Below are 72,089 nucleotides of genomic sequence, written 5' to 3' on the forward strand. Positions count from 1 at the left end.
CGGAAGTTTAACTGCCTTTCCAAATTTCTCTTTGATTTCCTGTACTGCTAACTCAATGTACCGAAGGAATAAGATGGGGGTTACGCTACAACCCTACCTAACTTTCTTCTCAACCACTGCATCTTTCATGTTCTTCCACAATAATAACTACTGTCTGGTTTCTTTACAAATTATAGGTTATTGTTGTTGTTGTTGTTGTTGTGGTCTTCAGTCCAGAGACTGGTTTGATGCAGCTCTCCATGCTACTCCATCCAGTGCAAGGTGGTTCTTCTCCCAGTACCTACTGCAACCTACATCCTTCTGAATCTGTTTAGTGTATTCATATCTTGGTCTCCCTCTACGATTTTTACCCCCCACGCTTTCCTCCAATGCTAAATGGGTGATCCTTCGATGCCTCAGAATATGCCCCACCAACCGATCCCTTCTTCTAGACAAGTTGTACCACAAATTTCTCTTCTCTCTAACTCTTCCTCATTAGTTATGTGATCTACCCATCTAATCTTCAGCATTCTTCTGTAGCACCACATTTCGAAAGCTTCTATTCTCTTCTTGTCTAAACTATTTATCGTCCGCGTTTCACTTCCATACGTGGCTACACTCCATACAAATACTTTCAGAAACGACTTCCTGGCACTTAAATCTATACTCGATATTAGCAAATCTCTTCTTCAGAAACGCTTTAATTGCCATTGCCAGTCCACATTTTATATCCTCTCTACTTCGACCATCATCAGTTATTTTGCTCCCCAAATAGCAAAACTCATTTACTACTTTAAGCGTCTGATTTCCTAATCTAATTCCCGCAGCATCACCCGATTTAATTCGACTACATTCCATTATCCTCTTTTTGCTTTTGCTGATGTTCATCTTATATGGGTGTATTGACGAATACATACATCGTGCTACAGCTTCCACTAGACTCCATCTGGATTGCAGGAAAAATGAGAATTGAAGAAAGTGTCAATAAGAAGATTTCTCATGACAGAAAAAAAGTCTCAGCTATCCCGGTGGAAGTTTTAAGATCCTCAAGCTGGTAAGAGCAGGAAGAAATATGAATCAGTCGAAGTACTAGACTTAGGTTCCTTTTGTTGTTGACATTCCACTGCTTTTCTCAATTGCAGAGAAGTTTCAACAACGCTTAACATTGAACTGGACGCATCGGGCATTCCATTTTGGAAACTGTTATGGAATTCAATATATCTAGATCCACAGTTTCAAGAGTGCGATGAGAATACCTTTCACCACGGGCAACGCAGTGGCTGGCATCCTTCACTAAACGACTGAGAGCAGCCGCGTTTCCGTCGTCAGTGCTAACAGACAAGCATCACTACCTGAAATAACCACAATAATCATGTGGGACGCAGGGCGATAGTATCCGTTAGGACAGTGTGGCGATATTTGGCCTTAATGGTTTCGGCAGCAGACCACCGACGTGAGTGCCTTTGCTAACAGCACGACATCGCCTACAGCATCTCTCCTGGGCTCGTGACCATATCGGTTGGAACCTAGTCGACTGAAAACTGTGGCCACTTCAGATCAGTGTCGATTTCAGTTGGTAAGGGCTGACGGTACGGTTCGAATAAGGCGTGGATCGTACGAAGCCATGGACCTAAGCTGTTAACAAGGCACTGTGCAAGCTGGTGGTTCAAATGGTTATAACAAGGGAACTTCCCCATCGCACCACCCTCAGATTTAGTTATAAGTTGGCACAGTGGATAGGCCTTGAAAAACTGAACACAGATCTGTCGAGAAAACAGGAAGAAGTTGTGTGGAACTATGAAAAAAATAAGCAAAATGTACAAACTGAGTAGTCCATGCGCAAGATAGGCAACATCAAGGAGGGTGAGAGCTCAGGAGCGCCGTGGTTCCGTGGTTAGCGTGAGCAGCTGCGGAACGAGAGGTCCTTCGTACAATTCTTCCCTCGAAAGAAAAGTTAGATTTTTTTTCCAGACAATTACCAAAGTTCAGGCACTCACACATAATCATCTTCGCTTTCCAAAATTCCAGGACATGTTCAGATTTGCTTGGACATATGCAGGATTTGACGGTCTACACACGGAAAAATTTGAAAACGTTAAAAACATATGTTTTGACAGAGCACAGGGAAAACTGTGCGACTGTGAAACTGTTGCATTAATTTGTTGCAATTTATGTGACAAACTCTTATGTTTTCATCACATTTTTGGGAGTGATTATCACATACACAAGAAAACCTAAATCGGGCAAGGTAGAAGAATCATTTTACCCATTCGCCAAGAGTACAAGTTAGGTGGGTCGACAACATATTCCTGTCATGTGACGCACATACCGTCACCAGTGTCGTATAGAATATATCAGACTTGTTTTCCTGTGGAGGAATCGGTTGACCTATGACCTTGCGATCAAATGTTTTGGGTTCCCATTAGAGAGGCTAGTCCTTTCGTCTACTAATCGCACGGTTTTGCGGTGCGGTCGCATAACACAGACACTAAACTTATTACAGTGGACAGAGACGTCAATGAACGAACGGACATATCATAACTTTTCATTCGAGGGAAGACTTGCACAAAGGACCTATCGTTCCGCAGCTCCTGTTTTCTCGATTGATATGTGTTTAGTTTTTCAAGGCCTATCCACTGTGCCAATCTGAGGGGGGTGCGATGGGGAGGTTCCCTTGTAAGCACTATGCGACTTAACATCTGAGGTCTTCAGTCCCCTAGACTTAGAACTACGTAAACCTAAATAACCTAAGGACATCACACACATCCATGCCCGAGGCAGGATTCGAACCTGCGGCCGAAGCAGCAGCGCGCTTCCGGACTGAAGCGCCTTAAACCGTTCGGCCACAGCGGCCGGCTAAGCCGGTGATGGCTCCGTAATGGTGTGAGCTGCGTTTACACGGAACGAACTAGGTCCTCTGGTCCAACTGGACTGATCATTGACTGGGAGTGGTTTTGTACAGCTACTTGGAGACCACATGCAGCCATTCATGGATTCATTCTCCCAAACTACAATGCCCCGTGTCACCAGGCCACAATTGTTCAGGACTGATTTGAAGAACATTCTGGAAAATTAGAACAAATGATTTGGCCTCCCAGATCTCCCGACATGAATCTCATAGAATGTTTATGGGACATATTCAAGAGGCCAGTTCATGCACAAAATCTTGAACAGTCAATACTTTTGCAATAATAGACAGCTGTAGAGGCAGCAGTCTTAGTATATCTGCAGGGGACTTCCAGCTATATGTTGAGTCCATGCCACTTCGACCGACTGAACTATGTCGGGCAGAAGAAGGCCCGACAAGATACTACGAGGCATCCTATGATTTTTGTCACCTCAGTGTAACGCACTATTACAGCAAGGCAATTAATTTTTATTGAATGCTGCAGTGCACTTAAAAGTGACATAGACAGACGACACTTTTGTTCAGCGTAATAGCCAAGTTCTCTAAACAACGGTCGGGACTTTCTACCAATCGTTCATTTTCTCGCCGATATAAATCAGCTTCTTGAGCCACTCGACAACCATTGTGTGAACGTCTTCATAGTTAGAAAATCCGTTTCCCCTACGTGTGCTTTCAGCCTGCGAGAAGGTGGAAATCGCATGTACTGGACCTGCTTATCACTTAGACCAGGTCTCTTCGGATTTGGTCAAATTGTTGGCACTAATTAGCCACAGCAGGACAAGACATAGCATTTTGTCCGTTCACTACTAGAATTTAACGGCGACTCTATGAGCAGTTTAGACATTTTTCCCCTACAATCGTAGTGTCCCGCATACTTTAGCTTTGGAGTACGCCTGCGTTTCCAGTTGCCGCGCCATTTCAGTGGCAAACTGTGACCTGCCTGTCATCCGTGTCGCAGAAAATGTGTCTGCAGAAGTTCGTTTGATAATTTGCCAGCGGGTTCATGCGCATGAACAGAGCTCATGTCGCGTCTGAGCAGCGTCTTCTCCCGCTTCTGGTTATTTGAGCAGTGAGCAGCAAGCAGTCACATGCGGAAAAATTTTCTGGTGCGACCAAGCTGCCAGATTCACGCATGCGCAGAACAGTCTGAGTTGTAGTGGGGGTAGGAGGAGGAGGAGTCTCCAAGTGCCCCACTTTACGTTCCGTTAAAAGTAGCGCTTGAAAGTAGACCTCTGCCAACTTCTCAGACGACAATGTGCCACTCTAGTTGCGTAGCGGCCTTAGATGGGACGAAGCGTTTAACTTACTTTCTGAAATCCCTAACGAGAATTAGACTGAAACAGTGTATTACCATCACTACGGTAAAAAATCAGTCCAAACCAAAATGAATCACAATAATAAAGGCTGATAGTCTTGTATTTATAACATATGAAGGCAATGACTTGATCGCCGAAAAGAAAAAAAAACTGAAGAGTAAAAAGGCATAGAGTGCTTCTGCTAAGCTAAACGGAATTACCGAAATTAAGTTTCTGATCCAAATGTGTAATTTACAATCAGCGTTTATCATCAGTTTTTGTTTTAGGCATGGATTTCTAAATCGAAAACGATTCAAAAACTGCCCATTGCTCAGGCAGCGATGCAAATATGCATGTTGGACATTGTTTGACGCGCAGGGAAACAAATGACTCAAGCAACAGTCTGGAGCGGAAGACGCAATTCTGACTGTAATGAAAATGTATCAGAAGTGATCGACACTCGTAACCAATAGACTGGGTCGTTGATAGAGGACCACTAGAAATAAAATATTATGCTCTTTGTAAATCGAAACCGCGTCCTGTCACACCACATGTATAGGTCTAAAAGTTTTTATATTTCGCTACAGATGGCCCACGGTACACTTATCATTAGTCAGTACACGATCCGGCTGTAGTCAGACTCAAGCTTTACAGTAGCCAGTACGTATATTAGCTAATGATAAAGTAAGTGTACCCTGAGCCATGTGTCGCGAAATCTCAGAACTTTTCCCCCGTTCTCCTTGCAACTTTCTTACGCCAGATGGCTCTGGTTTTTATAAAAGCTTCTAGAAGAGGTGTACCTTCGATTTACTGTGTATTTTCTGTTGTCACCAGGCAGTGTCAAAATCAGCTAACAATATGAATACACATAGTATTCGCACGTATCTGAACGTTACCTGTCTAAAAGAAAACCAATATGAACGAATCTCATGCAAAATATACACTCTAAGTTGAGTATATTGTACGTACTATCAGCGCTTTTTTGGGATCTCTGGCGGACGCATACCCCTAAACTTTTCTGTCCGTAAAAAATACTTCTTTATGATGTTGTAGAACTTAAAAGATTGTCAACGATTTATTTCATGGACGTAAATCGCATTTATTTCACTTTTTCGTGTTGATAATGAATGATTCTAGTGCAGTCTGTGATGGAGAAACATATACAATTAACTGTTTCGAACGTTTCGGAGCAGTAAGCAACCGATCGGACAATTAAATCACTGGCAGCCACCTTTTGAATCTGCCTTCTTGTTCCTTGAGTGACCCGACAAACGGCACACAGTGCACTTGGTTGTTCACTTACTGTTCCCTTCTTGTTGGTTGTATGCGTTATTGCACGGTGTTGCCTGCCTTTCATTGCTAGTCAGATTAGAGGGTACGATGAGATGGGTAGCAAAATAACAAATCATTTTATTAATTCTCCGGCATATAAAAAGCTAAAACTTGCGGCATATGAAAAGCTAAAACTTGCCCATAGTTCTTGTGCCAATGAAAATTCAGGAATTTAGACGTCATCGCTGGATGATGAAAGTGAAAATGTAAGCCTGAACATTGACTCAATGTTTGAAAATCCAGTGAACGAAGGTGAGTATGATATCAAGTCAAATGATCAACCAGAATGTTGGGCGCTAGATCAAGGAATCTCATTTTGTGGGAAGATTGGCTGGTTAATCGTCTCAAACAAAAAAAATTCGTACCAAAATTTGCAAGGTAGCAGGAAATTTGGGAGCAGAAAGAAATAAACAATGCGCGAACATTGCACAACATTGGGCTACTGTATCTGTGGCATTTTTAGTTGATTCAAGAAAAGAAGAGAGGTTTCTTTTGGAAACAAAAATATTTAAACATAACGGAAGTTCGCTCATCAAGCTGCTGGCCAAATACTACCTTGTTGTGAAGAGAAAACTGGAAAATGCATACACTAGGAAGTTTCAAAATGAACAGGCAAGCAAATATATTTCGCACTGCTTTTAAAGTCGTGAGAATCAGCCTTTCAGTGATATTGAAACCGAAGCTGACCTGCAAGAACTTAACGGAGTTCTGGAGAGGGGGATACCGTGAAGATTTCGGGATTGTTTGATAGAGGAGAAAATGTCGACATCACTCCTTCCTCTTCTGAATGCAGTGAAATCAAATAGAGAATGTGACGTGGGTCCCACCAAAATTACATCTACATGAGCTTCGTTCCATCTTTCTTCCGTCTGAAGTTAGTTGATTGGTTTCCCACTGCAGTTGTTTCAACCTATCATTTATGTAAGCTCTTGGTATATGAAAGGCAGACATCTTGCTACTGACACGAAATGTTAAGTAAGAAGGCATGAAGATAGCAGCAGCCATGTACTGACGTCAATTTGGAAACAATTATAATACTAAGCACTGTTAATTACGACGTACAGGGTGTTTCAAAAATGACCGGTATATTTGAAACGGCAATACAGACTAAACGAGCAGCGATAGAAATACACCGTTTGTTGCAATATGCTTTGGACAACAGTACATTTTCAGGCAGACAAACTTTCGAAATTACAGTAGTTACAATTGTCAACAACAGATGGCGCTGCGGTCTGGGAAACTCTATAGTACGATATTTTCCACATATCCGCCATGTGTAGCAATAATATGGCGTAGTCTCTGAATGAAATTACCCGAAACCTTTGACAACGTGTCTGCCGGAATGGCTTCACATGCAGATGAGATGTACTGCTTCAGCTGTTCAATTGTTTCTGGATTCTGGCGGTACACCTGGTCTTTCAAGTGTCCCCACAGAAAGAAGTCACAGGGGTTCATGTCTGGCGAATAGGGAGGCCAATCCACGCCGTCTCCTGTATGTTTCGAATAGCCCAAAGCAATCACACGATCATCGAAATATTCATGCAGGAAATTAAAGACGTCGGCCGTGCGATGTGGCCGGGCACCATCTTGCATAAACCACGAGGTGTTCTCAGTGTCGTCTAAGGCAGTTTGTACCGCCAAAAATTCACGAAGAATGTCCAGATAGCGTGATGCAGTAATCGTTTCGGATCTGAAAAATGGGCCAATGATTCCTTTGGAAGAAATGGCGGCCCAGACCAATACTTTTTGAGGATTCAGGGACGATGGGACTGCAACATGGGGCTTTTCGGTTCCCCATATGCGCCAGTTCTGTTTATTGACGAAGCCGTCCAGGTAAAAATAAGCTTCGTCAGTAAACCAAATGCTGCCCACATGCATATCGCCGTCATAAATCCTGTGCACTATATCGTTAGCGAATGTCTCTCATGCAGCAATGGTAGCGGCACTGAGGGGTTGCCACGTTTGGATTTTGTATGGATAGAGATGTAAACTCTGGCGCATGAGACGATATGTGGACGTTGGCGTCATTTGGACCGCAGCTGCAACACGGCGAACGGAAACCCGAGACCGCTGTTGGATCACCTGCTGCACTAGCTGCGCATTGCCCTCTGTGGTTGCCGTACGCGGTCGCCCTACCTTTCCAGCACGTTCGTCCATCACGTTCCCAGTCCCTTGAAATTTTTCAGACAGATCCTTTATTGTATTGCTTTTCGGTCCTTTGGTTACATTAAACCTCCGTTGAAAACTTCGTCTTGTTGCAACAACACTGTGTTCTAGGCGGTGGAATTCCAACACCAGAAAAATCCTCTGTTCTAAGGAATAAACCATGTTGTCCACAGCACACTTGCACGTTGTGAACAGCACACGCTTACAGCAGAAAGACGACGTACAGAATGGCGCACCCACAGACTGCGTGGTCTTCTATATCTTTCACATCACTTGCAGCGCCATCTGGTGTTGAAAATTGTAACTACTGTAATTTCGAAAGTTTGTCCGCCTGAAAATGTACTGTTGTCCCAAGCATATTGCAACAAACGGTGTATTTCTAGCGCTGCTCGTTTAGTTTTTATTGCCGTTTCAAATATACCGGTCATTTTTGAAACACCCTGTAGTTATTTACTTGAGTAAATAATCAGACATGCTGAAACTTCAGTTATTGTCGCTGCATTATATGTAGTGTAAGAGTACCCCCAAACATTTTTTAAGAAAAAGAGCACTTAGTATTAGGTTCCTATTAGGAAGCAGTCATCCTTCCCACTTCTAAAAACTTATATGAATTGTCCTCTCCCCTCCCCTCCCCTCCTTGAGTCCGACCCTGGGTACGCTCTTGGGTTTCAGATGCATGATGACGATACGTGTTTAACAGGAGTTACGGGAATTGTTTTCGCAATACTTTTATGTTGAACAACAAAGGATAATAGCTGATGTTTAACTTTGCACGTTACGTATGAAAGCACTTCTCTTTTGGTTAATTCTCTGTCGACGCAATGCTGAAACGTTGACGACGCATATGAAATTCACCCGCACATGCTCGATGCGAATATCAAAACCTATGACAATAATACTTTTGGCCGCATTAGTATCAGCTCTTAATGGAAACTATTGGTGCCAACGGAATTTTAGTTTAACACATGTCAGCCTGAAAGCTCGAAAATTTCCGCTGAGTCACCGAATCGCAAAATCATAAGGAATTTGAGCAAGCTATTGCGTCTACACACTTCTTTAGACGCCAAAAATAAGTCAGGGACCAATGGGATGTGACTGTCTCTACTGCTATAACTATGGCAAAATCACTACATACATAAAAATTAAAACTGAATAACAACTGGAAACAGAGCGATTTGAAAGTCGCCCGTATATCTGCAAAATATGTAGTTTGCTAAATTATTATGTTGTCAGCGTTATATAAGAGTACTACTGAAACTTCTACGTTAAAATGTGTGCTTGATGCAGAAAGTGTCAGTCGTTACGGCATACATTACCGGTACCTTCATCTTTATCTGGCCACGAACGTTACACTCCGTCTCAGTAAGTTGTCTATCTGTAAACGACACATGTGTTGATGAAGTTCTGAAATGTTAAAACATAATCAGTCTTCACACTATACACATTTCAAAACGTTTATACTCACAGAGGACATACTAATGCTCGAAGATATATTGTACCATCCACAGACATCATTGAATGTTAATCTCAGTTGCCACACAAATATGACTGTTTAATAAGAGTCAACTATACACTACAAAATTTTAAAGCCAATAGAGCGCGGGAGTTCCTCGCGGAACAACCGAGGAACCAAAGATGATATTACATTGATGCAGGTCGTCATAGCACAGTCTAACATGTGCTCATAGTCATCTATGAGTAGTAGTTGTTTTGTTTTTCACATCACAAAATTTAAAGTATTTCTTGCCTGAGAAAAATGCTGTACGCCTGCACACCATGGAAGTTACCTGAATTTGTTAACATTACCGTAATGTAGGAAAGAAATCTCGAGAGTTAAAATTCGAAGTATGGATCCCTCTTCTCCGACAGCGAAATCTTTTTCGGACACTTCCGTTGAGCTACAAAAAAGGCAGAACTCGAATTTATCGGTAAGTAGAATTTGGTTACTCGATAAACTCTTATCCTATATGACTGGTGAGGAAACATTATGAACTGGAGCAGTAGATAAGAGGAAATTTTGCTTCCAGATAGCTTCAGTTCGTGCCAATACAAAAAGATCTTGTATAACGACTCGATGTTAATTATGATCCAGTCTGCTGGAAAATTTAAAAATAAAACTGTGATTTATCTTTGCTGGTCTTTCTTTAAGGGAATGCATTTACATGGTAGTTCGTGCTCAAAATAATAGAGCCCATTCAGTTCCAGCGTTTCTGAAGTTAGATGTTTTCGAAAACTAGTTGCATGTTAACTGTTTTATGCGTTCTTTCAGTTGAAGCCTCTTGACTTCATAATGAATTCTTTTCTTTTCAGGCTAAGGTTACGTGGTGCGATGGAAGAAAAATACATTTTATTCATACATTAAGGTATGCAATACTTCCACTACAGTTTTTATTAATATTCTTTTCACAATACAGAGATCAATGCCTCTGACACTTTTTGTGACATTTAATGGGGCCTACAACCGCTGACTTCCAGTTTCTTCTGTTCTTGTTACCAGGCATGATACGTTACATTCATCCTTCATCACGTTGATCCAGTAAGTAGGGGATTTTCCAGCGCTGCAATGGGTCTTGGGCCAAGTCTACAACTGAAACCCATCGAGGACAGATCTGAGCTTGCTTCCAGGTGGTAAGTAATTTCTTAAGTACATCACTTACAGCAACGATAATTTGCACTTATTTGGTAAAAGCTTCACGATAGTGAGGTTGCTTTCCAGGGGAGTCGGCCTCGAGTCATACGTTGTAAACGTGAGAGCCATTGCGTTTGGTAGTTTGTATGTCACCGGTAATTTTACTGAAATCAGGTTCCCTACACATATCATGACGTCCAGTGTTATCTCCTAAAGTCACAACATTGATCTGTCGTAAAATTTTGCCTCTGATGTTTCTTATCTCGTTGCCTCTAATTCCACATCTCATATCTTGCATCCATAAACTATGATAGATTTAGAGATTGTTATGATTTCTGATTTTAAAATTTCAATGAAGTTACCTGTTATATTATTTACTCATTAACCACCCATTTAGCTCTCTTAAATTTTTTATTTAGCTAGCCGATATATTCACGTTATAAGTCTTCTGTGTTTTATTCGGTTTTGTTACATTACTTCTCAAGTTGTCTCAGAGTTCTCTTTAGCACATTGTCGTCTGTGAATAAGACTGTAAAATTATGTCATTGTTAATCTCTTCCGGATTCGCCTCTTACCACTTCTGTAGAATATTCGTTTCGAGCTGGTCAAATACTCTTGATTGAGTGTTAGAGACTTTCCCATTTACTGTCTGTATATAATACTTTGCCTGTTTGATCACAGTGGCATTTAACAATACTGATTATATGAAACAGTATTTTACAATCTTGGAACTAGAAAACGCAAGCCCGTGTCACAATGGTGAGTGTACCTATTCATTTGTCCAATTCTTGCTAGGGGAGCGTATGGCAGTCGGATTTTTGTTTCTTTTTTTATATTTATGGTACGTGAAGTTCGGAACTCATATATCAATCAGCAAAAGCAATTCGATGCTACTCTCAAAAATTTTCGAGAAAAGCGACTTCAAAGTTTTCCGAACGTCTTTAATATGCTAAAGCGAGGTCAGATATTCTTAAGAGTTGGTGTGGCTGTGTGGCAGAAAGCTCAGTGGCCCCTCGTGTGGAACAGGCTCGATTATCAGCCCTGCTAAAATTTTAAACAAGGGTATATGAACACTTCTAAGAAGCATAAAATACAAAAGAATGAAGAAGAATTTATTTTGCATTTTTTTAAAATTTAACCTATCTTTTATAAAACATCAATAGCGTGTATATGTGCAATGAAAATCGGATTTTTGTCTGTGATGTGTAATTAGAAATAGAAATAAGAAGATCTGACATTTTCATAAACGTAGCAATTAGATATATGTTAGTTAGTGTATATGTAAAGAATTCTATATATAAGCATCGTGGGTTTTCGAACTAAACAGAAAAATCGGAAAAAATAATGACCTAAAAGATGCTTCAACCAGCGATTAGCAGTTCCTACAGCTACAGATATGTTTTCGTATTTATGTATTTCAAACTTCACGTAATTAATAGTAGTAGGTCAGACACCGCTGTTTAAAGATTTTCATCAGCCAGCAATCGAACATAAAATCTCCTTCATGCCAGGCGAGCACTCTACCACACAGCCACACGGTCTGTCAAGAAAACGTGACCTTGGTTTAGCATATTAAGTACGGTAGTAAAACTTCAAAGTAGATTTTCTCGAGAATTCGGTGAATTGATATTTGAGTTCTGAACATCACGTATAAATACAACAAACATTACAAAAATCCGTTTGCTTATTTTCATTGTTTGCACGGCTTACTAAAATTATGAGGTAACATCTCACTTCTTTCCAGAACATACTGTATGCCTGTGTCGTGTACGTGTCTGTAATGAGTGGTTGTGCTTTGGAGTGTTGTTTGTGTTGTTATAATTATTATGAAAATGAAAGGGGGCAGCAACGAAAATACGCCGAAGAAGGATTCATCATTTAGAAACAGTGAGACATACGTCGGAAGGCATACTTTATGAGTTACGAGATCGTCAGTTTAATTTATGTGTGTGTTTCATTTCTTGAAGGTAACTAAAGTGCGTTTTCGCAACCACTAAAAATTAGGTATTTAATTTAAAAATTTGCTTTTAGCTTTATTCATTTAAAATATCTCCAGAGAGGAAACATGTTTATATTTTTGGTTTGTTTTTAAATATGTTTATTTCCTGGCCACTTATGATGTTATAAATGAATAAACTGAAGCGTGTCCTAAAATAAGTATGCACTCTTAGTAGTTGCAAAAACGGATTTTAACTGGCAGAAATAATTGTACAACTACCGATACTGCTCATACAAACGAGAAATTTATGAGTAAGCTTCGATTTCTTCGTGAAATGGCATGAATGCCATGAACTACAGCAATCTGACAACTCACATAACAATCTAGAGCCGTGTCTCGTGTCCGAGCTTCTCTTACTCGATTTTACTGTGGTGAGCGAATAGACAAGAGGTGGAATATGACCCGGTGTTCTAGCTCCTGTACATTATTCATTATAGTTCTTTCAGTGGAGTTGCATCAAGTTGAATATTTATGAACTACTTGTCAATCGTGAAGCTTTTCTTCATAGGTGTAGTTACAATGAAGTGATTAAATCACAGGAACTGGAACAGGATGCACACTTCAAGGTGACATATGGGCATACTACATCATTTTCGGTGCATCCACAATCCAATAATCAATGATCAAAAGTCTCAGTGCTCATATTATCCAGATCTTTGGTACGAGCTGTTCCATTACGCTGTATTTTAATCATTTCATTATAATGCTACGTTTTCACATCGATGACGAATAAGGGAAGATAGTACGACAACATATCAGATTTTGCAAGTAATGCAGTTGTTGAAAAATAATATTCTAACGAAATCTTTAGCTTTTTCCAAATAACCTCTTTGTCGATTCTGGAAGATGTGCTAGGTATTTGTTACATGCCTTTGTTGGATAGTAGAACAGACACGTTCGTATTATAAAATCAATTTTTGTTTGGTTTTAACCGTTGAACCTAGGGTACTTCCTTTTTAATAAGATTTCATTGTGTAATCGGTACATGAGGTGTCCTACAGTGTAGTGAACGCTTTTAGTAAACCTTGTATTGCTGGATGATAAAGCTTTCCTTTGTCTCGGACCAGCACCAAAGACTTAAATTTACACTTTGTGGTGATTTTAACGCTACTGAGATTTCCGTTTGGGTTTGGCGTTCTAGAATCCTATTTTGGAAAATAGGGCTGAATAATCTTGGTGAAACAACGATTTCTAGGCCTACTTTGTCACTCTGTTCGCCGTTGCATTTGTGAAATTACGAGTTAGTCATCAAGCGCTTGAGGCACTGCTTCTTATTATCGGTGTGCCTCAATCATCAGTTTCTGATATAGGTTTCACTCCTTCAATGTGTGTGGCAATACGATTGAGACTGCTGACCTTTCCTGTTCACATTTTTCTCTCTTAGCGATTAAACTCAGATTTTCGATACTAGAGTACAGTTCGTAAGACAATACCTATTTTGAAACAATTGGGTATCAGTGTACATTGTGCTCACATCTTTGGTAAACCACTACGTTGCTTAGGAGTGGTTAATTTTTTTACGTTTGGATGGATTCGTACAGGCGGTTGGCGGAATTGGTGAAGGCGGAAAGCGTCGCTCGCGGGGTGGAATCAGAGCTAACTATTTGTAGTATCGTTCCCATGACCGATCGCGGTCCTCTGGTTTGGAGCCGAGAGGAAGGCTTAAACCAGAGGCTCAGACGATTCTGCGGAGATCTGGGGTGCAAATTTCTCGACCTCCGCTATCGGGTGGAGAAATGCATGGTCCCCCTGAATAGATCAGGCGTGCACTACACGCCGGAAGCGGCTACAAAGGTAGCGGAGTACGTGTGGAGTGCACATGGGGTTTTTTAGGTTAGAGAACTCCCTCCCTAGGCCCGACAAGACGCCTCCTGAGACGCGGCAAGGTAGGATTGGGCAAAATTCAACAGGGAATAACAATATTAATGTGCTAATAGTAAACTGCAGAAGCGTCTATAGAAAGGTCCCAGAACTGCTTTCATTAATAAATGGTCACAACGCCCATATAGTACTAGGGACAGAAAGTTGTCTGAAACCAGACGTAAACAGTAATGAAATCCTAAACTCAGATTGGAATGTATACCGCAGAGACAGGGTGGACAGTGAAGGGGGAGGCGTGTTTATAGCGATAAGAAGTGTAATAGTATCGAAGGAAATTGACGGAGATCCGAAATGTGAAATGATTTGGGTGAAGGTCACGGTTAAAGCAGGCTCAGACATGGTAATTGGATGTCTCTATAGGCCCCCTGGCTCAGCAGCTGTTGTGGCTGAGCACCTGAATGATAATTAAGAAAATATTTCGAGTAGATTCCCCCCCCCCCCCCCCCATGTTATAGTTCTGGGTGGAGATTTTAATTTGCCAGATATAGACTGGGAGACTCAAACGTTCATAACGGGTGGCAGGGACAAAGCATCCAGTGAAACGTTTTTAAAAGAGCTTTATCTGAAAACTACCTTGAGCAGTTAAACAGAGAACCGACTCGTGGCGATAACATATTAGACCTTCTGGTGACAAACAGACCCGAACTATTTGTAACGGTTAACGCAGAACAGGGAATCAGTGATCATAAAGCGGTTACGGCATCGATGATTTCAGCCGTAAATAGAAATATTAAAAAAGATAGGAAGATTTTTCTGTTTAGCAAAAGTGACAAAAAGCAGATTACAGAGTACCTGACGGCTCAACACAAAAGTTTTGTCTCAAGTACAGATAGTGTTGAGGATCAGTGGACAAAGTTCAAAACCATCGTACAATATGCGTTAGATGAGTATGTGCCAAGCAAAATCGTAAGAGATGGAAAAGAGCCACCGTGGTACAACAACCGAGTTAGAAAACTGCTGCGGAAGCAAAGGGAACTTCACAGCAAACATAAACATAGCCAAAGCCTTGCAGACAAACAAAAATTACGCGAAGCGAAATGTAGTGTGAGGAGGGCTATGCGAGAGGCGTTCAATGAATTCGAAAGTAATGTTCTATGTACTGACTCGGCAGAAAATCCTAAGAAATTTTGGTCTTATGTCAAAGCGGTAGGTGGAACAAAACAAAATGTCCAGACACGCTGTGACCAAAATGGTACTGAAACAGAGAATGACAGACTAAAGGCCGAAATACTAAATGTCTTTTTCCAAAGCTGTTTCACAGAGGAAGACTGCACTGTAGTTCCCTCTCTAGATTGTCGTACAGATGACAAAATGGTAGATACCGAAATAGACGACAGAGGGATAGAGAAACAATTAAAATCGCTCAAGAGAGGAAAGGCCGCTGGACCTGATGGGATACCAGATCGATTTTACACAGAGTACGCGAAGGAACTTGCCCCCCTTCTTGCAGCAGTGTACTGTAGGTCTCTAGAAGAGCGTAGCGTTCCAAAGGATTGGAAAAGGACACAGGTCATCCCCGTTTTCAAGAAGGGACGTCGAACAGATGTGCAGAACTATAGACCTATATTATAACGTCGATCAGTTGTCGAATTTTGTAACAAGTATTATGTTCGAGTATAATAACTTTTCTGGAAACTAGAAATCTATTCTGAATGAATCAGCATGGGTTTCGAAAAAGACGGTCGCGTGAAACCCAGCTCGCGCTATTCGTCCACGAGGCTCAGAGTGCCATAGACGGGTTCACAGGTAGATGCCGTGTTTCTTGACTTCCGCAAGGCGTTCGATACAGTTCCCCACAGTCGTTTAATAAACAAAGTAAGAGCATATGGACTATTAGATCAATTGTGTGACTGAATTAAGGAGTTCCTAGATAACAGAACGCAGCATGTCATTCTCAATGGAGAGAAGTCTTCCGAAGTAAGAGTGATTTCAGGTGCGCCGCAGGGGAGTGTCATAGGACCGTTGCTATTCACAATATACATAAATGACCTGGTGGATGACATCGGAAGTGCATTGAGGCTTTTTGCAGATGATGCTGTGGTATATCGAGAGGTTGTAACAATGGAAAATTGTACTGAAATGCAGGAGGATCTGCAGCGAATTGACGCATGGTGCAGGGAATGGCAATTGAACCTCAATGTAGACAAGTGCAATGTGCTGCGAGTATATAGAAAGTTAGGTCCCTTATCATTTAGCTACAAAATAGCGGGTCAGCAACTAGAAGCAGTTAATTCTATAAATTATCTGGGAGTACGCGTTAGGAGTGATTTAAAATGGAATGATCATATAAAGTTGATCGTCGGTAAAGCAGATGCCAGACTGAGATTCATTGGAAGAATCCTAAGGAAATGCAATCCGAAAACAAAGGAAGTAGGTTACAGTACGCTTGTTCGCCCACTGCTTGAATACTGCTCAGCAGTGTGGGATCCGTACCAGATAGGGTTGATAGAAGAGATAGAGAAGATCCAACGGAGAGCAGCGCGCTTCGTTACCGGATCAATTAGTAATCGCGAAAGCGTTACGGAGATGATAGATAAACTCCAGTGGAAGACACTGCAGGAGAGACGCTCAGTAGCTCGGTACGGGCTTTTGTTATAGTTTCGAGAACATACCTTCACCGAAGAGTCAAGCAGTATACTGCTCCCTCCTACGTATATCTCGCGAAGAGACCATGAGGATAAAATCAGAGAGATTAGAGCCCACACAGAAGCATACCGACAATCCTTCTTTCCACGAACAATACGAGATTGGAATAGAAGGGAGAACCGATAGAGGTACTCAGGGTACCCTCTGTCACACACCGTCAGGTGGCTTGCGGAGTATGGATGTAGATGTAGATGTAGATTCATTTATGTCACATTACATGCATATTTACGACACCGTACTGAAAAGTAATGCCTTCGATTTTTTCTTCTGTTCTCAGTATTTTTCGAAGTATTATATTCATGTATATTACTTGGTCGACTTTTCCGCTTTGCTGACGCAAGATGCAGTCTTTCATCGCTAGAGGGCTCCGAACTGTATTGTATAACATAGCAATGTGTAATGTGACTATGTCGGTGCGTGAGAAACAGTGTGCTGCAATCGAGTTTGTAGCCGCAGAAAACGTTCCTCCAATTTAAATTCATAGAAGATCTAAAACTATGTACGGCGATGATTGTATTGACGTCACAAATGTACGGCGTTGGAGGAAATGGTGAGACAAACTTTCATCACCTATCACAATGTTATTAAGGAACCCATCACTCTCACGCTCAAAAAGCAAAATAAATTGTTGACAGATGTCGAATCACCGCTATTTCACGTCGCTCATTACTGATGCCGCTACAATCATCACTGTATACATTTACCATTTTTCTCTGAATTTCAATTGCGGGAATGTGTTCTGCGATTAGAAACGCGATTACAGCACACTGTTTCTCAAGCATCGACATAGTTACGTTACACACCGCCATGTTACACACTGCAATTCAGAGACCTGTAGCGGCTAAAGACTGAACATTGCGGCAGCTAATCGAGAAAGTCGACTGAGTGATACACGCGACATGTAATATCTCTACCGAGATTGAGACCAGAATAAAAAAAATCGGCGTCATTATTTGTCAGTACGCCCTCGTGTTGCATACATCGCTTACGATTTCTCAGAATCATACAATATTTCAGGACCATTTTTTCTCACGTATTTTCGAAACAAGAAAGCAACATCGTTAAAAACCAATTTCAACAACATATCAAACGGAAGAACGATCCCTTTCACATTAACATACTCGCATACATAAAGAAATAGTTAGCAATTGAAATAAAATAAATTATTGAATTGTAATGAATTTAAGTTGTACTGTGCGCTTTGCGATTACAGATAACTCTACAATTCACTAAGTTAGCTCTTCTTGTGATGAACGGCACAGCACTTATTGTCCAGGTGCATTCAAGACAAATACCGTATTAGAATGTTTATTTTTAGTAAGTATATTAACACAATGAATCAATTCGCTGGTCCGTTTCCTAATACAGTTCTACTTGAAGCGTATTCTCCATGAATCACATGAGAGCTGAAGGCGATCGTGCTATGGGACTGGTTCTGTGGACCGCTTGTCAATTTGCACATCATGTTCATACATAATTACGATTGACTTATAATCGCCAGCATCCGCTGAAGCAATTTCTTTCAGAACTGTAGAGCGCCGACAGTCATTCTGTGGTCTTTCATGCAAGCTTGCGTAACCTCGTGCTGTCCGAGACCGTGCTTTCCACGTAGCGATGTTCGACGATCCGCCGTCTATACAAAATATCGATGTTGGGAGTTTAAATGTCTATACGAAAGTCTTTGAAACATCATAAATTTGATGTGAAAGATAAAATATCGAGTTTCAATGTTGTCAAGAAAACCAGGGTGCTTGCTACCACTGTCAATTACTTTTTCGTTACTTACAGCGAACTTTTTGCGAAGATGTCTCATAACGACACCAGTGCAACAATTTTTACACTTTTGCAAAAGTGGCCACAGAAGGAAGGTTCAATATTTGTGAACGAACTAATGTGGGAACATTGACTGTATCCAAACGAGGACTGCAGACATTGTCGATATGGCATATCTTTGTGACATTCTGGAGCCTAATGAAGTGGCTACTCGTAAAATTTGAGTAGAAAAGTACTTCTCGAGCAGTAAAGGAATCCCAGCAACGAGTATGTTTAATATGAAAACATCAGGAATGCAGCCAATTACGGACTTATAGGAGAGAATCTGAAGCGTTGTAAGGGTTTAGAAGTGAGATTACTTGTAAAATAAGTCCTAATATGTTCTGCTTTGAAAATAATCCACTCTCATATACAACATTTCGACTCCTTAATCAAGTTTAGTAATGTGATCTAACTAGGAAGAAGTTTTAGAATATTACTCTTGAGCAAGTACTTTGTGATTGAAACGGTTTACAGCGGCAAAAAAAATAAATAAATAAATAAATAAATAAATAAAGGGTAACCAAACTTTTGTGGAGCAGTTGTATCTATTTTCCCAACAAGCAAAACCTATATAAACAACGTGGCCTGTAGCCAGTTGCAGTGCACTGGGGACGGTAGCCCCAATCTGTTAAGGTAACACTCAGACATACTGCATTGGAGATACGAGCATATATTTTTGTAGATCAAGTATATTAAAGTACACCGTCTCTGTAACCTGCATCACCGTCAAAACCTACCTTATCTGCTGAAAATCTTGCAAAGAACGTAAAGTATAAAATTCAAGGACACTGGTATTAGCTTCGATGCGAACTGCTATAAGAAGCTAGTACAAATGTTACCATCTGCTGAAAGCAAATGATTCGTTTCGCGTCGTGCAATGGTATGCTCACTGCCGAGTTCATATGGTACAACTTCGTTCAAACAGAAATGCGAGTGGGAAGAAAAACTGAATAGCAAGAACATTTGAATGTAAACTCGTATAACTGATTTTAAAAAAAGCAAGTAATACACGTACTAACAGTACACGACAAGCATGTGGCACGCAGAGGTCTACTATATGAATAAATAAATTAAACCAAGTTCAGTATACGCTGTCCAGTCACATTAATACGACCATCTGTGAGAAGCCTGAATCTAACTTCGGCTACACTGGCCACTGCGAGACGTGCAGGGATAGTGTCAATGAGGTTCTGGACGTACCGACACGGATGTGCCCAGCGGCACTAGGTTTCTCGGTAGCGGATCCATGGCGTGAACAGCCCGATCGCGGGGATCCCACATATTCTCGATTCGGTTTGCAAATTCCAGGCTTCGTCGCCGAAGAACAGCAGTCAGCGTGGGTGGATGAACGAGGCGCTAGTTGCGGGGGTCCATACGCAGCAACTTTCGTTGAACGGTCGTTGTGGAAACACTTGCATCCCGTGGACGGTCGGTTGCCCAACAGTTGCACGTTTGTTCGCCCGTACACATCTCCACAGACGACGTTCACCCCTGTCATTTATGGCCCGTGTTACACTGCAAGGGTGCTGCAGGTGGGGTCTTGCTATGGAAAGAAATGGCATCCCAGACCATTATCACCGGTTGTCGGACAGTATTGCGGGCGACAGTCAGGTTGGTATCCCATCGCTATCTGAGGCGTCTTCAGACACGTCTTCGCTGGTCATTGGGGCTCATTTCGAAGGGGGCTCATCACTGAAGACAATCCTACTCCAGGCAATGGGGCAGCAGGCTGAAGACGTTCTGGACAGCGGTTGGATGCCAACGTGACTGTCAACCGCCCTACGGCCCGACAACCAAGAATTATGAACTGGGATGACATTTCTTCTCATAGCAGGTCCCCTGTGGTCGTCGTCCGAGCTCCCTTACAGCAAAACTTAACATCGGTGATATTCTACGTCTCGTTTGATTACCATTCAAGCCACCCTGGGCTTACATTTCGACAAGATAATGCCCGCCCACACACTGCGAGAGTTTCTACTGCTTGTCCTCGCGCTTGCCAAACGCTAGCTTGGCCAGCAAGGTCACGGGGTCTCTTCCAAAGTAATAATGCCTGGAGCATTATGGGCAGGGTACCGCAGCCATTTGAAGATCTAACTCGCCAGACGCGAACCAACGCGTTATTGACTTGCTCAGTGTGTGAAGCTGTTTTCCTTGAATAAATCACCCATTTTTTTCTTAATTGTAATAATTTGTTTGTCTGTACACGTACATCACATGTATCGATTTCCGTCCCATTCGGATTATTTCTTCGTAATGCGTCTTTTTTTTCGTCCTGGACTTTATATTGTGTGTGTTTTATTCATTGTTGATGACTACGCCCCAGGACATACAAAACTGAATGTAAATTTGTACACTTCACTTTCCTACAGCTTATCGTATTTGCATTAATACGCTTGTCATTAGGTGCAGTTAGGAACGCAGAAGATACGTGGTCGCTTAAAGCTGGAAAGGTAGCACTAGTTGTACTGTGGAACTACTCTGCTCTCTTTTTGCCGTCCCTGCCGTTAACTGTTGCCGAAGGAAAGAATATCTCCCAACAACGAGTAACACGCTGCCCTGCGGAGTTAATATTAATGAGACCCCGCAGCAGGACTGAACGCGTGGGACGGGGCGTTCTGCAGGAACGAAGGCTTTACAGGCGTGTAAGTTACACCCAGCGCCGGCAGATCATACCTTGACCTTATGGAGCTATCTGTGGAAAACAGATTGGGAGAAGTATCGCCGAGGCTGCCAATTACAGTGAGAAAACGCAGTTGCTATTGATTTGTTTATAATTACTCAAATTCTAAAAAAAAGATTGTACTGAAAATCGAATAGATTTTCTCGCTGCAATCAAGGAACGTGATGAATGTCACAGGGTCCCGAGTGGAATGTATTATTTACTTAACTGGTATGACTCGGTAACAATATACTTTTAATTACGAGCTCCTCCTTCAAGCCGTGAGCGCGGACACCGTCTTTTGCTTTGTGACCTGCATGTCGTCAACAGGACACTCTCCTGGCCGTATTACGGATTTTCCAGACCGTAGAGCTGCTACTATTCGATCTAGTGGCTCCTTCGTTGGCCTGAAGAGGCTGAGAGCATCCCAGTCCAGTCCTCTCGCCAAGGAAGAATCTCTGGTAGCCCAGTAATCGTACCCGGGTCTCCAGCATGAGAGTCAATCGCGTTGACCACTCGGCTACAGAGGCGGTCCCTGTTGTTTTAATAGTTATGTTAAATATAGCACATACCTGATGCCAGGTTGTAGCAGATACGTGCTGCTTTCGCACGTTCATCCCAGACCCCACGCCCTAGAAAGACTCTGTTGACCGTTAAACGATAAACACGAAGAAGAATAACAAATATTGAAATTTTACTCGTTGTGCGTATACAGGGGATAGGAAGGTTACGCGATTAAATCCCAAACTGGTTTGGGATATACAGGGCGCGAAATTCAGTACACAGAGCTCCCACTTTTGGTAGCAACAATCAGGCACTGAGTTGGTCTGAGATGGAATGGTAGTTACTGGTGCTTCAACTCTGCAGCAGAGATCATCACTGGAAACGGCTGTGAATGGTAGGGTGCCATTCATTAGATAACTCGTGAGCAAATGTTTTCATTGGATGGGAGATCTGGAGAGCATACTGGTCAGAGCAACCATTGAACACGGTCCATACTGAGGCTGGTAAGCCCGGCACTGCAACAAGCGCTTTTGCATTATCTTGTTGGAGATACCGTCACGGGTACATAGAAGATATGATACGAACCTTAGCACTTGAGCTGACCAAATTACTGGCCATGTGAAACAGAGGTACCCAACGGCATTTCATACTATCACGTCAGGTGTTGGATACTTATAGCGATGACGAATATGATCTAGCGACGTTCGTCTCCTCGGAGCCTCCCCACATGGATAAGTCCAGGTTGACGATGTACGCATAACGGAGACTGGTCGGTAAAGATGAAGTGTTGTCATTCCTGTCACTAACGTTGGCATTGGGCGCACAACTCGCAGCGTCACACTACGCCGACAGTCTATGGTGCTCCAGACGATGTCACATTATCCATGTGGATATCTTATCTCACTGTACAGAAGCCCATTTCCTAACTCAAGGAAGCCGAAGTGGCTGTACAGTTCTCTAGGACCCAACAAACAGTACATCTGTCCTCTCTGGGCGCTAATTGGGAGGGACCATAGAGATCCTGTAAGGCCTTGAGAATAGTCTCCTGAACACATCATCTGTATTCGCATCACAGTCGTGGATTCCTGACCAATAGGAGCAGACGACAGGGCACGACCTGCTGTATGCCGGCGCGTGCTGGAAGTCTTTTCTCCTTCAGACACAAGGGATAACACGGTCGTTGGACAATCAGTCAACATCTGAACGCTATTTCTGAAGCAAAAATCAGTTGAGCAGTGTTTCTCTATATACAGAATTTAGATGGCGTTCTGTCATCTACTTTAACCAGTTGCGCTGAAATGCTATAAGTTATGCAGGCTGGTCATGATCAGTCTGGAAAGGTTGTAAGAGTCTTGCAGGACAGGTTGTGCTGAGAAATAACTGATAACAAAAAAATTCAATGCGCTGATCCGTTTCCGAGATAATTAGCATTCAAGTCAGCCAGTCAGGTCGTTGTGCGAGCAAATTAAAGAGATCTCACCTAAGGTGAGAGCGATACAAAAACGGGGCTGTAGTAAGGATCGATACAGAGCAAGAGGCTAAGCGTTCACATGCGCTATCATCTATGCTATGAGAACGACTGACTCTAGTTGTGTGTGTCTGGCGAACCGTTGAGAATTTCTGCGCTCGACGGCCTGACTGGCTAACTTCAATGCAAATTAATTCGGCAACGGCGCCACTTATCTAATTTTATTCTTTAACAACTATTTCTCAGCACAGCCTATCCTGCAACATCTTCACAAGCTTTTCTCGCTGTTTATGTGGATCCTGCATATCCAAACGAGTAGTAAACATGATGGCAATTTAACATTTGTTGCAAATCCGTATTCATAGTATTGTACGAAGTTTAAATGCTTAGCAATGTACATGGATTAAACATTTAGCACGCCGATTAGCAATAAAACACTGAAAGCTTGGAATTCATTGGTGAGCCTCAGTCTATAATTCGTGGAAGAATAACGACAAGATACCGATACATAAATTGGATCAATTTCGAGTTGCGTCAAACACTCAGCACATATGCACAGCGGCCAACAACAAGTCGCTGAGACAGCGTTTATTTACTTTAGGGCCGAACTTGATTTGTTAGTTACAAGTGCCATAGAAAATTTGAACGATTTTTTTTTGTCGAAATGATATGGAACGATTCACTTTACAGAACTAGTTAAACGTTAATGAACATGTTATTTTTCTGCAGTACTCAAGCAACTACACTTAAAAACTCTTTTTTATTTTTACTTGTTTGCAGGCCACGAGTTTTTAAATACAAAAGGCGTTCGAAAAGGTTTCCATAGCCGTCTCTAATTTTTTTTATTTTTTGTAGGAGAAGAATGAAATTTTTTGTGAACATACTTGGAACATTTAGCTATTCATTGAGCCTACTCGATGTAGCCTCCATCAGCTGTGACGCATCTGGCCCAACGTTCTTTCCATGATGTAAATGCATTTGGTAAAATTCTGGGGATTCACTTTTACACCATCGCTTGACACAGTAAATAATGTCTATCTCACTACCAAATGTTTAACAGCGCAGGTGACCCTTCAGATGACCAAAGAGCCAAGTCCGAATTGTAGGGGGATGAGGAACAATTTTCCAACTCGTTTTCCTGATTTTCTCCTGGTTCATAAGGACTGTATGGGGTTTGGCATTGTCATGGTGTAGTCTGATGAGCTGACCCTGAAGCTGTGGTCTGTGGGTCTTGGTGGCACGTCGCAGCTTGTCCAATGACAAACAGGAACGGCCCCGGTTAATTATGGAGCCAGGTTCCAAAAAGTCAATGAAAATGACAGCACACTGATCGCAGAAGAAGGAGGCCATCACCTTTCGGCCTGCTGTTCGGGAAAGTCTTGGTTTCTTCTTCCGAGGGGAACCAGGATGACGCCACTCCATAGATTGAATTTCTCTGTCAAGTTCGGACAAAAAGAACCATGTTTCATCCTGGGTAACGACGCCGTCAAAACACTGTTTCCACTCTTCAGTAAAGGTCTTCGTGACACCCTGGCACACATTAACATCATTCGTTTTCATTTCTCTTGTCAATAATCTAAGCACCCAACGCGCACAGATATTTATGTAGTCTAGTGACTGTACCAGTGATACCACACTACCCAATGACAAACAAGTTATTTCAGTAAGTTGTCGTGTCGTCACACATCTCTTATTTTGGATGATTTGATCAATGGTCTCCTTATTCACTTCACTCACTGCCGTCGATGGTCTACTGCATCGTGGATTATCCAGTAGAGAGAAATCACCTTCTTTAAACATCTGCAACCACAGCTGGACACTGTTGCGATCCACTATGTCCTCCCCCTAATTAGGGAGCAACTTCCTGTGAATCGATGTGGCAGAGTCATCGCCGGTTTTGAAGAGCAACTCCATCACCGACCTTTGTCGCAACCTTACATCTACTTCACGATCCATTATGGCTCACCTGTAAATATAAGAAAATACTTTTATACACCAACTTATAGCCAAATGTTCCAAGTATGATCACAGAAATTTTCATTCTCCTCCTACAAAAAAATAAAAAAAATAGAGAAGACTGTGGAAACTCTTTTTGGACACCCTTTGTATAAATTCTGTGGAATAGAAGGACCTTTGATAACGAGTAATCACTATTCTTCTCAAATCGAGAAGAAGATTGTTTATGACGAGTTTTGTGTATCTAAATTGAAAGGTGGAGTTAAAATGTCTAACTCCTGGAGTAGGTACCTACAAGATGACTGTGAGTGAACATTACATATTATTTTTACTGCTCGCTTTTACGCAACCAATAGTTTCTTCCTTAGCAATGAATTAACTGGGCAGGTAATTCTGTAAAACATAACTGAGTTCAAATATGCCAAATATCGTTATATATTGTTTTGCTTATTTCCACGACCAGCAACTATGGAAAGAGCAAAAGCAGTAGTACTTAATTCCTTATGCATGTCTGTAATATGCTTTCTCCGTTTCAAGTTTCCATCAATGTGAACACCCAAAAATGTGGACCACTGTACCATGCTTACTGACTCCTGCTCATACACTACATCACTTGTAATACTATACAGAGCTGGATATAGTGGTTTCCTCGAAATATGGCGAGAGTCTACTTTTAGAGAACCACTTAACAATACTTTGAAACATATCATTCGCGATTTCTTTTGCTGCTTTCTCTCTAATGCGGTTTATTTTAACACTAATATCATCTATGAAACGTACCACGTCTACTAAATGATGTTAAATGCGACGTTTTTCATGTAAGTAAAGATTAGAAATGGATCCAAAATTGAACCCTGTAGGGATTCAATTGCATTCTTGTTCTCCCTCCAGACACTAACATTTTCTCTCTTTCTTTAACATTGTTTGAATTAATCAGCACAAAGTGCTTCATTCGGTTTGTTAGGTTATGATTCAAACCAGTTGTTTGTAAACCCATAGTTCAATACAACTTAAGTTTCTCTACTCAAACGCCTGAGGAAGACCGCAAGATACACTGAAGTGACAAAGTCATGGGATATCGATATGCACATTTACAGATGGCAATATTATCGCATATAGAAGGTATAAAAGGGCAGGAGATGTCATTTGTACTCAAAGTCATTCATGTGGAAAGGGTTCCGACGTGATTGTGGCCGCACGAGGGTAATTAACAGACTTTGAATTCGGAATGGTAGTTGGATCTAGACGTGACGGTATGGAACATTTCATTTCGGAAATCGCTACGTAATTCAGTACTCTCAGATTCACAGTGTCAAGAGTGGGCCGAGAATACCAAGTTTCAGACATTACCTCTCACCGTGGACAACGCAGTGGCCGACATACTTCACTTAACGACCGAGAGCAGCGGTGTTTGCCTAGAGCTGTCAGTACCACCAGACAAGCAACACAGCGTGAAATAACCACACAAAAAATGTAGGATGTACGACAAACGTATGCATTAGGGCAGAGCTGCGAAATTTTGCGTTAATGGGCTATGGCAGTCGACTGCCGCCGTTTGAGTGCCTTTGCTAAAAATATGACATCACCTGCAGCGCCTCTCCTGGGCTCGTGACCATATCGATTGGACTCTAGACGACTGGAAAATCGTAGCCTGGTCAGAGGAGTCCCGATTTCAGTTGCTAAAAGCTGATGGTAGGGTGAGAGCGGGGCGCAGACCCCATGAGTCCCTGGGCCCAAGCTGTCAACAAAGTAGCGTACGAGGTGGTGGTAGATCCATAATGTTGTGGACTGTGTTTGCATGGAATAGTCTGTGTGCTCTGGTTCAACTGAACCGATCATCGACTGGAAATAGTTGTGTTCAGCTACCTGGAGGCTGTTCACAGCAATTCATGGACTTCATGATCGCGAACAACGATGGAATTTTTATGGGTGAGAATGCGCCATGTTACTGGGCGAAAGTTGTTCGCGATTGGTTTGAACAACATTCTGGAGAGTTCAAGTGAAAGATTTGACGATACAGATCGCCCGACGTGAATCCCATAGTACATTTATGGGATATAGTGGAGATGTCAGTTCGTGAATAAAATCGTACACCGGCAACATTTTCGCAATTATGGACGGCTGTAGAGGCAGCATGGCTCAATATTCCTACACGGGACTTTCAGCAACTTGTTGTTTCCATGCCACGTCGATTTGCTGAACTACACTGAGGAAAAGGAGATCGCACACGATATTAGGAGGTATCCCATGACTGACGTCACCTTAGTGTACCATCCAACTCCTATGGTAGGATGAAAAAAGTACATTATGTGTGGTCCATATGACTGGAGGAAGTTGTGCACTCGGCGTGCTGTGACCGAGCGGTTCTAGGCGATTCAGTCCGGAACCGCGCTGCTGCTATAGTCGCAGATTCGAATCCTGCCTCGGGCATGGATGTGTGTGTTGTCCTTAGGTTGGTTAGGTTTAAGTAGTTCTAAGTCAAGGGGACTGATGACCTCAGATGTTAAGTCCCATAGTGATTAGAGCTTCGACCATGAATATAATAGACTGGCCCTGACGTCATTTTCGTGGCTCCAACATCTCTGGGCTGAAGTCACGTGAATGTTGGCAAAACATGGTTGTTTCGTGTTGCGCTTTGTCGGGGGATATGGTATTAGATTTCACGTGTAAGTGTTTCTATGGTAGTGCAGATGCGTTTATTGAAATCTGCTGAAGTGACTTTTATATGTTTTTCACACTTGAGATAAGAGTATCACGTAAATTAAAGTGTTGAAAGTGATCCCTGTAAAGTCAGACTCATATTACATTTTGGAAAGTATCTGTGATAATTCGGTTACAGAAGTATGTATAACTGTTTCTCGTTCCTACTCATAGGTTCCCTAAGGATGAAAAAAACCGAAGGCAGCTTTGGATACTGGCCCTGAAGCGGAAAAACTTCAAAGTCTCACATTTCATCTAAAATATCATTTTTTTTAAACTGATATTTTAAACTTTTGTAAAAATAGTGGTAACTAAACCTTTGAAGTGCACCTAAAATTGATACTCTGAAATGGACCTGCTCCTAAAGTCGGAAATTTTGGCACCTATAGTTGACATAATTCCCATATCACATTTTCTTTTATAAGTGACTAGAGCTCAAAACGGAGCGAATCCAATGGTTAAAGTTTTGACACGAGCCCACTCTTACCGTTTAAAAATATTTTAACGACATTTTACTTTGATTGATAGGTTATAGTAATTTCGTCCCGCTGCCCACCAGAGTGGCGTTCGATGTATTTGTTAGATTTTATAAATGGTACTGTGAACAAATACAGGTCAAATGTAGTTCTGGCATAATTTTTCGCAAATAAAAGTAATTTTTAGTGGAAGCGCTTGGCAGTCAATTGAGAAATGTGGGGAAAATACGATACAAACATAGGATGGCAGACCTCTGATTTGAAATCTCGCCACGTTTTGCCAACAGTCACGTGGTTTATGCTGGAGCCACACCAGTCCTGTAGCTTCTGCACAGCAAGGGCAGTCTACTAGTACTGCGGTCGAAGGCTTAGAGCGATTTTGAGCACACGGCGTCTGCTCGGCCTGCAGCCCTGTCCGCGCATGCAGAGATGCGGAGACCTCGCGGTTCGCGTCGCTGCCCACAGACGCGGGATGCGCCCTGTCCAACGGCCTTCTCACGGTGCACACGGCCGTCACAGCGGCCACCGGCATGACGCAACTGAAGCAACTGCCCGCGCACTGGCTGCAAGTCACCGAGGACATCATGCGTCGTGTTCACGAGCAGCGCTCCGCCATCGCCGTCGACTTGGCGCATCGGTCAGTACTTCAGTCTGTCTGTGTGATCCAACAGGGAGCGTTAGGTTATTTCCAACTTGTACAGAAACTGAAATGTACAGGATGGCGGACGAAATGTGGTACCATTTTTGCCGGCCGGAGTGGCCGAGCGGTTCGAGGCGCTACAGCCTGGAACCGCGTGACCGCTGCGGTCGCAGGTTCGAATCCTGCCTTGGGCATGGATGTGTGTGATGACCTCAGGTTAGTTAGGTTTAAGTAGTTCCAAGTTGTAGGGGACTGATGACCTCTGGAGTTAAGTCCCATAGTGCTCAGAGCAATTTGAACCATGTTACCATTTTGTTTTTGAATATAAACTTTATTGTCAATACAATCTGAAAGGAACATATACTACAATGAAGAACCGTCCATGGAGATTTGTTCTAACTCAGCACAGGCTTAATATGTCCACAATTTCGTTTCCTAACATCCTTCAAACGAACACTAAAGTTAGTGATTACCCTACGGCACATGTCTTCCGTAATTTCACTGCAAGCTTGAAGAATAAGTCTTCTGAGCTCCATTAAATTCCACAGCTTCTTGCTACTGCCTTGCCCTTCAACACGCAGTGGTTCATGCAAGATGGAGCAAGGCCACATACTGCCAACACTGTGTTGGAGTTTTTACACGAGCATTTCGACATGCGGATCATTTCACTCAGGAATCCAGGTCGCTTCAATGACGAAAAAAATTGGCCCCCAATAGTTTAGACCTCAATCCATATGACTTTTTTCTTTGTGGGTACCTAAAGGAAAAAAATTTCCTGAACCACCACGTGATTTAATGGAGCTTATTCTTCAAGCTAGCAGTGAAATTATGTAAGACGTGTGGCGTAAAGTAATCACTAACTTCAGTGCTCGTTTGAAGGAAGTTAGGAAACGAAATGGTGGACGTATTGAACATGTGCTGAGTTAGAACAAATCTCCATGGTCGGATCTTCATTGTAGTATACGTTCCTTTCAGATTGTATTGACAATAAAGTTGATATTCAAAAACAAAATGGTAACACATTTCGTGCGCCACCCTGTAGTTATTCACACTCCAGTCACATTAATATGACTACTGCCCATGTTCGACGTCAGCGTGGAATAACGACTCACAAACGACAGGTGGCAGCACTAACGGTGCATGAAGTATATATTTATGTAAATACTTCTTTCAGATTTTGTGAAAGTTCTGCAAAACAGTGTGCAATATCTGTCGTACTGTCATAAGCTGAGATTTTCCAAATGTACGTTTCATTGTCCAGATTTTGATGTTTCTTTTCTTTATTGTCTAACTTGTTCTAGGTACCAATCTTTTCTTGAATATTTCCACGTTCTCCATTTTTGTACTGTTTCCTCTAAGCTTGCTTCATGTACCTCGTCCCACTCTTTTATTTTTTTTTCTTAGTAAATCTACTATTTTCTTTCCCTCTTTACAAATAACTTTCAGGCTTCGTCGTTTAATATTATTATAATTGTTATAATAATAATTATTATTTTTAATTGCGTTTAGGAAAAGCTTTTGATTATCTTGAACGGAATACACTGTTTAGAATTCCGAAGCACTACACATAAAATACAAGGAGCAACAGTTAGCAACGATTAGTAAACTAACCAGACGGCAGATATAAGAGTTGGGAAGTGTAAGAGGGGCAGTAGTTGAGTAGGTACTGAGACAGGGTTGTAGCCTATCCAGCTTGTTCCATTCCTTTACAGCAGGGAAAGCAACGAAAGAAAACCAAACAGAAATTAGGAAATGGAATAACACTTACGTGAGACGACATACGATTTTTAGTTTCGCCGACGACACTGTTACTCAGTGAGAGACAGATAATAACTTGGAAGATGGGCTTATAGTTGCACATCAATAAAAATGGAGAGTTATCGAATGAAGTTAGATGATGGTGATCCAGTTAGGTAAGGAAATGAATATTCTGGAGTTAGTAGGTGAGACTTACTTTCCGGGCAGCAAAAAGATTGACGACGGAAGAAGTAAAGATGATACAAGATGCTGAGTGGCATTAGCAAGGGAACCTCCTGAAAAAGAGGAACGTGTTAACACCTCATATAAGTGAAAGTGTTAGCATGTCTTTTCTGAAAATATTTGTCAGGAGTGTAGCGTTCCACGATAATTAAATGTGGACAGTAAAATGTACAGACATGAAGAGGATAGAAACTTCTGAAATACCATAGCGCAGAAAAGTGATGTAGATAACGTGCGATGCAGATAACTTTGGTAGACCATATAACTGATGAAATAGTACTCAACCGAACAACGCAGCAACAGCATCAAAAGAACGAATTAAGCGGCTGGCTTCAAAGAATAATTAATTTGGTATCGCAGTTTGGAGGACAAAAATTGTAGAGGGTGACCAAAGCATGACAAATGTAAGGACTGTCTATGTCTGCATCTACATATAAACTCCACAAGTCAAGCTTGGTGCATGATGGTGGGTACCTTGTGCAACTTCTAGTCAGTTCCTGTCCTATTCCACACGCAGATAGAGCGAGGGAGAAGCATCTTTCTATGTGCCTCCATATGAGCCCCAGTTTCTCTTGTCTTATCTTCATTGTCCTTAGGCGAAATGTACATTGGAGGCACTAGAATCGTTCTGCAGTCAGCTTCAAATGGCGCTTCTCTAAATTTTCTCAGCGGTTTTCCTCGGAAAGAACATCGCCTTTTCTCCATGAAATCGCATTTGAGTTCCTGAAGCATCGCAACTGGGTGCGGAGTGTAGTCGTAAGGCAGAGATGAAGACCCTTGCACCAAATGCACTAGCGAGGAGAGGTGAATGAAACTAGTTTTTGGACTAATGAGCATAGCTGTACCGACGTCGTGGCGAGGTAGGCCGCTGCAGAGGCTACAAGCACAGAGGAGGAGCAAAAAACTGAGAGAAAGAAAAACGAGAAAGGAAAACGGTTTAAGAAAGAAGCGGAAGAGGTACGTGACTTCTCGTACCCATACTGTAACTGCTTCTGCCTATGAGACGAAGCCTGCGAGTGTAAATGTAGGGTGTTATTCAGTCGAAGTAGCATCACAAAGAAACGGCTTCTACCGAACAGACATCTATCGCTAACAACATTGTTCTTTGTCCATACAGCTACCGCCTGCACAGCATGCTCGGGTCGCTGCTGCTGCTTCGGTATGGTGTCGCAAGGCCTCAGGTGTAGGCGAGAGGCTGCTGAAGCAAAAAGCTATTCTTTGATGCTATGGGTTAAAACATGATTATCCAAACATCGAAATACGAGAGACGTTCCAAAAGTAGCTCTCGTCATTGTTTTTCACACAGAAACGTTATCGCCAAAAAACAAATTACAACATCGCGACCTATACGCCTTGCGCTATTTTTGGACATAGTCGCTACCGACATTGAGACATTTGTCATAGCGTACAGTCAGTTTGAAGAACGACTCTGGTAAATTCTGGTGCCCTGAGATGCAAGAAATTATTTCACTTCCTGCTCCGCACCAGCTATGGTTGGGAAGTGACATTCGAGGGTGCGGCTTTTAGTCGAGGGAACAGGAGAAAGTCCAACAGGGCAAGATTGGGCCTGTAGGCCAGGTGATGCTGTCTCTTCCATCCGAAATGATGAATCTCATCCTGTGTGAACCTTGCTGTGTGTGGTTTGCGCTGTCGTCCAAGAGCACAGCACCTTCACACAAGGACCTTTTATCGAATGCCAGATCTGTGTTTGCGGAGGGTGTCGCAGGAGCAAGCATCATTGATGGCATCCTGCTGGAGTAAATCAAGTAGAATCACACCTTTCGCGTCCCAGATCACTGTGCTCATAATCTTTCCTGCGAAGGCTGACACACTGAATTTTCTCCTAGCTGGTGAACTGGGATGCTACCATGCTATTGAAGCGACCTTGGATTATGGGATAAAGTGATGCATTCAAGTCTCATCGCCTGTGATGCGTACCGCGCCAAATGATAGAGGCTGATTCCCATTCTTGGATTCTTGTGATCCGAAGTCAGGTTTCTCGGCACCCATAACCTCGGCCACGCCAGTCTGCTGCCACTCTTTCTACTTCGGCGCATGATTCATTGCTCCTCAACTGATGCCCCTTCAGTTACTGAACCATTAACGGGTGTAAATTCTTACGGCATTTGTTTGTGTCACTGATATAACACATTCTCTTTCAAAAACAATGACGAAACTTACCTTCGGACCGACGCTCGTAGCTTTGACCATACGAGTATTCATGACAACTGCAGTAGCAGCAGCATCTTGTGAAAGCAGTTTCAGCAAATGAAAAATGAAGAAAGGTCAGATCGAGTATAAATCAAAGCAGACTGTCAGACGTAGCTCTCTCGCCGACAGAATACGACACAGCTTGCTAGATCCCCTCGCCTCTAAACTGATGTTGTTATTTCTCAGCTTAGCCGCGAGTCCATAGAGGGTGGTATATGTGACGTACAGTATAACTGGTCAGCATTTCCACCCGCAGTGTGCGAGTGTAAGTCGGACCTTCCATGATCCGCCTTGGTGGGTCGTGTCGTCGGATTTCCTCCTACCTGTGCGCGGTGCAGCTCTCGTAAATGTCGTCCCGTGCAGATTCTTCATTGGCGCATTGGATGTCTCTGTCGGTGGAAGCTAATTATCTGAAATTGCTTTGGGGTATCTATTTACTCGAAATTAACATTCAGAATGCCGTAATATCACTTTTATTCCTATTAGATCAATAATGAAACACTAATGTCCCAAATTACTCGTAACCGAGAGCATGGCCACCATCGAACAAGACAGGAAGAGCTCTTAACGCCGACTGCCGACTTCGGCGCTCAGTCCGTGTCTCTTACTGGTTTCGTCACAGTTCGTGGATTTCCAGTCAAATTCGTACTTACTAAGATATGCATTTGTTAATGAACGGGTGTGAATTTTAACGAGGCAAAATTATGATACATAGTTTTAAACATCCAGAGGCTCCTCCTAGTATTCATGTTGTCATAAATGCCTTTAATTATTAAATATAAATAAACAAAATCGGTGACTTTGGCGCCAAGATGGCGGTACTTCCCGCCATGTGTATTTCCCAGGCTGACTGACGGTTGTTGCTACGGTCCAGCGCCGAGCCCCACCCCACTACGCGCGACATATGGTCGCTTCGTCACCTAGCCAGCCAGCGTGAGAAATGCTCTCCGACTCAAGCCGGTATTACACGACAATCCACCGCAAACGGTACTGGTCTAGCGCGTCAGCCATCTAGCGGTAGAACTGGAGAAACTACGAAAATTAGCAGACGCATTATCCGCGCGCCGGAATAGAGAACAGTTCTAAACTGCCGTCAATCGGTGCACGCGCACTAAGCAGCGATAATTCGCACATGCGCAGAAGGGGCTATTGCAGTGTTTTCTGCTTGTTATTTGCTTACTGCTTGGTGGCTAGTAGCTCATTTCAGATTTTCATGTTGGGAATTTTCCGCGGTTTTTTTTTTCATTAGCCTAAGTAGGTTTTCATAAACGGAGAGAAAAAACTTTTTTGCCGGTAGATTTTCTATTATACTAGCTGTTTGTGAAAGCGCAATTTCTATTGATTACTTCGTATTCTAGAAATGAAATGGAGCAAAGAGGCGTTAAGCGTCTTAATTGAGGCATACAGTGAGAAAAGGTGTACATGTGACTCGCTGTATCATAAAAGATACGTCGGAAATTGTTTCTTTCTGAGCAATATGCATATAACGCCACACGATGATTTTCGATTTGTATCGTAATGCCTTAGCTTATGAAAGTTCATGTTTGTTTCGATTGCATCTCTTGTTGATTCAGCATGCCAGAAAAGAGAAACTGGCAGTGATCGTCGACAAAGCACGTGCATTTTCGGCCAGTAAGACAGACGAGGATCGAAAAACTCTGAGGAGCACTTATATACCGTATATTCAAAACTTGGAAAAATAACACAATTACACCTTTAAGTACTGTTCCTTTCAAGAGTTGCAAATTGCAGTGCATACATCCACAACAACTTTTGAAATGGTGGGCTGTGCTATTCTGTAGCTAAAAGCCAGACTCAAAAGATTCCCCATTCGCTAGGAAACGTAATGTTACAACCAGCCTGCAACATAACAGGGCGTTTACCGGTATTTTATCAGTGATCTTGGCTTATATGATCACAAAACGTATAAACATATAATTGTTACCTTCGAGAAGGTGAGATAGCCTCCCTCATGACTGTGTCACACTTTCTGATTCCATCTTCTATGACAGACTGGAGCTTCTCGAAACAGGCCTTGTCAATCCTAACGAAGTTCCGAAATTCTTGCGAATCATCGGGCTTTCGTTCTTTCATTAACAGTGAATATTTTCCCCTGCCTTCGTCCCTTCTTTTCAGCCAGGGTCAAACCCAACAATGTCTGACTTTACGTTTTCGTCGCAATTCTGCCCTAATTCGAATATTTACTGTCACTGCCAGGGCATTAACTCCAAAAACAAGTGGATGCTCCACCTGCAATATGGTGCATATATGTAAATTTCGACATAGATATACCTGTGTAACCAAGTGTCGCAAAATAAAACTGTTGAGTATGTAATTCAGAACAGTGCTAACCTATATAAGAGAAAAACAATTGCTTAACAAATAATGGTAAAAACAATTTCTTATTAAATAGGAACCTTGAGTTCACAGAAACAATTTGAAAGTATGACGTTCCAGTGTGTCATAAAGTTGCCCTTGAGTTGCAAGCGGTAGAAAGGACGATTTTACGTAATACATCAGACAGTTCTATTTTCTTTCCGCCCGTATTAACTGCAGCTCGCGAATCTCATCTGCTGCAGCGCATGCGCGCTAGGTACATCCCGCGTGTACGGTGTAATAGGTCTGAAGTGAACCAGTCTGTAGTTACAGGTATGCACGTTAGGGACGCTAGTGCATAGCTGTACTGTTTAGGCGCATTGTGTAATACGGGCTTCATGGCCGATTACGGACTACAGCACTTCCTAACTATCGTGAATACGTCCATAAGAGACATTAATTTATTAAAAATGGTAAAAATGTCTTCCTCATGTAAGAGGCACCTTACAAGCTGCTGAACTTGACTTCAGTGACACAAATCAATTAGTTCGCTTCGATCACAACAGAGAAGTGAAAAGGAAAATCACAACAAGAAAATGCTATACGCGTGCAGGTTTCGTAATGACTGAGCGTGTGATCTGGTGCCGCAGGCTGGAGGAGGCGCACCCAGAATTCCGCTGCAAGGACGAGGCGCCTAACCGGGCGTTCCCACGTTACTGGAGCTGCGGCGTGCTGCTGGACAACTACCTCAGCCTGGCACTGGGCGAGATGCCACCGCGGTTCCACCTCCATATCGACCACCTCAAGGTTTGTCACTCAGTTCGCAGAGGAAGAATATCTGTCATCGCCCTGCACAGTATCCGAGGTACAGGCGTCGCGCGGCAGGGTACGCGACTTTCACTAACGAAAGAAGAATAGGCATTCGATCACCCATTTCGGAATAGTATCTGAGCGAACACTCCAAAATCGAGACGTTCCTGCGTGCATTCTGAATCACGAGCGATCGCCTTCTAGGATTTCCGTCAGTCTTAGCTGTGTCTCTTTGCTTGACCCTGGCTGATAGTAATTAGCCTCTGATGGTTTTAGTAGCAGTTCCCAAATCCTACTGAGATGAGAACCATGTCCACACGGGGCTGTAGAGTGGAGCGAACTGGCAACGAAGAGGATGACTACGAGGAGAGATAATGTGGATCGGGATTCTTGGCTCTGTGTCAGTTGTATACATGCTCACCTGACAGCCTCAGAGTTTAGTGCAACAGTGTTTCATGCACTGGCTCCAGTAGTTAGAGGGGCTGGAAGTGAGTGAGAGGTGCGGTAACACCTGTGTACCCTCCCACATCCCTCACGTGAGGGAGACATTGTCAGACAAACACAGAAATGTGATGTAATAACTTCATAAAATAAAACATCTATACACTACTGGTCAAAAGTTTTCTATTGCCCATGACAAAAACTATGTATTTGTTTTAATATACAACCACATCGTACAAACTAAATAGACCAACAAAATAAGTGTTTTGTCTCTCAATCGTTAAGTACAATACAATAAGATTTAGATTTTATCCTCTTCAAAGTACAACCTTTTGCCCTCAGAGGGAAAGCACAAATTCTTGGAGTTATGGAGACAAGATTTTGTAATGTTTTGGCAGACATTGCAGTCCACCAAGTCTTTAAATTATTCAATTAATCTTAACATTAGATAACCTCACTTTTATGACCTCCCTGTCAAGTTTATCCCGTAAGAGTTCAGCTGGATTTAAGTCAGGTCATTAACTTGGCCAAATCATATTCTTCATTTCCCCATATTTTTCTTTTCTATTGACATATCCTCATCACAACCTAAAAGCATGTTTTGGATTGTTGTCCTGCTGTAGTACAAACCCACGACCAATAAGTCTCCTCCCAGATGGAGCTGCATTGTTGATCAGTATACTGTGACAGCTTTCCTTCTTTAATGTCTCTCTTATTCTCACTAGATCACCGATTTCATCACCTGCAAAACGTCCCCACACCATCGTCGACCCTCCACCATGTTTCACCGTTGGCGTCACGTTGTGACTCTTCGTTTGTTCTCCACGAAGTCGACGAACAAAAACATTCGACGAGGCTTCCAGATACTTAAAACTTAGATTCGTCCATGACCGACATCTTGTACTACTGTTGCCATGAATAACACCATGGACCAATGCTGCGAGCACCAGCATTTATGTTAATCAACCTGTTTCAATATTTTCCTTATGTTCTTTGCGTAATAAATGTTGTTGGCGGCTATGCAGCCCTTGAAACATTGTTCACGAAGATGGCTTTGTACTGCTGAGACGGAGACTGAAGCTGCTTGAATACTATTTACTTCCTCGCGAATTTCACGTGCAGTACGAATTCTCTGATGTTTATTCTGTCCACGTGTGACCTGATCTTCCCTCTATTCTCTTACTTTCCAGGTGGAAAAACACTTGCATTAGTACCAGTTTTCTTGATCAGCTGCAATGTGTACATCGCTGTAGATGAAGCTAATCCAACTTTTGTTGGTATTGTCTTACTAGAATTGCCTTCCTGGTACAGAGTTACAATTACGGCATATTTTTCAAATGCAATCTCCTGTAAAGTAATGTGAACTGAATGCTACATAGACGGTTGAAGGAATGAAGCTTATTCCAATGGAACCGTCTTAGAAAAGGCACGTCAGTGTTGTTGCGGATAGGCATCAACACCCCTCTATGTGAACAACCAGTCAGGTAGCTGATAGAGGCGCTTGGTCCTTATATGGGTAAATTTGTTTTATTATCAGAAGGGGCATATGACAAAATATTCACTAACCACAAATCCATTACTGTGATAAGTGATAGAAAATTTTTGAGTGGTAGTCTAACTGAACATAGATCTTTAATCATATGAACGTATGTTCATCATATAGTGTATCTCTAACTTAATTATGATATACTAATACACTGATACATTACCATAAGTAAGATAGTGGTAACTAACAAAAACATTAACAAAACGTAGCTGAAAAATATCTTATTTTGTTGAGCAGAATAAATGTGCAATCGAATAAGAATTGGTTATCATAAACGTAACTCCAATTGGCTATAGAATCTAAGCAGCAGGGCAAAATTCTATGTCCACAAATGAATGAAAATAAACAGGTTTCCCATTCAGATCAACAGCGGTGAGATAGTAATTAATGGAGATAACAACTGAAGCGGTCGGCGGAACACAGTGTTAATCTTCTATATATTACGAACTAACGAACCCACCAACGCACTAGAATTGCTAAATATGTATGGGAACTGGATACACTACTCAGTCTGTGGTATTCCTGGGAACTGTCAGGACGCAAATTTCCACTCCACGCCTCGACTTTGCCCACTTTTAAAGACCTCGACATTATAATAAAGCATATAGAATAACAAAGGAACATATCTCCAGAAGTTCTTGAGTGATGTACTTCAAATTTTACGTTCTATTCTTACAAATAATCAGGCAGTCGTGGGAAACATACGTGTTTAAATAAAGTTGTACGGGTTTTCAATTAAACCGCATGCAATAAAGAGAATGCTGTGCTGTAAAAATAAGCGATTTCGTTTTTCTTTTCATAGCTGGTTTTAACTGCGATATCATGACATTTAAACCGTTAGACCAACTGTTTCTACCATATTCTGTATAACGTTTCTGGATATATATTCAAAAATCGTATTTGCAGTTTATCGATATTTAATTGGAATACTACATCCGCATAATTCAAAAATGCAAACATTCAGCTGGTGTTACCTTACCAGTTCAATTTAATCTAGCGTACTTTAAACCCAGCTGCGAGAAAGAAAACAAAAACACAAATTTTCACAGCACAAATTTTTTTCCCTCGCAGTCGGTTTTAACTGAGAATCTGTCCATTGTTCTTCATTTAAAGCAAATAGGTCTACAAATTTTCCCAGGTTTGCTAACCACATTTCCCCTTTATTAGATTAGACCAGCTGAAAAACTCGACGTTACTCGGGCATTTATTTATTCCAGTCTCCTATTAGCTCACCTGTTCTTCCCCCCCTCCCCTCCCCCTGTCTGCCCATCTCTTCCTCCCCCCCTCTCTGACCATCTCCTCCTCCTCCTCTCTCTGCCCATATCCTCCTTCTCCTCTCTATGTACGTATCTTCCTAACCTGTCTCTCCATCCACTTCCTCTCTCCCTCTCTGTGTCACCTCCTCCTCCATCCCCCATCTTTCTGTCTTCCTCTTCCTCCCCCCCTCCCAGTTTGTCCATCTCCTCAGCCACTCTATCTCTGACCATCTCCTGCTCCCTTCTCTGGCGTTCGTCTCGTTATAACCCCACCTTTACACTCAAGGAGAGGTTGGTGGTTTTTACTCCTAGAGTATATTTTCTTTCCTGGCAGTAATTAACATTTGTACCAAGTTTGGCTGAAATTGATCCAGGGTCTTAGGAGGAGATATTGAACATAAGCTTATGTGGCATGTACTGCACACATGTATGTCTGATTCTCTGCTGCTTTACAACGTACAACTCCAGAGAAGATTAGATTCAGAAGCATGCCGACAAAATTGTTGGCTCTCGACAGAGCTCATTCTCGCAACTTGGTTGACACACTGAACAACTCAAATGAAAGACGAACTGTACTTCACCTACATCTACATCTACAGGACTACTCTGCAATTACAGCGCGGAGTGGCCACGTAGTTTGAGGCTCCATGTCACGGATTGCGCGGCCTCTCCCGCCGGAGAATCGACTCCTCCCTCGCCATGGGTGTGTGTGCTGTTCTTAGCATAAATTAGTTTCAGTTCGGTTAAGTAGTGTGTAAATCTAGGGACCGATGACCTGAGCAGTTTGGTCCCTTTGGAATTCACACACACACTGCAATTCACGCTGAAGTGCATGACAGACTGTTCATCGAACCACTTTCACTCTACAAGATGTTTGAAAGAGAATGGCCTGATCGGACGCTAATAATTACGAAACATGGAACGTGCTGGCAAAGAAATGTAAGTTGTTTGAGTGGACGTGGCCTTGAGTTTCAGAAAGTCTGCGTTAGATGCCAGGCAATGCGTCTTCTCAATTTGCAGTCAGTGAGAAGTAAGGCAGCGTCCGCTCAGCAAAAGGCATCTTGTGTGATCCAGTTCGCAAAGAGTGAGTCAGTGATTTCGGCCCCGCATGCTTTTCGTCACCGTTTTGGCATTGATCCACGTGCAAACAAAAACATTCGTCGTTGGAATCGCCAATTTGAAGAGGTAAGAGTCCAGATCTACCTCGTACTTCTTATGCCATTGTGCAAAGAATTCGGCAAACTGTTCAGCTGAGTCCAAGGAAGACTACTCGCCACGCAAGCACAGATATGGCAATGCATCATATGATTGTGTGTTAACGGGCCGTTTGGCCTATGAACAATACATGTTACAACTAGCGCAAGTTCTTCGGGTTGGTGATAAAAGGAAATGGGTTACCTTCAACAATGCTCTGCTAGAGGATATGAAAGACGATACATTTTTATCATGCTTAATTTTCAGTGATGAAGCAACATTTCATGTTAGCGATAAAGTAAACCGACTTAACGTGCGCATATGGGGACTCCAGAACCCTCATGACATTATTAAGCACAAAACAGACTCACCTAAAGTGAACATTGTTTCTGCCATTTCTCGTAGAAAGGTGTACGTTCATTTTTTCTTGGAGAAAACACAATGACTGAAATAAGCTATCTTCAAATGCTGCAGAATTGGGTTTTCCCACAACTTCAGGACGACTCCTATGACTTCTTTTACCAACAGGATGGAGCTCCATCATACTGACACAACAACGTATTTTTGTTTCTCAACGACACACTGCCTCAAAGCTGGATTGGACGCTTGGGTCCAGGAGACACTGCCCTGCATTCTTGGCCTCCAAGATCGCCAGAAATGACCCCATGTGATTTTTACTTGTGGTGATATGTGAAGGAAAGTGTGTTCACTCCAGTTGACCTCGTGATATAGAAGAAGTGCAGAACGGAATAACGGCAGACATAACCTCTGTAAAAGCAGATACATTGTGTTCATGACGAATTTAGCTATCACCTCTATGTTGTTCGTGCTGCTGCTGGTGGACACACAGATCATTTGTAATAGCGTAGCTGAAACGTATTTTGCAATTTATTCCATGATTTTAGTATGTTTTTATCAATAAATATCCACTTTTGAAATCAGGTCATTCTTTTTGATATACCCTGTTTTCCTTTGCCGTTCTACCACCGAACAGCGGTCGGGAAAGCGAACAGTTAAATCCTTCCGCGCGAGCCCACACTTCTCTTATTTTATTATGATGATCGTTTCTCCCTATGAAGGTGGGCATCAACGAAATATTTTCACATTTGGAGGAGAAAGTTTGAAGTTGTATCATATCTATGAAACTCTCTCCCCTAGTTCTCGACACTACAAAACGAGCTGTCCTTTGTATTTTTGCGCTATCCTCCGTCAATTCTATGTGGCAAGGATTTCATACCGCATAGCAATACTCTAGCAGAGTATGGACAAGTGTACTGTAAACAGTTTCTTTAGTGGATTTATAGCATTTTCTAGTTTTTCTATCAATAAAAGGCAGTTTTTGGTTCGCCTTCCATACGTATTTAGTAGAAATGACGGCCTTTAGATTTGTGAGATTTATCGTATAACCGAAATTTAACGTAATCCCTTTGGAACTCGTGTAGATGACCTCACACTTTACAACATCAAGAGTCAATTGCCGCTTGTCGGACTATATAGGTACCTTGTATACATCTTTTAATATTGATTTTGAACATGTAATGACATTACTACTTGGTAAATGAGGGAATCGTCTGCAAACACTCTAAGAGGGCCGGTCAGTTTGTCTCCTAAACCATTCAAATAGAATAGGAGCAACGAAGGACCTGTAACACTCCCTTGGTGAGCGCTAAAAGTCACCTTCGATTTGATCGATGACTTCCCGTCAATTACTACGAATTGTGACTTTTCTGAACGATATCAGGAATACAGTCGCGTAACTGAGACGATACCCCACAGGAACACAATTTGAATGGAAGCCGATTGTGAGGAAAAGCCTTCAGGAAATCAAGAAATATGGAATCAGTTTGAGATCCACTGTTCAAGAATCATGAAATAAGGTTGTATACATGGAAGAGGCGTAGAGATACTGGAAGGTTTCAGATAGATTATATAAGGGTAAGCAGAGATATAGGAACCAGGTTTTAAATTGTAAGACATTTCCAGGGGCAGATATGGACTCTAATCACAGGGAGAACATAAGGGAAAAATTGACTGGAATGGGGGAAAGAAATACAGTAGAAGAAGAATGAGTAGCTTTGAGGAATGAAATAGTGAAGGCAGCAGAGGATCAAGTAGGTAAAACGGCGAGGGCTAGTAGAAATCCTTGGGTAACAGAAGAAATATTGAATTAAATTGATGAAACGAGAAAAGACAAAAATGCAGTAAATGAGGCAGTCCCAAAGGAATACAAACGTCTCAAAAATGAGATCGACAGGAAGTGCAAAATGGATAAGCAGGGATGGCTAGAGGACAAATGTAAGGATGTAGAGGCATATATCACTTACAGAAAAATTAAAGAGACCTTTGGAGAAAAGAGAACCACTTGTATGAATATCAAGAGCTCAGATGGAAACCTAGTTCTAAGCAAATAAGGGAAAGCAGAAAGGTGGAAGGAGTATACAGAGGGTCCATATAATAGCGATGTGCTTGAGGACAATATTATGGAAATGGAAGAGGGTGTAGATGAAGATTAAATGCGAGATATGATACTGCGTGAAGAGTTTGACAGAGCACTGAAAGACCTGAGTCGAAACAAGTAGAGAACATTCCATGAGAACTACTGACAGCCTAGGAAGAGCCAGTCCTGACAAAACTCTACCATCTGGTGAGCAAGATGTATTATACACGGGAAATACCCTCCGATTTCAAGAAGAATTTAGTAATTCCAATCGCAAAGAAAACAGGTATTGACAGATGTGAAAATTACCGAGCTATCAGTTTAATAAGTTCAATTTGGTTCAAATGGCTCTGAGCACTATGGGACTTAATGTCTGAGGTCATCAGCCCCCTAAAACTTAGAATTACTTAAACCTAACTAACCTAACGACAGGACACACATCCATGCCCTAGGCAGGATTCGAACCTGCGACCGTAATGGTCGCGCGGTTCCAGACTGTAGTGCCTAGAACCGCTCCACCACACCGGCCGGCGTTTAATAAGTCGCAGCTGCAAAATACTAACACGAAATCTTTACAGACGAATGGAAAAACAGGTAGAAGCCGACCTTGTGGAAGATCAGTTTGGATTCCGTAGAAATATTGGAACACGTGAGACAATACTGACCCTACGACTTATCTTAGTAGAAAGATTAAGTAACGGCAAACCTACGTTTCTAGCATTTGTAGACTTAGAGAAAGCTTTTGACAACGTTGACTGGAATAGTCTCTTTCAAATTCTAAAGGTGGCAGGGGTAAAATACAGGGAACGATAGGCTATTTACAATTTGTACAGAAACCAGATGGCAGTTATAAGAGTCGAGGGACATGAAAGGGATGCAGTGGTTGGGAAGGGAGTGAGACAGGGTTGTAGCCTATCCCCGATGCTATTCAATCTGTATATTGGGCAAGCAATAAAAGAAACAAAAGAAAGGTTCGGAGTAGGTAGTAAAATGCATGGAGAAGAAATAAAAACTTTGAGGTTCGCCGATGACATTGTAATTCTGTCAGACACAGCAAAGGACTTGGAAGAGCAGTTGAACGGAATGGACAGTGTCTTGAAAGGAGGGTATAAGATGTACATCAACAAAAGTAAAACGAGGATAATGGAATGTAGTCGAATTAAGTCGGGTGATGCTGAGGGAATTAGATTAGGAAATGAGACGCTTAAAGGAGTAAAGGAGTTTTGCTATTTGGGGGACAAAATAATTGTTGATGGTCGAAGTAGAGAGGATATAAAATGTAGACTGGCAATGGCAAGGAAAGCGTTTCTGAAGAAGAGAAAATTGTTAACATCGGGTATAGATTTAAGTGTCAGGAAGTCGCTTCTGGAATTATATGTATGGAGTGTAGCCATGTATGGAAGTGAAACATGGACGCTAACTAGTTTGGACAATAAGATAATAGAAGCTTTCGAAATGTGGTGCTACAGAAGAATGCTGAAGATTAGATGGGCAGATCACATAACTAATGAGGAGGTATTGAATAGAACTGGAGAGAAGAGGAGTTTGTGGCACAACTTGACTAGAAGAAGGGATCGGTTGGTAGGGTATATTCTGAGGCATCAAGGGATCACAAATTTAGTACTGGGGGGCAGCGTGGAGGGTAAAAATCGTAGAGGGAGACCAAGAGATGAATACACGAAGCATATTCAGAAGTTGTGGTGGTTAATGGTTAACGTCCCGTCGACAACGAGGTCATTAGAGACGGAGCGGAAGCTCGGGTTAGGGAAGGATTGGGAAGGAAATCGACCGTGTCCTTTCAAAGGAACCATTCCGGCATTTGCCTGAAACGATTTAGGGAAATCACGGAAAACCTAAATCAGGATGGCTGGAGACGGGATTGCACCGTCGTCCTCCCGAATGCGAGTCCAGTGTGCCAACCACTGCGCCACCTCGCTCAGTCACATTCAGAAGGATGTAAGCTGCAGTAGGTACTGGGAGATGAAGAACCTTGTACAGTATAGAGTAGCATGGAGAGCTGTGTCAAACCAGTCTCATGACTGAAGACCACAACAACAACAGCAACATGCTACTAGTCCATAAATGTCAATGGTTCCATGTCCCTATTACCATTTTTCAGTATTTTTAAATTTTTCTTTTATTTATTTAATATTCTTGATTTTGCTCTCTAATATTTCATTTAACGTTTTGTTTGTACGAGCTGGTATCCCCCCCCCCCAAAAAAAAAAAAAAACCGGAATCACGTTGCCGCTAGCGTGGCTTGTGTAGTACGGATTTCTGCCGATGCCTGTGTTGGTTGGTTGGTTTGGGGGAGAGAACCAAACAGTGGGGTGATCGTCCCCATGGGATTAGTGAAGGATGGGGAAGGAAGTCGGCCGCGCCCTTTCAATGTAACCATCCCGGCATTTGCCTGAAGCGATTTAGGGAAATCACGGGAAACGTAATCACGATGGCGGAACGCGTGTTTGAACCGTCGTACTCCCGAATGCCAATCCAGTTTGCTAACCACATGATTTACCGGCCAAAAGTTCTTAACAACAGTTGTGTAGTCACTCACTGAGAAGGTGACCGACTGCAAATTGGAAGGTTTTGGACTCGGTCCTTGTTGTTAATGCGTTAAACGCAAAAGTGCACTGTGGTTTGCAGTCCATATTAAACTTTTCATCTCCATATTACTGAATTGTTAAGCAAGTACAAAGAAAGGATCAATGCAAAGGCAAATCACCCCATTAGGGCCATGCACATTAAAGCACTGCGGTGGTCAAATCTTGGGATTAAGTACAGTTTGACTTCAGACCGTTACCGGAAAACATGGAAATATATTGCAGGTGTATGAAGAAGGAAGCAGATGAGATCTTGAACCTTATTTATGATATTTTAATTAAAAAGTTTCGCAAAATTTTGTTAGTTAATAACTAAATGTTGTGGATCTTTGTACTTGTTTCTAAGAAATTTTTCTTGTTTTGACATGAGTTTGTAAAAGTGTTCTGATACACTCTGTATTTTGCCTTAGACTGGAGTGTTACGTTTGATGGAATCCATCGTTGCTGAAGAATTATTGTCAAGAGGATTTAATATTCGATGAGAGTATCGGTAACTTTTTGTGTTCAGTTGCAGGATATAAGAGAAACTTTTGTAGACGTCGTGGCGAACCGCTTTCCAGAGGTTATGGACAAAAATAAAAAGTGCATCTTGAAAATCTTTCTGAAACTTGCCAATGATATTCTGAACGCCATTGAGAGGGGTGAGGAGATAGGAAAGGACGACGTTACGGTAGAGGTAGGTCTACGTATTTTACTTAGTACTAGCTGATAACCAGCTTACTTATTCATCCCAATGTTAGACAGGAGATGGAACTAAATTGATTATAACGTAAAACAAAATTATTCTGTTTATATAGCATAAAAATGTAGATTTAGATAGAAATGATAACGAAAAGTCACTTACAAATTCATGTAACATTAATTTTTTTCAGAAAACTTAATTACGACGACGAACTGTAAAGTAATGCCTCCGAAATTTTTGTGTGAAAGCTCTTAAAGGTTTTTACATAACACAACGTTAATAACAGTCAAAATCTTTATTCTTCATATCCAGTATTTGCAGCACTCTTCTGTTAGAGGGCATAGAAGTGTAGCGCGTAACATGGCTGTGTGTAACGTAACTAAGACTCAGTAGCAGAATGCCAGACCACACACAAGAGCGCTGCGACATCTACTACAATCCGATGCTTTGGGTTCGCTGCCATCGATCATCGTCGACGCTATCCCGCCTTGGCCCCGCCCGATTTTTATCTGTCTCCAGAACTTAAAGGACAGTCTCGAGGACTTCACTTTGATAGCGACATAGCGTTGCAAACAGAGGAGAGGTTGTGGTTCCGTCAGCAAAGTGAAACATTCTACAGCGAAGGTACCAACAAACTGGCCTCTCGTTAGGAGAAATCAGTTCGCCGCCAAGATGACTGTGTTGAGAATTAAATGTATGTAGACACAAAGAATGAAGATTTAAAATTTTATTAACGCTTGGTTTTTTTTAAAGTTTTATGAGTTTTCACATAAAAAATTCGGAGGCATTACTGTCAGCACGCTCGCGTATATGAAGTTGTATATACATTGTTACCGCCCTTCATCCCACCCCCAACCCTACTTTTATCAGGCAGTTTCCATCAAAAGTGTGACCAATCACCCTAGTGTCAATTCAAGATTCATCCGATTTCACGTGACTATATCTTTGACCTAACAAAACGAAACTATTTTCTTAAGCATATGATTACAGTGTTTTTACTATCAAAGATTTTTTTACGGGGGCGTGTAACATGGATGAATATCAAGTGTTGGCGCGCTTTTTTACATTTACGTATAGAATGGAAGTTTTCCTTTATCTTTCACAAATATTTAGTGTGGTCTCCACTGGACGCACAACAAACATCCAGACGATAGACTGATCTCATTCTTTTGTGCAGCATGTATCGAATTGATGCATTCACCGCTGCTGCCACGTGAAGTCGCAGTTCAACCAAAGTTGCCGGAAGGGTAGGCACATAGACGAAATCATCATAAAAAAAAGAAAATCACACACCGTGAGATCAGGAGACCGTGGGGATCCGTACGCCCGTTGTGGCTGAGGCAGCTGACAGCTACGAAATACACTTTCAGGACAGGTGGCAGAAAGGTCGTGATCCATCGCATCGAAAAATTGAAATTTCGGAGTATTCTCCGAATTATGAGAAAAACAAGATGCTTGATTTCTGTAACAGTTTCTTTCGCAAAATAAAGAACGACTCGTACATATTTATCGGGAAACGGCATAGAACACACGAAGTTTTGGAATGTATGGCTCCTGCCTGACTGCACCATGAGGCTGCTGCGTTCCCCATATTCTTATCACTTAAGTGGAATGTAGTCCCGTGACAGAATATCGAAAGTGAAAGGAAACTTATTATATTCCATCTCCACGTCCAAAATCTATTTACAAAATTTTACTCGTAGTTGTTTACCAACATAATTAAGGTCCCGTAGAAATCGAATCCTGTATGGTTTGAAATATGAACGTCACTGCAAAAGACGTCAGAAGGAGTTGCTGGATCGCGACTGGCCTAAGCAGTAGACTTCTGAGAACCGCGTGCAAGACTCTGTTGAATGCACTCTTCGTTCTGAACGAACACACGGGAGCATCTTACGGATTCCCCCTCTCATAAACAACCAATGGTTAGAAACTACTGCTGCCATCTACGACTGCCTGTGTTTTAGAAGATCCAGGGCTGTACGATCGACGAAAATACAGCACACAGTTCTGAATGAGAAGATTGGGCCCATAAAACGCTTTTTGTTGCTGCGTTATCGCCATTTCGATTCGATACACATTGAGCAACGAACGAGCGAGCAAGGTATCTGGACCGAAGAAAACGGTATCGACAAGTGCAGGAACCGGGAACTTAAACTAATGCAAAGGTAATTTTTTAGTTTCGATGTCTAAGGGATAAGTTTCTATACTCATTCAAATAGAATGTGTAGTCTTGTCAAATCGAATGAACAGTTTTGAAACGGCGTCTACTTGGTTTTCAATCATTTTTACACCTCACCCGCTTGACGCTCTAGCCAAACCCTAAGGGTTCTGGGGGTCTCTTAATTCTACAGAATTTCTTTCCGGTTAGTAAGTCGAAGAAAGTTGAATTGCCCTAGTCGTTTCAAAACTATGCTTGGAAGTCAGTAGGCCTTCGCTCTCCATTCTAACACCAAATCAGCCCTACGAATCCTCAAATATGCTAGTCACATAGTATTTTAATTCAGCAGTAAATCACGTGTCGCAGATTATTCACACGTTTTCTTCATCTCACCCTTCATTCGAGGACTCAGTACGTATTATTTTATCCTATACACTGAGGTAACAGAAGTCATGGGATGACGATATGTACACATACAGTAGGCGGTAGTTCGCATATGCAAGGCACAAAAGGAAAGTGCATTGACAGAGTTGTCATTTGTACTCTTTTGATTCATGTGGAAAGGTTTCCGATGTGGTAATGACCGGAAGACTAGCATTAACAGACTTTAAACGCGAAATGGTAGTTGGAGCTAGAAGCATGGGATACACCATTTCGTAAATCGTTACGGAATTTAATATTGCGAAATCCACAGTATCAAAAGGGTGCCAAGAGTACCAAATTTCAGATACTACTTCTCACCACGGACAACGCAGTGCCCGACGGTCTTCGCTTAACGACTGAGAGTTCTGTTTTTGCGCGTAGAGTTGTCTGTCTTAACAGAGAAGCAACACAGCGAGAAATAACCGTAGAAATCAATGCAAGACTTTCAACGAACGTATGCGTTATCCGTTAAATCAGTGCGGCGAAATTTGGCGTTAATGGGCTATGGCAGCAGACGGCGTACGCGAGTGCCATTTCTAACAGCACATCGCATGCAGCGCCTCTTCTCGGCTCGTGGCCCTGTTGGCTGGACCCGAGACGACTGGAACACCGTGGACGGGTGAGATCAATCCTGATTTCAGTTGGCAACAGCTGCTGATAGTGTACAAGCGTATAAGTGTGGCGCAGACCCCACGAAACCATAAACCCAAGTTATCAACAAGGCCCTCTGCGAGCTGGTGGTGGCTCTATAATGTTCTTGGATTGGACTGAGTCCTCTTGTCCAACTGAACCAGTCATTGACTGGAAATTTGTTATGTTCAGCTACCTGTAGATCATTTTGCAGCCATTCATGGACTTCATGTTCCCAAACAATGAAGGAATTTTTATGGATGACAAACCGCAATGTCAGTGGGTCACAGTTCTTCGGGTTTGATTCGAAGAACATTCGAGAGAATGGTTCGGCCATCCACATCGCCCATCATGAACCCCATCGAACATTTATGGTGCACAAAATCCTGGGCCGCAACACTTTCGCAATTATGGAGGGCTTTAGTGGCGGCATGGCTCAATATTTCTGCAGGGGACTTCCATCGACTTGTTGAGTCCTTGTGACGTCGAGTTGCTTCATTATACTGGGCAAAAGGAGGTCCGACACGATACTAGGAAGTACTCAATGACTTATGTCACCTCAGTGCGTTTTCCAAGGCTTTCGCTAGTTCGTGTCCAGACTTGTCCTTGTTCTCACTTCCGGTGCTCAGTGAAAATTAAGAAATGCTTCTGTCGCACCTTTCATGTCCTGAGACGAACTCTCCTTCAGCCAATCTTTCTTTAGTTTTTCTCTTACTGCGTAGTATAATGTGATGACAAGTTTACAGGCGACAGATGTCAGATCGGTGGTCCAATAGTTTTCATATTTATCCGTCGTGCCTTATTCAGTATTGCGATGCTAAATATTTTATGGAAGCAAATATTTAGATTACGTTTTTGACTGCATGCTTTTCACCACCAGACAGTACCCCGCGTACTGGTCGTTTACGAATGCAGGAGGAGGAATATTTATCATTTGCATCAGGGCCGCATAAGTGAGCAATACGATCGACGTAATCCGGTTTACGCCGTTTATATATTGCCTCTTGAACAAGCCTCTGATATATTTGTCGTAAACCTTTTGCAAACAGATTTCACTAACGTTGCTGGTCACAGTATTTACATGACATCCAAAACATTTCTCAATTCTGACTTTCTCGTGAGAAATGAGAAGCATATTGGATGCTTATTTCTTTTGAAATCCTCCTTTTAATGCATTTACGCAAAGAATTAGTAGTTCTATGGTGTACTAGAAGTATTTATCCTTACTTGACCTACACAGTTCAGATACATCTTCGGCCGTTTTCTTGCAGGTAACTGAAGACGACCCAGAATTTCCGCCTCCAGATAAAAAGGTGTATTGGTTTCCACCCCCAACAATCGACAACCGGTGCGGCGGCCAAGCAGCTGGAAAATGCCCACACATGTTCTGCGAATATCGATCCTGTCGACCCCACATATTTACTACGCAACCAAAGTAAATCAGTTTCATTGTATATACAAGGAAGCTTAAAGGTAATAAAAAGTTGTAATCACTGTATTCTGATTCATGTGAGTCATTTTTTAATCTTGCTGCTAACTGTAGAAAATTCATTTATACCAAAACAAGCGATACCATGAAGAAGGTACCGGCATATAATGAATATGATAGCATGGATAACGAATGATGAAATTAAACGATATAGGTTTCACATCGTTGTCGTCTAATGGGTAGTGCCTGACACTGCTAAAGCTATTATGGGCTCCAAGACACCGTGACATGGAATCGCAGGGCCATGTGGCTTTTTTGAGCGTGTACTTTCTTTCGATTCAGAGTACAACGTCGACGTTCTTCGCCCCACTTACTAAGCGTGGCACCTTGCTCTGTACTGTGCGAGACCATACTCTTGGGAAATAGGAGAGAGGTACCGGCAGAAGTGAAGCTGTGGGCTGTGACTCGTGCTGGACAGCCCCCTGAGTAAGAACATTAACCACAAAAGGCAAAGTCCCATGTTCAAGAGCCACTTCGACACACAGTTTTACTCTATCTGGACATCTCAGAACCGTACACTCCGATTCACTGTGAAAAATACGTTCTGCGTACTCAGTTTGTTGAAAGAACAGAAGCTGTTGGAGTAGTTCATCTTCAAGCTAGACATGACGAACATCATACAACTCACTACTCGTACGTCATCCACTGGATAGATTTCCTGGTGGTTGTACTATGTGTTTGCAGAATGAATCCATGCCAAATGCAGGAAGACATACTAAGTCATAACTTACGGTAAAGTATACAAAGCTAGCTTTCAACGTACACAATGTAATGTAATATGGATAAAAAGGTGAAGTAACTGGTAACTCATGAATACTCCACAGTCGAGAATCACTGGTATCGGACATAACATTAAATACATAGGGGTTTGAGACGATGAGATAAATCCAATCGTCAACCGAATTTGCTTCAATGAAGTAGACTTAGTGGATGAATGGTTATGTAGGCAATGAAGATGCAACGCTAGGAATAACAATGTAAACAGGTCACACCTGCAGTGTAATGAATTTGTCGTCACCAACGAAAATTTGTGCCCAAGTTGGATTCGAAATACGATCTCCTGCTTATTGTGAGCAGTCGCCTCAGTGATTCAGGTCAACCGAACACGCCTCCACAGCATTTCTGTTCGCTTCATCTTTGTAAAATTATTTCAGTTGATAAAAATATCCATGTGACGAGGTAGCTACTGACCTCCAACAGATCTTTTGTCCTAGTGACGACATGAATATAATGTTTGAAAACGTTAACAGTTTGCAAAGCGAAAACTCGGGGAAAGTCACAGTAATCATAAAAAGATGCCACATTGACATCTAAATGCATTATAAACCCAAATCGGTAATAATGAGTATTAGGCCCATTGTGAAAACAGCATCCATGAGAGTTTAAAAAGATGCATGAAATTCAGTTCAAAGTTGTAACAGTAACCAGCTAGACAGTGGAGAGGTGCCATTCAGAGGTATCAGATGTAGATAAAGTTAAGTTGGTTATTTACTTCATAAATGTATCCATCCTGAAAAGGTACGCTAGTGATGATGGTGCCAGCCTGAGAATAATTAGTGATAAAAGAGGTTCAACCTTGCCACTGCAGATTAATTTGTTCACAACACTACCAATTTCATAATGCTAATTTCCATCACTAGGGATTGAAGGATGACTTACTGAACTATTCCCATTATTGATTCTTTTACCAGCAATAATGTCTTATTATTAAAAACATACAAAACACAGAAAAAATTTGTGCAATAAAGTACAGCAACAAGTGCTCATAAGACAGCCCAAGACAATGTTCCCATGAGGCCAGTCATCAGTTTCAACAGTGCTCCCATATATTAGATAGGAAAACTCAGACACAAATTCTTCACTGAACATTTCAAAGTAGATAAAAACAGAGATATAAAATACTCAAGATACACCATTCCATCAACTGCTTTTTGCTGAGATGCCGCGATGGAAGAGTAATACCTAAGATTGCTAGATTTGTGCATTTTATTGATACGAAAACGGCCAACAACATTAAGAAGCGTGCCAGTTTCGCCTTAGTCAAGGAGTGCATTCGCTTCACTCGAAGACAACTGGATCTCATATCCAAGGATTTACTTTTCTTGCACTTGGAGTTACCGTCGCTGCTGTCGGATGCATCCTGGGAATGGGTGGATAATTCTTCTTCGGCACTATCATATTGGACGCATAGTAGCGCCGTCAGGAAACAGTCTTCGAAGTTTCAACGGCTTTGTTCTCAACCCATGATATCTGATGACGACACCCGTCGACGGACAGTGATTAACCTCACGAGTAAAGAACTGGACGACGCCACGCTGTCAGTGTTGGAGAAAGGCCTGAATTTTGCCCCTACACCGAGGAATGTGCCTATCACCGAATTCATCTGCGCAGTCGAACAAGCAGTGTCCAGCTTTTCGGAGGACCAAGCTGAAGAGGTTAGGTTAGAGGTCTCACATACATTGCGGCGGGCGCCGCCTCCACGGAGTAACATCTCCTCTCTCGAAAGGGCAGCCGTCCGGTCCATTAGAGAAGACGAAGATCTCATAGTTCTACCAGCGGACAAAGGCAACGCAACGGTTCTTCTGTCACGTGATGACTATCTGCGAAAGATGGATCTCTTACTTGAGGACTCAGCATACAGAACATCGCAGGACGACCCAACTGAACGGACAGAACGGAAGACGCTTTCACTGCGGAAGAAGAGTTCTTTACCTGAGGACGTTCTCAAAAAACTTCGTCCTGGTGCTGCCGTGCCACCGAAATTATACGGTCTACCCAAGATTCATAAGAAAGGGGTCCCGCTTCGTCCGATCATGAGTAATTTGGGTGCTCTTACCTACAATCTAGCTAAGTATTTAGCATCTGTTCTTGGCCCTCACGTCGGTAAATGCGAACATCACATTCCCAATTCTGTGGTGTTTGTTCAGAGATTGAAGTCCTTGTCTCTTAGTCCCTGGGATTTGCTTGTGAGCTTTGATGTCGTGTCGCGTTTTACCTGGGTTCCTCTGGAAGAATCCTTGCAATTAATTGGTGAGAAACTGGATGAGGTAACAACCAGGCTTTGTCGCCACGTGCTGACGTCGACGTACTTTTTATTCAATGACAAATATTTTGAACAGACTGACGGAGTGGCTATGGGGAGCCCATTGTCTCCAATAGTCGCCAATCTTTTTCTGAAAGATTTTGAGGACATGGCGCTGAAGACAGCGTCCTTAAAACCAACCTGTTTCTGGAGGTACGTTGATGATACGTTTATGGTGTGGCCTCATGGGAGAGAAGCTCTTGACCGCCTCCTAGATCATTTTAATTCCCTGCATCCTAGCAGCAAGTTCACCATGGAGGTGGAAAGTGATGGAAAGCCTCCGTTTCTGGATGAGGGGACCCCGAGGCACAGTGTTTATCGAAAGCCTACGCACACGGACCGTTACCTGCATGCTTCTAGCTCTCATCCATCGTTCCAGCGTACGGGGGTCCTGCGGACGTTGGCTAGAAGAGCTTACCCCATTTCAGATGGAGAAAGCTTGACCCAAGAATTGGACCATCTTAAGGTTGTGTTCAAGCAGAATGGCTATACAGATCAACAGATCCGTCGTGCTTTCCAGTTTGGACCTTCGCATGAACCACCAGAAGATACCTGCAAATCGGTGGCTTTTCTGCCTTTTGCTGGGAGCATTTCCTCGAAGATAGGAAGAATTCTGAAAATATATCATATCAAAAGTATTTTTCGTCCGCCAGCCAAGATTAGAGCGCTTCTTCTCTCTGTTAAGGATGACTTGGGTTTGAGGAAGCCCGGTGTGTACAAGATCCCTTGCCACTGTGGGAAGGCTTATATCGGTCAGACAATCCGGACCATTCAGGACCGATGTGTTGAGCATCAGCGGCACACACGGCTGCTTCAACCTGAGAAGTCTGCAGTGGCGGAACACTGTCTCACCGAGGGACACAGAATACTATATGACGAGACACAAATTATTGCCCCTGCATCTCGCTATTGGGACTGTGCTTTAAAAGAATCCATAGATATTCGTTTATCTGACAATCTTATTAACAGAGACAAGGGTTATCTTTTAAGTAAGACTTGGGACCCGGTGTTATCTGACATTAAAAAACAACGGTCTGTGTTTCGATCGTCGCAATAAATTTTTTTTTAAAATTTTTAATTTTTGACAGCGATGTCTCGATTTCGTCTGTTTCCACCACTGGCGGCGCGGTATGTTTACTGCGCTAGAGGGCAGTTACGATACCTTCTCGCGCACGCGTTGTGGGTCTTCGGCGGCCTATATAGGGGCCGCCACTTGCGCTGGGAAGTCAGTTCCGGCGAGATCGTGAACCAGCACTCTCACCTGAAGATGGCGGCCAGTTGGACCGTGGAAGTACTGTCATGAAGACGTTATGATCCGGCTGCATACCCGAGAAGAATATTATCAATTATTACGCCGGGAAAGCCTTCGTAGTCACCATCACAGAATACCTCACACAAATCATAAAAGTAATCACTGAGCAAAACCAGTTTCAGTTTAATAATTCATTCTATTTGCAAAAGGAAGGCTTCCCACTCGGAAGACCAAACTCATATGCACCAGCAAATATCCCAATGATTCACACTGACAACAGAATTTTTACAGAAATAAGTGACACAAAAAATACAAGGTGGGGAAAGTAAAAGTAACCCGGACGAGTGGATACTATTTGTGGCAGTATTAACGGAGAACTAGAAGACCTACAGTTGCTCCCAACAGGCTGGAGCAACCGCCTATGCATGGAGCACATTTACACAACCTTCTCGCCAGACAGAGGCGTTTGCAGAGGTCAGTCTGATCGCGGCCCTAACTGGCCACCCAGGTCACCTGAACTGTAAGTGTGCGTATTGCAACAACCCTCATAGTCTTCAAGAACTGCAGCAGAACATTTCGAATGAGACTACAGCAATCTAGCAGTCTATCTTCGATCCGCCTTCAGCAACTTGCTGACCAGGGCCCAAAAGTGACTAGATGAATGGTGGCCGTTTTCAACATCTGCTGTAGTTAGGTTAGTACTGTGTTTCCTTTCCTCTACAATGTCTCTTTGTGTCCTAGACCCACCCTTTACAATGTGTTATACAGGCACAGACTTGTATATAGTATCATATACGTCACATATGAACCACAAATGTTTACATAGGCAGATAAGTAACATACACTACAGTCAGTCACTTCACTATGGAAATAGACACAGAAAAACAATATACTACCGCAGCCTCAAAATCACAAAATCTAACAACAGGCGTAGCGGAAACATTTGCAGAAAAGAAACTGCCGTAGAAGTGATAATACGCCAGAAATCAAACCACTCAAATTCAGAAAAAATGGAAGCTATCAGATATATCGAATAAAGACAGTGCAGAACACCTCTGACCAAAAATCACTGCGAAGAAGAACTAAACATGATCATCAACAAAGCAGGATACGGTACACAATCTAAATAACAAAATGAAAATGAAAATACAAACAAAAGATTCCAAATTAAAAACAATTCAGATACACAGAGTGGCGTAGATAAACGAAGCCCATGTAAATACAAAGGATATGCAATGAAATTACAAAAAGAGCTGAAATGGACGTATCATTTATTTAAAATGAAAAATACATTTATAGAAGATGATGAAAGGGACCCCTGCAATATCAACACACAGTTGTGTACGTCTAAACACATTTAGGTACACCGAGCGGGAAGTTCGGATATCGATAACGGCAACTTCACGGCTGATGCTTTCTTCCAGTTCCTGTACTGTGTGTGGGTTTGTTTCATAGACCTTGCTCTTCAAGTATCCCCACGGGAGGAAATCACATATTGTCAGACCCGGCGAGCGTAGTGGCCATGAATGTTTGCTGACAGTTCGGTCCTCCGTCAGTACATCATGGACTACATAGACATGTGGCATGTCTTGCTGGAAGAACAGTATTGTCTTTCATATTCAATGGGTTGAGAACAAAATTTATCAAAAATTGTCGAATATGTCATCGTGTCGAGGGAAGTGTCAAAAAATATCGGTCTAAGGGGGGGGGGGGGGGGGGGGGGGAAGGGGGGAGGATGAGCGGATGAGCGTTCCTGCTACATCGCACTGAAGGTTGACGTTTTTATATGGAGTGGTTGCTGACACACAATGTTACTGTTCTCCTTTGCCCAGTACCTCGTGTTCTGTGAACTCACATGACTGGAAAGATGAAACATGGTTTCATCACTCGTAATGGAAAGGCTCTAACAAACCATCGTTCATGTTATTCAAAAGCCGCGTGCAGTAATCTACATGCTTCTCACTGTCATCCTCCCGTAATTACTGCACAACCGTCACACAATATGGCTTCAAATTAAGACTTTTCAACATGCGCTGGCAATTACTCTTACTTTGCATGTGCCTTCTCGGACAGTTCACGTGTAGACTTCTGTGGGCTCCGAATGTCTGTAGTAACTTCTGGGATGCGAACTGAAGGAATTCTTTGTCGTTTTACATTTTGCACAGCTCCGTAGGTGCACCAGTTTTTATTCAGCCTCTGTATTGCTTTCTTTGCTGGTAGTCCTCTATCCGTATATTTGACCCCGAAAATTTCACGATTTTCGTTAATGGAACCTGTTTTTACGCGTGTTTCCACAATTGCAATTCTTTCTTCTATCGAGGAAGTCATTTTTCAGACCACAAAGAGAAATGTCTAACTTCACTGATGAAAGAAACTAAAATGCTGACAGAATAACGCTAACATTCGATTATTTCAAAAAACTGTGCATTGTTGTACCTGTTTACTCTTTTCTGTAGTCGAAATATTGCATTCGCCTTCAAAGGACAGGCCGGGTTCTTTTATCTGCGCCACTCTGCACTAACATAACAACAACACACAGTGCACACTCACACCAGAAAACTCATCGCTTAACACTGACACCAAGTGCGTACCGTAACATACCATAATCAAATCACACATACTATTAGAAAGATGAAAATTAATATAACTTTTAAAAAATGACAAAATACAAAAGAAAATAAATATTGTAGCAAAAGTAAAGGATACATACGACAGTTCAGGAATAAATGAATTAACGTGTAATAGTTGTTGTTGTGCATGCAATGGGATGACTGCAAGAAATTTTAATACAAAGAACGTACAAGGGAATGGGATTTTCACTCTGCAGCGCAGTGTGGGCTGATATGAAACTTTCTGGCAGATCAAAACTGTGTGCCGGACCAAGACTCGACCTCGGGGCCTAGGTAGGAGGCGGGGTACTGGCAGAATGAAGCTGTGAGGAGGGGTCGTGAGTCGTGCTTGGGTAGCTCAGATGGTAGAGCATTTGCCCGCGAGGTCCGCAAAGGTCTCGAGTTCGAGTCTCGGCACGGCACACAGTTTTAATCTGTCAGGAAGTTTCAACATCCCCTAATAACTCACTTTGCTCTAACCATTGATAGCTCCCGTCATACATCCGTCAGCCCTACGTCGTGTGAGCAAGACGATGTGTTGTGTGCTACACTACAGGCTATGTGCAGTGAAATATTTAAATCAGACCTATCAGCTGGGAGAAACCTGTGCTCTGCTAACCTAGAACGAACAGAAGATCACGTAGATAAATGAAAATGACATGAAATGAATGTAAATTCAAAGCACACAAATTTAAATTTCTTAGTAGTTTGACAAGTTAAATGAACTAGCATATCTTCTACGTTTGAAATGAATGGCAACTTAAAATCTAGCAGGTATTACATCACTTCAGATAAGTATGTAATCGTATATTTAGCTTTAGACTGAGAAGAGGATATTCTTGCATATTGTAATATCAGTTTCTAATTAAGGAATACTTGCTTAATTCTTTAATAATTTTTATAATGAGTAATGGCTTGTCTCAAAAAATGTCTGCAGTTTTGTTCAAGAAGCGTCTGCATTGTTTACAACTCTTCATTCTACGAATGCACTAGTGAATGGTTTAGCTAATGTAGTATGTAATTAATCTAGTGATACTGCATCTCGTAGGTAGTTCTTAATGACAATGGAATAACTAAGTGAATATAAAGCGGAATCAGTTTTATGATTAGCCTATGAATATGCAAAACACACTCGGGTTCTGTACTAGCTCAATTTTTTATTTCTCTGCATAAGAATGTATCTGTTGTTAAACACAGAATTTGAGGTGACAGGTATATACGATAAAATAATTAATCTCAAGTTAATGATAACCTCAAATATACACTCCTGGAAATTGAAATAAGAACACCGTGAATTCATTGTCCCAGGAAGGGGAAACTTTATTGACACATTCCTGGGGTCAGATACATCACATGATCACACTGACAGAACCACACGCACATAGACACAGGCATCAGAACATGCACAATGTCGGCACTAGTACAGTGTATATCCACCTTTCGCAGCAATGCAGGCTGCTATTCTCCCATGGAGACGATCGTAGAGATGCTGGATGTAGTCCTGTGGAACGGCTTGCCATGCCATTTCCACCTGGCGCCTCAGTTGGACCAGCGTTCGTGCTGGACGTGCAGACCGCGTGAGATGAAACTTCATCCAGTCACAAACTTGCTCAATGGGGGACAGATCCGGAGATCTTGCTGGCCAGGGTAGTTGACTTACACCTTCTAGAGCACGTTGCGTGGCACGGGATACATGCGGACGTGCATTGTCCTGTTGGGACAGCAAGTTCCCTTGCCGGTCTAGGAATGGTAGAACGATGGGTTCGATGACGGTTTGGATGTACCGTGAACTATTCAGTGTCCCCTCGACGATCACCAGAGGTGTACGGCCAGTGTAGGAGATCGCTCCCCACACCATGACGCCGGGTGTTGACCTTGTGTGCCGCGGTTGTATGCAGTCCTGATTGTGGCGCTCACCTGCACGGCGCCAAATACGCATACGATCATCATTGGCACCAAGGCAGAAGCGACTCTCATCGCTGAAGATGACACGTCTCCATTCGTCCCTCCATTCACGCCTGTCGCGACACCACTGCAGGCGGGCTGCACGATGTTGGGGCGTGAGCGGAAGACGGCCTAACGGTGTGCGGGACCGTAGCCCAGCTTCATGGAGACGGTTGCGAATGGTCCTCGCCTATACCCCAGGGGCAACAGTGTCCCTAATTTTCTGGGAAGTGGCGGTGCGGTCCCCTATGGCACTGCATAGGATCCTACGGTCTTGGCGTGCATCCGTGCGTCGCTGCGGTCCGGTCCCAGGTCGACGGGCACGTGCACCTTCTGCCGACCACTGGTGACAACATCGATGTACTGTGGAGATCTCACGTCCCACGTGTTGAGCAATTCGGCGGTACGTCCACCCGGCCTCCCGCATGCCCACTATACGCCCTCGCTCAAAGTCCGTCAACTGCACATACGGTTCACGTCCACGCTGTCGCGGCATGCTACCAGTGTTAAAGACTGCGATGGAGCTCCGTATGCCACGGCAAACTGGCTGACACTGACGGCGGCGGTGCACAAATGCTGCGCAGCTAGCGCCATTCGACGGCCAACACCGCGGTTCCTGGTGTGTCCGCTGTGCCGTGCGTGTGATCATTGCTTGTACAGCCCTCTTGCAGTGTCCGGAGCAAGTATGGTGGGTCTGACACACCGGTGTCAATGTGTTCTTTTTTCCATTTCCAGGAGTGTGTGTACATATATATATATCTATCTATATAAATATAGATATATATATCAGCATGTATTAAAGTGCAGCGGAATACAAGAATCAAACCAATTAAGTAAAACACACACAACAACACACACACACACACACACATGAAACCACGTTAAACATATTTGATATGCCATGTGATGTTTAATTTACTTCAGTTAATAGATCGGATAGATAAATGAACAGCAATTGAATCGAATGAAGGACAAAAGATTGTGTAGGTCACCTAACCAGTCTAAAGGGTGCTGTTATTTAAAAACATTTTGCTACTTAAACATTCACTCTCGGTAGCTACTCATTTACTGGCTAATGTGGCTTCCCATGCAGAGTACAGTCGTCAGCTTGGAAAAAATAGTTTTCTTGGGTACTTTGTTGACTGACATATTGAAAAGAACCACTAGAACAGCCCAGCCAAGGCGTGGGAGCAAAATAGTGTTGCTTCCGAGACACAGCTGGGGCATCGTATTTAACTAACACATTTCGTATTTTTTACTAGTTACATAGACGCGATCTAGTACTAAATTTTCGATTTATAAACGTTCAAAAATCTGACCAACCACGCCTGATAATGTAAATTCTCTAAAAGTAAATTAATTACAAATTCATTCTTCTGTAATTGTATCTCTAAATCAGTAAAAAAAAAATCTCCGCACATAAGACCTTTGTGTGGTTTTTTGTTTACACACAGCCATTCTCGCGTCCTTGAGAAATTTAAAACATTCTTTAAACTTAATTATTCTTTCGAAACTGACCATGAGTGAGAAATATGGGAGCTGTTATAGGGTAGTGAGTAGAGGGATTTGTTGCCAATCTTATAGGAAATGGAAAAAAGAACACATTGACACCGGTGTGTCAGACCCACCATACTTGCTCCGGACACTGCGAGAGGGCTGTACAAGCAATGATCACACGCACAGCACAGCGGACACACCAGGAACCGCGGTGTTGGCCGTCGAATGGCGCTAGCTGCGCAGCATTTGTGCACCGCCGCCGTCAGTGTCAGCCGGTTTGCCGTGGCATACGGAGCTCCATCGCAGTCTTTAACACTGGTAGCATGCCGCGACAGTGTGGACGTGAACCGTATGTGCAGTTGACGGACTTTGAGCGAGGGCGTATAGTGGGCATGCGGGAGGCCGGGTGGACGTACCGCCGAATTGCTCAACACGTGGGGCGTGAGGTCTCCACAGTACATCGATGTTGTCGCCAGTGGTCGGCGGAAGGTGCACGTGCCCGTCGACCTGGGACCGGACCACTGCGACGCACGGTTGCACGCCAAGACCGTAGGATCCTATGCAGTGCCATAGGGGACCGCACCGCCACTTCCCAGCAAATTAGGGACACTGTTGCTCCTGGGGTATCGGCGAGGACCATTCGCAACCGTCTCCATGAAGCTGGGCTACAGTCCCGCACGCCGTTAGGCCGCCTTCCGCTCACGCCCCAACATCGTGCAGCCCGCCTCCAGTGGTGTCGCGACAGGCGTGAATGGAGGGACGAATGGAGACGTGTCGTCTTCAGCGATGAGGGTCGCTTCTGCCTTGGTGCCAATGATGGTCGTATGCGTGTTTGGCGCCGTGCAGGTGAGCGCCACAATCAGGACTGCATACGACCGAGGCACACAGGGCCAACACCCGGCGTCATGGTGTGGGGAGCGATCTCCTACACTGGCCGTACACCTCTGGTGATCGTCGAGGGGACACTGAATAGTGCACGGTACATCCAAACCGTCATCGAACCCATCGTTCTACCATTCCTAGACCGGCAAGGGAACTTGCTGTTCCAACAGGACAATGCACGTCCGCATGTATCCCGTGCCACCCAACGTGCTTTAGAAGGTGTAAGTCAACTACCCTGGCCAGCAAGATCTCCGGATCTGTCCCCCATTGAGCAAGTTTGTGACTGGATGAAGTTTCATCTCACGCGGTCTGCACGTCCAGCACGAACGCTGGTCCAACTGAGGCGCCAGGTGGAAATGGCATGGCAAGCCGTTTCACACTACTACATCCAGCATCTCTACGATCGTCTCCATGGGAGAATAGCAGCCTGCATTGCTGCGAAAGGTGGATATACACTGTACTAGTGCCGACATTGTGCATGCTCTGTTGCCTGTGTCTATGTGCCTGTGGTTCTGTCAGTGTGATCATGTGATGTATCTGACCCCAGGAATGTGTCAATAAAGTTTCCCCTTCCTGGGACAATGAATTCACGGTGTTCTTATTTCAATTTCCAGGAGTGTATTTTCACTAGGGGGGATGCAATTGGGAGAATATTGGGAGAACAGAACAGGCTCTCTCCTGGAACTGCAGAGTATGCAGTAGGAACATTTTGATTGGAGAACAGGAAAGGAAACTATGTGCCCTTCAGGCACAGTTGGAGGAAGCAAGGAAGGAACTCGTAAGGATCAAGGGAGATAGCGGGGAGGAGGGAGTTTGGGAACTGGCAGCTGGTAGGAGCATAGGAAGAAAGAGAATGCGATCTGACAGTTTTATCATCATCACCAAAAACAGGTATCCACCACTGCCAGAGTTGAGTGGAGAAGAGCCTCAGGTAGAACGAGGAGCAGGAAATGTGTAGCACACTTCAACCGAGGCCAGGGAGCCTAGGAATGTACAAAGTGTCAGGAAGAAGTAAGTGCTGCTGCTAGGTAGTAGCCATGGGCGAGGTGTAGGCTCTCAGCTACAGTAAAGTTTACAGGCAGCATACCAGGCCACCACTATCTTCAAATCAAATGCAGGGTTAAGTGATGCGATAGAGGACCTAGGATCTTTATGCAAGGACTTCACAAAAGAGGACAATGTACTGATAGTGGGTAGGGTGGGAAACAGTTTGGACAGGGATGGGGCATATGACATAGGTGGTGACCTGGACAAGATAGCTTCCCTAACTCATGGCACCAACGTACACTTTGTTGAGCTGTTCCGGCGTCATGATCGACCACACCTTGATGGAGCTGGGAAGTGAATCAATGTGGGGTTAGGGATGGCTCTGAGGACAGCCAACTTTTCTCATGTTTCTCTGTTGCCCGTCGTGACTATCAAAGATGGGATTTCACTAGGCATGGCCTACACCTAAACAGGACTGGGGAAGGAAGATTGATACAGCTGATTCATGAAAGTATAGGGGGTGGGTCTCGCGCCACACATGGGCAAATACCTGTTGTCATAGGTAGGAAAAGTAGGTCTTTTTTTTTTTAGGATGAATCCAGACGACAGGTTCCCCTGCCTAAAGAATATCTCCAGCACTTTAAAAATACTGAAATACTCACTCACAAGACAGATTTTAACACCTCAAATATCACATATACCAGATGTCACAAAGAAAAACAAAGCATTGGAAAGAGTAACATGAGGCATTTTACAGACTTAACAATCCTCCATCAAAACATGCAATCAATAAAAAATAAAATAAAACTATTAGAAATTGAGCTCCAATCTTTGAACTGCACAGTAGTTTGTATTACTGAGCACTGGTGTAGAGACACAGAAATTCAACATGTATTATTATCATTGTATGAAAATGCAAACTCTTGCTCCAGAACTACTTCAAGGGGTGGAGGATCATGCATTTATATCAGAAAAGAAACACAGTTCAAATGAAGACATGACCTCAGTACCGAAAGTGAAGACAAACACTTTGAAATATGAGCTATTGCATTCACAGGGATTCATATCACTAGGAAATGAATCATTTTGTGTGTGTATAAATCTCCCAGTGGTAGCGTGGACACTTTTTTTCAATATGTTAACGGAAGTTCTAGATAAAATTTCAAGTACAAAGGTCAACATAATTCTGTGTGGGGACAGTAACGTCAACAGTAACATCATAAATGAATCCAGCAGCACCTTCATAAACATCCTTCAAAGTTTTGGCATGTCCCTAGGGCAACACGGGCTACCACAACGACTTCATCAGTAACAGACCATGTGGCCACAAATATGGACAGGGAAAAATGTGGTGTAGCTGAAAAACATCTTGGACTATCAGACCATCTCTGTCGAATAACAACAGTAAAGACAGGCATCGAATCATTCCCTAAACTACAAGCCTACAAATGACATTTATCAGAAATCAAAGTAAAATATTTTTCAAAGAAACTAGAAGAACAAAGCTGGGATGAAGTGTATAGGGAAACCAATGCGAATATGAAATTCTCCAAACTTTCCACATTGTTTAAATTGAAATTAGAAACGGTATTTCCAAAAGTATGCATGTCTGTATCAACATCCCACAAAAACAGATGGATAACAGCAGGTATTAAGAAGTCCTCCCAAACACTTAAACACCTCAGTTCCATGCAAAAGATTCGCAATGATCCAGAATTCTTAAATTTCTATCATAGATACGAAAAGATCTATAGGAAGGTGCTGATGCACAAAATATGAACACAATTTTCAAATTCCAGAAAAGAGTCATAAGAATAAGAACCAAAAATACTTGTCGAGCTCATTCTAAAGATCTGTTCAAAACACTGGGGTTTTTAACTGCTCCATGTGAATACATTTACCAAAATGGTAATTATAAACATAAAACTCAAAACAGCATTTTTATAAAGGAATAAAACTGTACAATAAATTCCAAACGAGATTAAAGAAATTCCAAAAATACACTTATTTAAAAAGGCAGCTAAAAAGTGCCTGCTATGCAATAATTTTATACATTGTGGGATTAGTTAGCTAAAAAAGAGTAAATGGTTTGATAAAAAATGTTTTACAAATAAATAATAACAATAATGATTATAAAATATCCAACATTCCACATAGCACCTTCACTTTATGTTTTTTTTTTCCTTTCTAGCAATTCTTACCCCCAAGCTATGCATGGCACAATACTGACACCTCTTCCTCTTTCTGAGTTCAACATCTCACTCAAGATAGCAACTGGGAAGTTGCGATACAGAAAATGTCCCAGAGATCTTCAGTGTGTGTGTGTGTGTGTGTGTGTGTGTGTGTAGTGAGTGTAGTGAATGAAGTGTTATGAAACAATGTGCGTGTAGTGTGTAGTGAATGATTGGGAGATATGAGTGAACAATGTGGCACTACATTATTTAATAAGTTATTCGTAAAAAAATTATTGTATACTAGCAGGAAATATAATGATTGTCTCTAACTAGAAGTCTGTAAATATAAGTGTGTACGAATTAGCTTACTTTAAATTGATCTAAATTTGTAAATACTTTCGCAAGTCCTATATCCTTGTAAAAAGAGATCTACAGATGAATAAAGCTACTACTACTAGAAGTAGTAGTGTGTCCGTTAGGTCATAGAAATATTCCATGCTTCCAACCAAAGATATTTTGTGTGTAAGAATTAGCATGGAGAGAGAGTTGACCAGCATCTGCATCTAGCCCAGGTAAAAGTTTGTCGTCTTTAGAGTGGTCCACCCCTCCAATGCTTACATTTGGAATATAGCCACTATTGCGAACACCGATGCTTGGAGTACAGTGGTGAACACACTGCCACCATCCCACCAATGACCGAGAAATCTGCACATTGTATGTGTCATCGTCTTCAGCCTGGTGACTGACACAAAAGGCACAGTCACGAAAATCAGGCATTCAACGAAGGGGCGTGGCCCCACATCAAACCAGTCATAACTCACCGAAACCTATACGGTCACCTATGGAAATCTGTGGATAAATGTTACTGACAGATTAAGAACCAAGCTTTCCCATCCCTTCTCATTTCGCTCTGGACCCATGACAACAACCTCCCACTCCTCCCCCAACCAGCCGATTTTTTATACTAGAGCCTATGCGAGGTAGACACCTATCTTGTTCTGTTCACCATAGGGGGTGGATCCTGCTGTATTCTCCACCCTGCACGCGAACCATACTAGGAAAAATTTCGCTACAGAATACAATGCTGCAAGCTCACTCAGAGTGGGTGGGATCTGTATTACTTCTCGCACGTAGAATAAAAACACATGTAACTGTCACAATATGGGTGCGCAACGTCACCATAAGACTCGTAAATAGGTAAGGAAAAAATCCGAAGTTTACAAATCCTCGCCACAAAACATTACACCGACCAATGGCCGCAGTGCAGAAAAATAAACTGGTATTACATAAAAAGTTAACGGCTTGCCTCGGTCAGAGCATCTCCCTCGCTATACGATAAAAAGTGCGGCCTTAAAACTGCTGTAGAATTCACACACCGTCCATCGATAAGCCAGTTCAGCAAACAAAAACTGATCTTTCACAAACGGGAACTGACTTGTGAAAAGCACATATGCACTGACTGCTGGAAGAATGGTCAGCACATACCTGCTTACAGTAGAAACATCACCATTTCTTCTCGATTTACGCCACCGCAAGTTGCCAGATAGCTCAGAGCGTAATTGAAATGGCTGTCATAAAGAAACGTAGCGCCTAGAACTAGGGAAGTACCACTACAGCCTCAATGTGTACACAATGGCTGACGGTAGACGCCGGAAATGTGCTCTGCAAACTGATAAATGGGAGGAATCACCAACCTGTGTCTCCATGTATTTAAAGGTACAGAACTACTTTCAACAGCTCGAAACACGTGCTACTCTTTTTTCCAGCAGTAAGAGGAGCACACCCACTTAGACAGAGACGCTGGCGGACCCTCCGAACTCTGTATGAAGAGGACCTTAAAACGTTCTAAAAATATTTTTATTATACGACCCATGTATGTCACTGAGGACTCTGTGAAGTGCTGGATTTACCAATACTGCCTTACTAACTAAAATACGTCGATATCCTGCGTTAAGCAAACAGCGTTATATAGTAATAAATACATTCCTACGTGTAAACTATACAACAGAACCATCAGATCTAAACTGTCGGATGTTAAAGTTTTACCACGAATCCTCCTCTATTTTAGTTTTCAGACATCGTTAGAGCACCCGCAACGTTCGTATACAACCTTATCACTGAAGATGAAACACAGTCAGTCAATATCAGAGTCAGGTTTAGAGCCTTATGCTGCTGTGAGGAGAATTCTGTAGATCGGGAATTACTAAATCTTTTATCTTAAAATCTCTTCTAAGGTGGCAAGTGTAACAATTCGTTTGGAAAATGCCACGTAGTCTTTGCATGTGATGATTACCTGTAATCTTTAGCACTCTTCTGTATAATTTGCTTACAGAACATGCGTTTAAGATAATTATATACCACATCTATTAACGCGACATGGTATGGGTCTCCGAGTGACAAGTAAATCATGTAATCAGACTTTTTATTTTTTTGACGTAACACGTATCGAAAAAAACGCGTCGAAACGTTTCCCGAAACGTCGTATCTAAGTGATAAATAATAATAGATTAAACATACTCGATAATAATGGGAATTTTTATTTTATGATACAATACAGACATTACATGACTCTGAGCGGCCGTGACGCACTTCCAGATGTACACACACACACACACACACACACACACACACACACACACACACACACACTCACACACACACACATAAACAAAACGAAAACATCATCAACCAGCAAGCACATTATGCGACCTATTCATCCTTAGTGTAAATATGTATTCTAATTTTTTTAGGTGTCATGACTGGCAGTGGCCTACTGATCAAGTAATAGTGTCCAGACACATTAATGCGACCGTCTGTCAAAAGCCTAAATATCCAGTTTTTGCAGTGCAGACCGCTGTCAGGGTGAAAGAAGAGAGTCAGTGAGATTGTGGAGACTACCGACAGGACTTTGGATATATGCCGAGTAATGTGCCGTGGCCAGCTTCGCTAGGTTTCTTGACTGAGGAAGAGCCCGATGGAGGTGGTCTGTGGACTGTGGATATATACCGAGTAATGTGCCGTGGCCAGCTTCGCTAGATTTCTCGACCTAGGAAGAGCCCGATGGAGGTGGTCTGTGGACTGTGGATATATGCCGAGTAATGTGCCATGGCCAGCTTCGCTAGGTTTCTCGACTGAGGAACAGCCTGATGGAGGTGGTCTGTGGACTGTGGATATATGCCGAGTAATGTGCCGTGGCCAGCTTCGCTAGGTTTCTTGTCTGAGGAAGAGCCCGATGGAGGTGGTTTGTCGACTGTGGATATATGCCGAGTAATGTGCTGTGGCCAGCTTCGCTAGGTTTCTCGAATGAGGAAGAGCTCGATGGAGGTTGTCTGTGGACTGTGAAGATATGCCGAGTAATGTGCCATGACCAGCTTCGCTAGGTTTGTGGACCGAGGAAGAGCTCGATGGAGGTGGTCTGTATAATGTGAGGATATGCTGAGTAATGTGCCATGGACAGCTTCGCTAGGTTTCTCGACTGAGGAAGAGCCCGATGGAGGTGGTCTGTCTACTGTGGATATATGCCGAGTAATGCGCCATGGCCAGCTTCGCTAAGTTTCTCAAATGAGGAAGAGCTCGATGGAGGTGGTCTGTGGACTGTGAAGATATGCCGAGTAATGTGCCATGACCAGCTTCGCTAGGTTTGTGGACCGAGGAAGAGCTCGATGGAGGTGGTCTGTATAATGTGAGGATATGCTGAGTAATGTGCCATGGACAGCTTCGCTAGGTTTCTCGCCTGAGGAAGAACCCGATGGAGGTGGTCTCACAGATTCTCGATTGTTCTTAAGTCTTTGGAGTTTGGGTACCAGGGCAGTACTGTAAACGTATCCTGCTGCTCTTTGACCACACACGTACATTCGGAGCTGTGTCCTTCTTGTCGATGTCATTGTGCTGAGATGTTACAAATTGTATTTAGGGGTGGATAGATGCCTACTTGTGGTGGTCCAGTGTGTCTTCCAGAATGACAAGATTAGCCAGGAAATATTTCCCAGATCATAACGCTCCTTCTACGTTTGCTTGCATGTGCTTCAAGCCATACAAGGCAAAGACCATCTGTCCGTTCGAGCATAGATAGTTAGTTACATGTTCCATAGACCATCTCAGCGATTCTTTTATCGAAACGATGTGGAATGAGTCAGTTTACAGTTCATGTGTACGTGATTAGTATTAATATTAATGAACACATCATTATTGTTTTAGTCCTACTCAAGTAACTACAATCAATTTTTGGTTTTCTCCCTCCCTCTCTCTGTCTCTCTTTTTACGTTTTTTTTTCAACGGTTTGCAGCTGCAGAAAGAGCAAAAGTATCTGAACTTAATTGTCTGAGAAGCTGAGTAATGTGTTTCTTCCAGTTCAAGTTTTCATTAATATCTTCACCCAAAAATTTTGAGCATTCTACTCTGTCTACTGGCTCCTGCTCACATGCTGGATCAGTTGTTGGTATGACTCTGTTTGTAGTATAGAACTGAATGTAACGTATTGTTTCAAAATGTAGGGTGAGGCAATATTCAGACAACCATGGAATTATGCTTTGAAAAATATCATTTACTAACTCTTCTGCTGCTGCCCCTCTAATGGGATTTTTTATAACACTAACATCATCTGCAAAAGTTTCCAATTTGCTTGTTGAATGTTAAGTAGAATGTCATGCACATATATAAGGAATATGAGTGGTCCCAAAACTGAAACCTGTGGGACTCCCTTTGTGATTCTTTTCCCGAGTTATTAAAATTTTATGTCTTTCCGACATTATCTGAATTTTTCAGTTTGTTATGTATGATTTAAATCAGTTGTGTGTAAAGCTACCAGTTCCATGAAACTTGAATTTTTCTAAGAGATTATCATGATCTAGATAAGGGATTGGAATGCAGTTTCAGGTGAAAGAATAGGAAAAAAGGATCACAGGAGCATGTGGGCTTCGAACTAGGATACAACAAGGAGAAAGACGAGTTCTGCAATAAATTTCAACTAGTGACAGCGAATACGCTGTTCAAGAATCACAAGAGAAGGTGGTATACTTGGAAAAGGCCGGGAGACACGCAAAGATTTCAGTTAGATTACATTATGGTCAGGAAGAGATTCTGAAATAAAGATACTGGTTTGTAGGGCGTACTCAGAAGCAGATATAGATCCGGATCACAATTTAGTGGTGAGGAAGAGTAGACTTAAGATACTAGTCAGGAAGAATCAATGTGCAATGAAGTGGTATACGGAAATACTAAGGAAGGAAGAGACACGCTTGAAGTTCTCTGAGGCTATAGATGCTGCAATAGGGATTAGCTAAGTAGGCAGGGTAGTGGAAGAGGAATAGGCTACTTTCAAAAAGGCAATCACACAAGCTGAAAGGAAAAACATAGGTACAAAGAAGGTAATTACGAAGAAACAATGGAGGACAGAAAAAATTCTTCAGGTCATCGATGAAAGAAGGCAGTACAAAAATGTTCAGGGAATATTGTGATACAAGTCACTTAGAAATGAAACAGATAGGAAGCGCAGGGAATCTATGGTGAAATGGCTACATGAAAAATGTGAAGAAATGTAAAAAAAAAAAAAAGGTTGTCGGAAGGAGTGACTCAGCATACAGGAAAGTCAAAACAACGTTTGGTAGCATTAAAAACAAAGGTGGTAACATTACGAGTGAATGGGAATTCCAGTGTTAAATGCAGAGGAGAGAACGGAAAGATGGAAAGATTACATCGAAGGCCTCTATGAGCACTACCACGTCGTCTAGGGGTAGCGTCTTTGGTTAGTAAGAAGGAAGAATCAATACACAAAGAAGTGGGATACGGAAGCCCTCAGGAGTGATGGGATATTCTTGAAGTTCTGTAAGGATATAGATAAGCAGTAAGGAATAGCTCAGTAAGCAGTACAGTTGAAGACGAATGGACATATCTAAAAAGGGCAATCACGGAAGTTGGAAAGAAAAATATAGGTACAAAGAAGGTAGGTGCCAAAAAAAAAAAACGTGAGTAACAGAAGAAATACTTCATTTGATCGATGCAAGAAGGAAGTACAAAACTGTTCAGGGAAACCAGGAATATATAAATACAAATCACTGAGGAATGAAATAAATAGGAAGTGCAAGGAAGCTAAGACGAAATGGTTGCATGAAAAAGTGAAGAAATGGAAAAAGAAATGTTTATCGGAAGGAGTGACTCAGCATACAGGAAAGTCGAAACAACCTACGGTGACATTAAAAGCAAGGGAGGTAACATTAAGAGTGCAACGGGAATGCAACTGTTAAATGCAGAGGAGAGAGCAGATAGGTGGAAAGATTACACTGAAGGCCTCTATGAGGGGGAAGACTTGTCTGATGTGACAGAAAGTCGATTTAGAAGAGATAGGGGATCCAGTATTAGAATCAGAATTTAAAATAGCTTTTGAGGACTCAAGATCAATAAGACAGAAGGGATAATAACATTCCATTAGAAATTC

General features: G+C 42.5%; 1 protein-coding gene across 2 annotated transcripts; it reads left to right on the top strand.

The window, feature by feature from the left end:
- Positions 1-9,320: 9,320 nt before the first annotated feature.
- Positions 9,321-51,238, top strand: LOC126336608 (uncharacterized). 2 transcript variants are annotated; one of them, XM_050000474.1, is made up of 7 exons: positions 9,321-9,608; positions 9,991-10,043; positions 10,178-10,308; positions 28,823-29,050; positions 36,211-36,367; positions 46,356-46,523; positions 51,012-51,238. In XM_050000474.1, exons 3-7 carry the CDS (start codon positions 10,244-10,246, stop codon positions 51,177-51,179), a joined length of 786 nt encoding a protein of 261 aa, XP_049856431.1. In that variant the 5' UTR covers positions 9,321-9,608; positions 9,991-10,043; positions 10,178-10,243; the 3' UTR covers positions 51,180-51,238. The 2 variants fall into 2 exon arrangements, with proteins under 2 accessions (XP_049856431.1, XP_049856432.1); XM_050000475.1 differs by lacking the exon at positions 46,356-46,523 and having other exon boundaries at positions 9,381-9,608.
- The last annotated feature ends 20,851 nt before the right edge of the window (positions 51,239-72,089 follow it).

Source organism: Schistocerca gregaria, chromosome 2 (genome assembly GCF_023897955.1).
Source record: "Schistocerca gregaria isolate iqSchGreg1 chromosome 2, iqSchGreg1.2, whole genome shotgun sequence".
In the NCBI taxonomy this organism is placed as follows: domain Eukaryota; kingdom Metazoa; phylum Arthropoda; class Insecta; order Orthoptera; family Acrididae; genus Schistocerca; species Schistocerca gregaria.

What these genes read in the sequence shown, in the direction of transcription:
- LOC126336608 (XM_050000474.1), top strand. Translation starts at nt 10,244, where the DNA reads ATGGGTCTTGGGCCAAGTCTACAACTGAAACCCATCGAGGACAGATCT. An exon ending in GCCGTCGACTTGGCGCATCG is followed by an intron (nt 29,051 to 36,210) that starts GTCAGTACTTCA and finishes CTGGTGCCGCAG; the next exon opens with GCTGGAGGAGGCGCACCCAG. An exon ending in TCCATATCGACCACCTCAAG is followed by an intron (nt 36,368 to 46,355) that starts GTTTGTCACTCA and finishes TTTTGTGTTCAG; the next exon opens with TTGCAGGATATAAGAGAAAC.